Consider the following 71,137-nt stretch of genomic DNA (forward strand, 5'->3'; position numbering starts at 1 on the left):
GAACCCACGTCAGTCTCCACGCTCAGCAGGGAGTCTGCTTGAAGATTCTCTCCCTCTTCCCCTACCACCCCCTCAAATAAATAAATAAATCTTTAAAAAAAATAATAAAACTCCAAAATAAACCCATAATTATATGGTTAATTAATCTTTGACAAAGCAGGAAAGAATATGCAGTGGGCATAAGACAGTCTCTTCAACAATTGGTGTTGGGAAAACTGGACAGCAACATGCAGAAGAATGAAACTGGACCACTTTCTTATACCATACACAAAAGTAAATTCAAAATGGATTAAAGACCTCAATGTGAGACCTGAAACCATAAAAATCCTGGAAGAGAACACACGCAGTAACTTCGGATACTGGCCGTAGTAACTTCTTACTCGACACGTCTCCTGAGACCAGGGAAACAAAAGCAAAAATGAACTATGGGACTACATCAAAATAAAAAATTTCTGCACAGCAAAGGAAACAATCAACAAAACTAAAAGGTAGTCTACAAAATGGGATAAGATATTTGCCAATGACATATCTGGTAAAGGGTTAGTATCCAAAATATACAAAGAACTCATATAACTCAACACCCCCCAAAAAATAATCCAATTAAAAATGGGCAGAAAAGGGGCGTCTGGGTGGCTCAGATGGTTAAGCATCTGCCTTCAGCTCAGGTCATGATCCCAGGGTCCTGGGATCGAGTCCCGCTTCAGGCTCCCTGCTCAGCAGGGAGTCTGCTTCTCCCCCTCCCTCTGCTTCTCCCCTGCTCATGCTCTCTCTCTCTCTCTCTGTCTCTGTGTCTTGAGTGAATAAAAAAAAAAAACTTAAAAAAAAAATGGGTAGAAGACATGAACAGACATGTCTCCAAAGAAGACATCTAGATGGCCAACAGACACATGAAAAGATGCTCAACATCACTCATCATTAGGGAAATATAAATCAAAACCACAATGTGATAACACCTCACACCTGTCAGAATGGCTAAAATCAACAACACAAGAAAACAACAAGTGTTGGCGAGGATTTGGAGAAAAAGGAACCCTTGTGCACTGCTGGTGGGAATGCAAACTGGTACTGCCACTGTGGAAAACAGTATGGATGTTCTTCAAAAAGTTAAAAATAGAACTACCCTATGATCCAGCAATCACTCTACTAGGTATTTACCCAAAGGATACAAAAACACTAATTCAAAGGGATACATGCACCCCTATGTTTACAGCAGCATTATTTACAATAGCCAAGATATGTAAGCAGCCCAAGTGTCCATCAATGGATGATGGATAAAGAAGGTGTGTTATATATAGACAATGGAATATTACTCAGCCATAAAGAAGAATGAAATCTTGTAATTTGCAATGACATGGATGGAACTAGAGAGTATAATTTAAGCAAAATCAGGCAGTCAGAGAAAGAGAAATACCATATGATTTCACTCATATGTGGAATTTAAGAAACAAAACAAAGGAGCAAAGGAAAAAAAGAGAGAAAGACTCTCTATATAAATATAGACTCTATATATAAATAGACTCTAACTATAGAGAACAAAGTGATGGTTATCAGAGGGGAGGTGGGTGAGGGGATGGGTGAGATAGGGGATGGGGATTAAGAAGTGCACTTGTGATGAGCACTGGGTGTTGGCTGTAAGTGTTGAATCACTATATTATACATCTGAAACTAATATAACACTGTGCATTACCTAACTGGAATTAATATTAAAACTTAAAATATTTTTTAATTAAAAAAATAAACGGGAAAAGTGGAAGAGAAGACAGTGAGCTTAAAAAGTAATAAATTATTTGGAGTAAAATTGAACACTTCCATAAATGGTTACTGAGGCATGCTAGAAGATCATAGTTATGAATGGGTAGATAGCAACAACCTCTAGTGATTTGCATTCTTTGAAGAGAGAAGCCAGAGGAGTCCCACAGCTGTAACCAGTTCTAACCAGTCTGTCTGATTATGTTCTAACCAGTCTGTCTGATTATGTAGGCAATTAAATTTAGAGGCATTTCAGCTCAAACCAGTTAAGAAATAATAAGTCATTCAGATAAATAAAAGGTTTGATTATTGTACTCGTACATTATATTTGGATAAACGTTTTATGATATAAAGGATAGACCTTAATGATATTGTTTCTTCATTGTTTCTTCAAACTCATGGTTTGATTAAATTCATCCATTTATTCATACAACAAACTGAGTCCTTATAGATGTGTACACACTGTGCTAGAAACAAACAAAATTAAGAACATTGTCCCTGCCAGCAAGGCACTTAACCTAGTTAGAGAGACAGGCACAGAAATGGAAACTCAGACAACAATGTGGGACATGAAATAATAGAGAAGTATACATGTATAGAAAGATAAGAAAAGACACCCAATCCAGTGTGGAGCAGGAAGGAAGGAAGAGGAAAGAAAGAAATCAAGAAAGGCTTCTAGAACAGTGGTGCCTGAACAGAATATTAACAAGCCTGGCTTCTCCTTCTATACATTTTCTAGATTATGAATAATGTATTTTTTATTCCTCCTTTAGCCAAGTCCCGAAGGCTGTGAATTCAAGAGATAAGAACTAGAAATAACTGGAAAACGTAAGAGGGCATGCATAGTTCTACAAAAATAATGAGGCATCTCCAAACCAGCAGGAGAGGTGACGTGGAGCACTGTGCAGCTTTATAGAGGTGATTCAGTGTTTGAAGCCTCTGCAATGTTTGCACATTATCCCAGGAGTGAGGCTGCTCAGGTGTCTGATCAAAAACATATTGGGGCATCAGTAAATAAGTATCACTGCCATGAGATGATATGGTTGTTCTTGTTCTTCAGACTCCCCAGTGCTAAAGAGCTCCTGCAATCACTCACACCTACAGTAGATATTACATTTAGAATCAGAAAGTGGGCACTAGAAAAAGAATCCTCAAGATCATAGTGTAAACATTTAATTGACAGAGAAGGAATCTGAGAGAAAACCTGCTTGCCTGAGGTCATGCAGCTATTTACTGAGATGAAACCTGGATTCAGGATGCAGGTCTCAGTCATTTATTTATTCATTTAAAAAAATAAATGAGGGCACCTGGGTGGCTCACTTAGTTAAGCGTCTGCCTTCAGTTCAGGTCATGATCCCAGGGTCCCTGCTCAGCAGGGAGTCTGCTTCTCCTTCTGTCCTCCCCGCCGCCCCATCATGTTCTTTCTCTCTCCAATAAATAAGATCTTCTAAAAAAAAATTAAATGATATCTAAGTGCCTGGCTCTGTGCTGGGTACAGAGTATAAAATTTAGACTCATTGACACATCCCTACTCTCTCCCATCCAATCTCCTGCCACAGATTTCATATGGTTTCACTCATACTTATACTTCAGATATATCTTCAAAATATAAATACTTCTAATAAAACATAACCCCCATATTATTTCACTCAAAGTAATTTGCTAAATATCATCAAATATCCAGTTAATATTGAAAGTATCTAGTTATCATTGATGAGTTTTTCTGATTATTCATGCAAATTGGATCCAAATTAGATCAATAACATTGTGCAATAAAAACGTCTTTGTTACCATTATTTGTTGAGGAAACAAGGTCATTAGCTGGTAGAACTCTCCAGTCTGGATTTTGCTAATTGTAACCTCAGTGTTCATTTAACATATACCTCTACTTCTGATTTTTTAACTTCCATGAGCTAGTATTTAGATCTAGTAGCTTGATCACTTTCAGGTTCAAATTTTTTTGACAAAAATACTTCCCAGTGGCTTTGTATACTTGCTGTCACATTACTTCAGGAGACATGTAATGTCTGGTTGTCTTTCTGTGATGTTCAGATGAATCAGCAGGTGTTGTCAAACTGATCCATCCATTCTAAAATGCCAAGGGTGTTATGTTAGGTAGGAAGTGACTTTTAAGCTGTGACCTAAAAGATGAAAAGGAGCCAGTCATGCAGAGTAGAGGAAGAGTGTAGCAGGTGGAGGCCCTGAGATGACAAAGAGGTTGTCATATCCCCAGTCGCCCCTCTGAGGATCAGCGGAGCTTTTCTTTCTGTTCTCCACTACTCCCAGTAGCTCCCCAGTTTTCAAAAGGTGGAGGTGGAGAACCCTCTGCTTAGAGGTGTCAGGAACCAAGTGGTACTTTCAGGGCAGGTGGCCGCAGGTACACAACTTTGCTCTCCTGAAAATGCTTAGGAGCACAACTATTTTGACTTAGACTCAGAGACCTAGCTGAGAAAACAACCTGGTCTCTCTCATGACACAAACCAACCAGCCATTTTATTGAGTATGCTAGCATGGCAGAAATGTGCTTCTTAGGGTAACACTGGGCAATAGTTAAAGTGGTAAGGATAGATTTTGATCAGTAATGTATTATTACAATAGGGAAAGCGTCCAGTGCAAATTTAACTCAACTTCTTTATACAGAGGTGACTAGGCTTTTCAAAGGGATAATAAGGGAAGAGGCAGGAGAGTGAGGGGGTCTCAGTAGAATCAGGGCAGTGATAAATTACAAAAAGCTGGAAGGGGAGGTGGTCCCGGTAAAATGCATCTGGGTTTGCTAACTGACTTATAGAAATTAGAGTCTTCCTCGCCCACAGAGTCTGGGAGACAGGGGCCCCATCTTCAGATGTTGGCTGGAACAGAAAGTAAAATTTTTTCACAACCTTGAGTTTTCTGGGGCAGCACTTTAAGGGGGCCTAAGGTCATCCTAGAGATGTGGTCTTGAGCTGTTAGAAACTATGGTAGCATTTGTTCAGGTCTTTATAGGCCAACGTTGACAGGCCTAGTCAAGAAGAGGGTTCAGAGAAACATATCTGGAGTGTGGTCAAGGAGAGACTTTTTGTCAGTTGTCGTAAGTATCAAATGGGATACTGACCTGAAAATGCTTGAAGGAATGCAATACATCAGTATCAGTTGACACATTCATTTATATAGCCAATCATATCCCTTCTTATCCTTCAAAATGCTTATTAAAATTCTTCCTTACAACTGAGTTCCCACTACTAAACATTCTGCCACTCGGCGAGAATGATGTGGGAAACAAAGGCAGAAGAAAAATGATTAAATTTCCTTACTATTTACAGCCCGTTGACAAGTCCTTGCGCAGTGGCAGTATCTAGCCAATGAGGTTTATCCGAGACGCGATTATTGGTAATTGAAACAGGCAGAGTGAGATTCCTCTAAGGACTCAACTGTCTCAATGTTGACACTTTGCTAAGAGCAAAATTCAATCTTAGCTGGACCCCCAGGACCGTGTAGGTGTTCTTTAACATACAAAAATTCCTTTGGAAGCTCCCTTTATCTCTAACCCCTCCCCCCTCCAAACATATGGCCCACTGATATACATCTGAAGGGTCTCTTGACTGAGTGTTTACTAAACAACAATAAAGACCTTTCCTAACAATAGCTAGCCCCCTCAGGGCCCTAGAAACCTTGTTTCCAAAATACCTTGGAGGTTTGTTCTGTCCCTAAGCCCCTTCCCAATTTGCTAGTATATAATTGGCCACTCTTTATGACCCCATCGCAGCTCTTTCTGCCAATGGATCCTGTCCCTGTGCTTTAATTAAACCACATTTTTGCACCAATGACCTCTCAAGAATTCTTTCTTGGCCCTTGACTACGTGCTAGGTATTTTACATATATCATAACATTTCCTTCAAATACAAAGTTTAGCTACTTGGCCGAGGTCATACAGCCAGTGAGTGGCAGAGGCCAGATTCATACTCAACTCTGGTGATCGTTACCCAGTTCCATTAAACAAGAAACTCCTTTCATGTTTTAAATCGTTCAGCTAAAAGAAAACCAATTTATTCTTAACACACTGGACATGTTCATTGCCAAAAAGATTTTTTGTAAGAATCTTATATATGTGAGTTCTCATTCATTCTAACAAGATTCTAAGTTATTAGAAGGGCAAAGGTCAAGCTGTACACCTTTCAGTTTATGAACTCTTTCTTCAGCACCACCATGTATCATAGCATCATATTTAAGCCATTGCACCTGCCCTGAGGGAACTAGGGAACAGGATACAGAATAGTAAATGCTAACTGTGCAGTGCAGGAAAGAGATCAACGGTGAGTCAGGACAGTTGGGGAAGGTTTCAACGAAGATTAGAATTGAGCTCCATCTTGAGGATCAGCAGGATACTGACACTGAGAAGGAAACGAGCGGCACTCCAGGGATGAAGGTGAGAAGCAAGAACAGTAGAAGCTTATATATCTTTCAAAAGTAGTGTGTTCACTGTCACAGAGCTTGAGTGGCCAACGGTCGTTTATCCGCTGACATTACCGTAAAAGGAAGCTATCTTGGAAGTTTAAGGGTCTGAAGTAGAGGCTGTCGGAGGAGCCGTGCAGTAATTCACCAGCGATCCTGGCGCCTCTGGCGCCCCTTAGCGGGACTCTACAGTCCCACACTCGGAAACCTCCACAATTGAGGTGCATAAGCATTAGCCTCTCTATAATGCGTCGCCAAACTCTATGATCCTTGAGGGGGCGGGACGTTCACCTACCCGCCGCGCACGCGCGAAGCCCCTCTTGCCGCACAAAGACTGCGGGAGGAGGTGTCGGCGCAAGCGCTTTGAGTCTCCCAGAAAATAGGGTCATCATCCCGCCTCCTGGCGCAGGGAGGGCGGAGAGAGGCATGCGCTTAGAAGGCGCGGGACTTATTTCACGCTGGGGGTGGCGATGACGTAATGACAGAGGAGGAGGTGGTCAAGGAACGGAAGCCGGGAGGGAACTAGGGCGGAAGGGAACCAGGGCCGGGCTTGTGTTCGGAGCCTTGGCGGGGCAGGGGTTCCGATGTGGTCCCCGGAGCGGGAGGCCGAGGCCCCGGCCGGGGGAGACCCGGCGGGCCTACTGCCCCCCGAGTGGGAGGAGGATGAGGAACGCATGTCTTTCCTGTTCTCCGCCTTCAAAAGGAGTCGCGAGGTGAACAGCACCGACTGGGACAGCAAGATGGGCTTCTGGGCTCCGTTGGTGCTGAGCCACAGCCGCCGCCAGGGGGTGGTGCGCCTGCGTCTGCGGGACTTGCAGGAGGCCTTTCAGCGCAAGGGCAGTGTCCCCCTGGGGCTGGCCACCGTGCTGCAGGACCTACTACGGTGAGGGCGGGCCCGGGCCAGGGGGCGGGGGTGGCTCCCTGAGGGTACCGCGCCCAGCCCAGGGTCTGGACCGCAGGAGCGGATCTGTGTTTGTTCAGTACGCACAAGAGGACAAGAAGGAGGCTGGGTTAGGGGTGTGGAGGGAGAGGGAGACGGGGCATCGGGAAAATTGGGGGGCCAGGATTGTCCGATTAGATTAGATTCAGACGGTGGGAGGAGAAACCCGCCTGGCAGAGGTGACAATGACTTGTCTGGCTTGGAATCCCGTTGTGTAGTTATTTCGTGGGGGCTTCCAAATTTGAATTACCCTGGCACAGAAGGTCTGCGAGATAGGATTTATCGAACTAAGGAAGGTCAGGACTAAGAAGAGGGCAGTCGTGGGGGAGAGGCCTGTGGGGATCTTGCCAGCAGCCCTCAGCGCAGGTCCTATGTCTGGCCTGTCTTGGCTTGTCCTTGCCACAGGCTGGTTGAAGCAGAGGACATGAAGCAGGTTGAGGGCTTTACTGGGTACCTTGGTGCTCTGAGAAGGTTCTGTAGGTGTTACTTGTGTGACAGGTGCAGGGTTTTGGAGATACCTGAGGCGGTATCATGGATATCTATTTAATAGATGTACCGCACTTAATAGTATGCAGGTACTTTGCATACACCATTCATCTGACCTCAGCAGTCCTGAGGGAGAGTTGATAGAATTATCCTCAGCAGACACAAGAGGGGACTGAGACTGAGATCAAGCAACTTACTCGAGGTAACACAGCTAGTAAGAGGTAATGCCAGGACTGGACCCCCTAGTCTCCTGATTCTAAAGCATTTGCAGATCACATTGTACATATGCTGAGAGGAGCCTAGCTAGCATAGTACGTCCTTCAGTGAATGCAAAAAGTCAACTTTGATGTGTTGCTTTGAGTTTGCTGCTCTTCCTGATTAAGAGGGCTCCCTTCTCCCCAGTACCTTTCCATTGGTTGACACTGATGGGACAAGCCATTTCTGAAAGTTACTGTTTCTGAGAAAGTGTACTGCGCCAAGTTGAAGGCCAAATGGTCTGGGTTCAAATCCTGGCACTGCCACTTGCTAAATTACATGCCCCTCTTTAAGCTTCAGTTTTGACCAACTATAAGATGATGATGATAATTGTCCTTAGGTTTATTGTGAGGATTTGAAACATATTCCTTACATAGCCCTTAGCACAGTGATTGGTCCATGGTAGGCATTCAGTAAGCGTAGCTGCTTCTTACCAGTACCGTAAAAGTGTTTATGTCCTATCTCCTAGCTTAGGAATAGCAGAAAACCTTTTCTCTGACCATCTTTGTATATTTCCTTATTTCCTTATTTCCTTTGTATATTTCCTTGCATTAACAGTGACCCATTATTGTTATTTTCATTTTATCATATTGAGCTTCATTTGTAAAAGGAAGTCTCAAGGTAGGCTTTGCAGCCTTAGTGGAGAGCTTGCATTTTGGAGCCAAGTTATAGTTTAGATTTGGCCTCGCTCACCTCAGTCCTTCAATTTTCTCCTTCACCAACAACAATGTCCATCTCACAGAGTTGTCGTGAGGCTTTCAGCTGGAGCATAAACAGTGCTGCTCCTAGTTGCTGGCACAGAGTAGGTACCTAAGAAATGGTGTTAATGATGATGATGATGAAATTGGTCTCTTGGGGGAAGGTGGGGACTGGAATGGGACACTGCATTAAGCCTACTATATGCCTTTCTCTTTCTTTGCCTGCAGTCGAGGGGAGCTGCAGCGGGAGTCAGACTTCATGGCCAGTGTAGACAGCAGCTGGATCTCCTGGGGGGTTGGAGTCTTCCTGCTGAAGCCCCTCAAGTGGACTCTTTCCAACATGCTAGGGGATAATAAAGTTCCTGCCGAGGAGGTGCTCGTAGCTGTGGAGCTGCTTAAGGTGGGTGCTCGGAAGGGCGAGGTCTGGCTCTCATCTGCGGTGATGACGGGGTCCTCCACGTTCCTGGGTGCATCCTTAGACAAAGAACGTCTTTTCTGCATGGTGACAGAGTTGATAACTGAGTTTATCTGACCTTTTGTAGCATTATTTAGTTGTTAGTTGGATTGTACATTTCAAAGGTGATCCTCTGTCTTGGACTTGTCTATAACATACAGTTGATTACTTTTTGTAGTTTTAGATATTAGTGATAAGCTAAAGTTTAGAAAATTCTTTGCCTTCTGTAGTTTACTGGTAAGAATTTCTCAGGATTTCTGAGGACCTTGTGACTTCAGCTTTGCCTTCTCTTAAATCAGCAGACCAGGTTCAGATTTCCTCCTCTGTGACTGTAACCCTCTCCCCTTCCAGCTCACTGATGGTCTTAGTTCCACTGAAGAGGCCACCAGGCCCTTGGTCCCTTCATGCTGTCCTGGTCGGTCAGCTTCCTCTTGGCCTGCCTTCCCTAGCCAGCCTAGAGCATGCACCCAGCTTCTGCGCAGCTCCCTCGGGCCACCCGAGACACCAGCACATCCACTGCCATAGATCAGTCCCACAGTCTGCCATCCCTGCTAGAGAAAATCACCCTGTCACCAAGACTGGGGTCCCTTTCACGGTGCCCAGCTCTAGGAGGGCCCTCACAGCCATTCCTCAGCCCAGTTTCTTGTCCTTTCCCAGCTCCCTCACACATGCCTTCCATACACCACCTCCATGGCTGCTGACGTTTCATTGAGAAGGTAGAATCATCTAAGTCAAGCCTTTAGTTGTCTGTCCTTCTACATCCAGTTTAACATCTTCTTTCTGAGCCTTTATTTCTCCGCAGGGTCGGAGGATGAGGTGTCTGTCTTCTTTTCCACATGGGCTCTTGAGTCTGTCTCTACCGTGCTGTTCCCTTGTCCCATCAGTCCCTCCTGATCTATATATTCCATCTCCCTCGCTTGGCGCTTTCCTTCCTCAGCCTCTAAACCCTCTCAAGTTTTTCCCATCACAGAATGACTCCTTTGTGGGACCTGGCCACTGTCTCGTTAGTGCTCTGTTTCTCTCCTTCTGGACCAAGCTTTGTTGTTACCACTGGCTGGCCTTCCAGTGCTCTTTAACCCAGTGCACAGCTGTTTCAACCCCACCACTCCACCAAAACTGCTCTGTGTGTACCTGTTTACAAAACTGACTGAACACCAGGTAGCAGGAGTATACCATAGATGGTACTTATTTTTGAAACTCACAGCCTAAGCCCAACCTCAGGACCTTTGCGTAGCCCCAGAGGCTTCCACACAGCTGGAGCCAGCTAAGCGTCTTCATCCCTTATCCCAACAGAAGCTCCAGTTTCTCTTCACCTTGACAGACCCCCAACCCTCTCTACCTCAGATTGAGGTGGAGGTCTCCAAAATCTATCATCTCTCCCTGTCCCTCACGATTTGAGCAGCATGTGTCTGCTTCAAGGGAAGGGCTCTTTCCCCTCCCCAACCCACATGATTATCCTCCCACCCAGTGCCCTGACCTCCAGGACGTAGCCAAGGCCATGCAGAAACTACAGGATGGTTTGTGTGGTTCTGGGCCAAGCTCCATTCGTCTTTGCAGTCTTTTACTTCAAGTGTTTTCCAACCTGAAACAAAGGGAGGTAGACTCATTTATCCCCACAGATGTGGTTTTGGATTCATAGTCTTTTGAGAGCAAAGGCAGAGATGGGGGTGAAAGTGGAATTAATAACATAGATCTTGGGGCACCTGGGTGGCTCAGTCGGTTAAGCGGCTGCCTTCGGCTGAGGTCATGATCCCAGGGTCCTGGGATCAAGCCCCGCATCGGGCTCCCTGCTCGGCGGAGAGCCTGCTTCTCCCTCTCCCTCTGCCTGCCTCTCTGCCTACTTGTGCTCTCTCTCTCTCTCTCTCTGTCAAATAAATAAAATCTTAACAAATAATAATAATAACATAGGTCTTCCAAGAACCAACAATAATTTTTAACTGCAGGGTAGTTTAATCTTATTTAAGTAGAAAAATAAATCTCTCTCTGCAACAGCATGGTACTGTTCACTCTAGACCCAGTTTACATCACAAAACAGAGCGCTTAACACTCAAGCTCATTCTGTTACATCTGCTTTCAAATATATGGTGACTTCACTGTTTTCTCCTGGGATGGAACCTTGTTTCCCTGTGTGAGACTGAAGAGTCTTATCAGGATATTTTTATAAAATAAAGCCTACTTCTGAGGTAAATTGATTTTCCCAAGTCTAGACACACAAAGCCAGTAACTTTATTTTATTTGAAAAAATACAAAAAAAGTAAAAATTGCCCCTAAGTTTTGCTATTTAAAATAACTATACAAAGAAACGAACGTTTCCTTTCTGTTCATCCCATTTCCATCTCTTTGGGTGCGTTCCTTTCTGTTCGTGTGTGCGCACACATGCGTGCTCGGGTCTTCATGGATTTTCTTATGGACCTTGTCCCACATCGTTGTATGTTGCTTTCTGTTTTATTTTGTTGTTAGCATTTACTGCTTCCTGAAAATATTATTTGCTTGTTTACTGATTTATAATCTGTCTCTCCTACCAGAAGGGAGAAGTTCCATTGGCTCTGGGACTCTGGGAACAGCGCCTGCTACATAATAGAGAGTCAATAAACATTTGTTGAATAAATACATGAATGTACACATACATACAAAAACATGCATGCACACACACTCCATTTTTTCCAGAAATAGAATCTTACTTTACTTATTGGTCTGCAACCTGCCTTTTTTTCTTTACACTACAATATGTTATGAGCATTTTTCCAGGCCCCTACATAATATAGATCTACTTCATTCTTTCGGATGGCTGCATAATAGTCTATAGATACACCACAACTTAAGCAATAGTTACCACAGAGTTGGATGTTTAAGTCATTCCAATTTCTCTATTACAAAAAAAAAAAAATACTTCTTTGACAGCCTTGTGTATACATCTATGTACTTCTATTTTTATTTTTATGGAGTTGATTTCTAGAAATGCATATGTACAGAAATTGCCAAATTACTTTTCAGAAGTTTGTACTAATTCACACGTTCATTAAAGTGTTCAGTCTCCCCACATCCTTGCCAGCACTGGATAACATGAGTCTTTGAAATTTTGCCAATATGATGAACAAAAATGATGCTTCCTATTTGGGATTTGAGCAGCCTTTTCCCTGTCTGCTGTCCATTTACAAATCCCCTTCTGTGCATTGCCTGTTTATATCTTTTGCTTGTTTTTATATTGGAGTGTTTGTCCTTTATAATTAGGAGTTTTTTTTAATGTATTAGGGGTAGATATATATATATATATATATATATTTAGTGTTAGGGATGTAAATATTGTTTTCTGGTCTCTTTTTTGCTTTTCATTTTTATTTATGATGTCTTTTACCATAGAGAAGTTTCCATGTTTCTATAGTCAGATCTCTAAAAATTTTCTTTTATGGCTACTGAATTTCTGGTCTTGCTTACAAAGGCATCCCCCACTTCAAGGATAATTAGATTTTTAAAATATTTTCTCATGGGCGCCTGGGTGGTTCAGTTGGTTAAGCATCCGACTCTTGATTTCGACTCAGGTTGTGATCTCAGAGTCATGAGATTAAGCCCTGCGTTGAGCTCTGCGCTCTGCGGGGAGTCTGTTTAAGATTCTGTCTTTCTTTCTGCCCCTCCCCCCACTCCATCTTTCTCTCAAATAAATAAAATCTTTAAAAAAAAATGTTAAAAAATATTTTCTCAGGGCACTTGGGTGGCTCAGTCGGTTAAGCATCTGCCTTTGGCTCAGGTCATGATCTCAGGGTCCTGGGATCGAGCCCCACATGGGACTGCTGCTCAGCAGGGAGTCTGCTTCTCCCTCTGCCTCTGCCCCTCCCCCCATCCCCCTGCTTGTGCTCTCTCTCTCTTTCTCTCTCTCAAAAATTAATAAATAAATAATCTTTTCTAAAAAAATATTGTCTCAATTTAAATTTCAGTAATTTGGCATTTGTTTTTGTATATCTGGTAAGGAAAAACGATTTTTTTCCAAACAGATAGCCAATTGTCTTAGCATCTTTTTTTTTTTTTTTAAAGATTTATTTTTCTCTTTGAGAGAGAGAGCCCACACGAATGGTGGGAGGGACAGAGGGAAAGAAACTCATGCTGAGCGCAGAGCCTGACGCGGTACTCAATCTCAGGACCCTGAGATCATGACCTGAGCAGAAATCAAAAGTCGGACACTCAACCAACTGAGCCACCTGGGCGACCCAACATTGTTTATTAATGTTGTTTACCATTCATCTGTTGGTGTGGACACCACACTGTTCTTACTACAGTAGTTTCATAGTAAGTAATATTATCTGACAAGGCAAATAAATCAAATGAAAACTTTAATCTCTATCGTATTAGACTCTTCTGTTGCCTTTGACACTGTTGACCACTCACCTCTTAAAATTTTCCATTTCTTTGATTTTAGGGTCATTACACCGTGGGTTCTCCTTGGCTCTCCCTAAGTGGTGCTCTGGGTCTCTTTTGTGAGTTCCTTCATCTCTTAAACATTGGTCTTCCTTCAGCTTATTACTTTGTTCTCTGCGTTTCCTTGGGTAACTCGTTTACACTTGGGATTTGAGTTACCTTCTATATGCTTGAGGACTTTCAGCGTTATATATCCTGTCCTGGTGTCTCCTTTGAGCTTCAGATTTTATATCCAGTTATCTGCTGTACGTATCTTTTTGGATGTACCTGAGGCATCCCAAACAACATGCCCAAAATGGAATGTTTTGTCTTTCCTATAGAATATGCTTTTCCTTCTGTGTTCTTGCTGTTAATTAATAGCATCACATCCACCTGGTCACTCAAGCCAGACCCCAAGAGTCATCCTGGACTCCTCTTTCTCCTTCCACCCCATGCCCAGTTACTAGGGACTGCCTGTTTTATCTTCTGGATTTTTCTTGAACCCATCCCTTCTCTGTCCCTATCACCACTGCCCCGTTCAGTCCCTACTAGTCTCTTGCATAAATGGTCTCCCTGCCTCTAAGCCTAGCTCCTACAATCCATCCTTTCCCACTTGTTAGCTAGATCTCTGTTAATCCAGCCTTGCCCTTTCCCTTCCACGACTACCCACCATCTGCAGGGAAAGGATAGCGAAGAAGATACTACAGCTTGTATAAGAGAGAAGTGCTCCTGCTCTCTCTCTCCCCTTCCTGTCCACATCCATAAACACCATATTGACTCATACTCTATGCCATTGCTCATGACCATCCCCCTTCCTGAGATACTCTTCCCACTTACTTTACCTAGGAACTTACTCAACCCTTCGGAATTCTGCTCAACAACCAATTGTCCCCCCCACAAGCAATCTCTGAACTCCTGGCTATTCCTTCCACAGATTTTCACAGCACTCTGTGCATACCTCAGTAAGTATTTCTTATTTGCGGAAGACTGAGAGAGTAATTTCCATGTAGGAAGAACACAGTGGCATTGTTTCTTGAAACTTATATTAGGCTCCTCACAAAAGCCCTATCCCACTTCATTGTCACATACTTCTCTCTTGAGACTCTTTGTAGACTCAGTAATGTTCTTGTTTGCATTATTGCCAGTTGGCATAAAAATGGAGAGACCAGCATTGGAAGGGAATTTGGATGTCATCTCCTCCACCTTCTTCAGTTTGTGAGAGGGATGCTGAGGACCGGTGAGACTGACTGGTCCGGGGCCACATAGGCAGAGCTGAAAACCAGGCCTCAGCTCTCGGTCATGGCTGTGCCACCACCCCACCTTGGGCTCCTCCTCCTTCCCCTGGGCTGGGAGACCCAGAAACATAAAGTCCCACATGGACATGCAAGCACGGAGCTGGCTCCCGATACACATATCATCTACCTCCTTTCATCTGTATACACCAGACTTCCCTCTGAGGTTTAGAGAAGAAACCTAGAAAGTTCTAGAAAAAGTTCAAGTTTCTTTTTCCTTTTCCAAAGCTGCTGCGTTAGGGGCGGCAGGGCCAGTGCTCCCTGCCCTTGTCTTGCATGATCCTGGTTTGGAAACACAGGGTCAGGGCGCACGGGGCTCCGTGGGCAGTGGCCAGGCGTGTAAGCACATTTGCCTCCCCTGCAGGAGAAGGCTGAGGAGGTGTATCGTCTGTATCAGAACTCCCCTCTCTCCTCCCATCCTGTGGTGGCCCTGTCAGAGCTGAGCACCCTCTGTGCGGGCTCCTGTCCAGACGAGAGGACCTTCTACTTGGTGTTGCTGCAGCTGCAGAAAGAGAAGAGAGTCACAGTTCTCGAGCAGAATGGGGAAAAGGTACGGAAGTCCAGCTGTTCATTCACTGGCTCCCCGATGGCTTATTAAGTGCATACTGACGTGCCTGCGGGCATTCCTGCCTGGGGATTTCTCAACATTTGTGGTAGGGGCCCCAGTAATTTGTCCCTGTCCCTCAGATTGTGAAGTTTGCCCGAGGGCCACATGCCAAGGTCTCTCCTGTCAACGACGTAGATGTTGGGGTATACCAGCTGATGCAGAGTGAACAGCTGCTCTCGCGCAAAGTGGAGTCCTTGTCCCAGGAAGCAGAGAGGTAACTACCCCTGAGCTGAGCACCCTCTAACCCCCACCCTGGCTGGCCCTCACAGCAGCAAAGCATTGGTGCCTGTGGGCTCCCTTCAAAAAAAAAAAAAAGGTGGTGGTTGTTTTTTTTTAATCTTCCTAATTACAGAGTACTAACTGCTCAGTGCAGCAATCTTGCAAAAACAAGACTATCACAAAGGAAAAAAAAATGAATTTTAATTCTTCCCCCCAGGATTACATCTGTTAGCATTATGTTTATCCTCCTCCGTGCCAGTATCCTTTTAACCAGTGTTTGTCGAGCCAGGCCTTGTCTTAGGGAGTTAGGAATACCGTAGTGAACGAGGCAAGTTCTGCCTTCCAGGCTCTTTCTGAGGGATTCCTGCTCTTCCCCTTAGATGGTGAGGACACCCCTGCTAAAGGTACATGAACACTTCTCCGTAACATAGGGTATATGGACATTGAATTAAAATGCCCACTCCTTACAGTGAGAGAGACCCAACATTGTTGGGAAAGCCAGGGAATACGTCCAAGGCCACTGTTGGTGTTAAGAATTGATTCCTTCTCTCGTGGCTCCTGAAATGGGACTGTGTTGTTAAGGTGCCTTGTTGGCATGTTCTCCTTCCCTGGAGGCTGAAACAGCTTATCCTTGGCCAGTTTGCCTTTGTCGCGTGCATATGTTCAAGTTTATATCTCAGCTTGCTGCGGGAGTTTGCCAGTGGGCTCTTGGGCATCGTTTTTCTGGCCATTGGGTAGAATTGATTTGATTTTCAGATTTGAAAGTACCTTAATTAAGTGGGACTCTCGGGGATTATTCAGGACACTGCCGTCCTGCGCCATAGTCGTCTTGATCTGTCCCCTGTGTTTGGTAGGTGTAAAGAAGAAGCCCGCCGGGCATGCCGAGCAGGAAAGAAGCAGCTGGTGAGTTTTCCCTCTTCCCCTCCAGTTGTGTACCTGTGCCTTGGGCTGGCAGTGGGTGGTGGTGCCCCAGCGGTTCAGAGGAGAGCTTGGGGCACGAGGGGAAACGTCTGCAGGTGGTCCGGGTACCACAACTTGCTTTACAAATGAGAGAAGAGGAGGAGGCCTGGGGTGGTCTTACCACTGAGAAAGCCTTGCTTCCTCTGGCCCTCTGGCCCACCTGACCAAGTCTCCATGCGCCCCTAGGCACTGAGGTCTCTCAAGGCCAAGCAACGGACAGAGAAGCGCATCGAGGCCCTGCATGCCAAGCTGGACACTGTTCAAGGCATCCTGGACCGGATCTATGCCTCGCAGACAGACCAGATGGTAGCCACCACCCCTCTGCTCCAGTATCTGGGCCGTCTCGCCGGCATACACTCCTCAGTCCCTGCACTGTGGCTATGCTGTTTGGAGGAGGCTTGGGTTTTTTTCAGGGTCGGGTTGGGAGTCTGCTTCTCCTGTTGGGAAGTTTTGGCCTCGGTGAACATGGGATGAATCAAGTGCGGGTGGTTAAAAAAACCCCAGAGTTATCGTTCGGAGATGACATGATATTGGTATGTATTTTGCCCAGTGTTCTTCATTTGCACTGATAACTCTGCTTTCTTTTTAGGTTTTCAATGCTTATCAGGCCGGGGTAGGAGCACTAAAACTCTCCATGAAGGATGTCACAGTGGAGAAGGCAGAGAGCCTTGTGGATCAGATCCAAGAGGTACAGGAAGGGGCCAGGGAGGAGGAAGAGCTACAGAAGGAAGTTACTAAGGGCAGGTGTGACTTTGCAGCGCTTCCTCTTTCCCCAAACTGTACTCTTTCCCTTGGGCACTTGAGGAAGATTGTCTTGATTCTCAGACAGGGCAGCATGACTTGGTAACCCTGAACATTGAGCCCGAAAGGCCAAGACTCCCAGAGGTGCCACTCCGCGTTCAGGGCCTTGTGCTTTTCTCTTACAGCTGTGTGACACCCAGGATGAAGTTTCTCATACTCTGGCTAGCGGGGTGACCAATGGCTTAGGTGAGTTGACAAGACAGTTCTTTTCATCCTTCCTTCCTAAGAGGCCTTCCCTTCCTTGTGCTGTGATGGGTTGGATCATAGATCTCCTCCTGGTGCAGGCAGGGCTCTCCTCTCTGGGGCTCACCCCCCTTGGTAGACTGTACCATTAACCTCTCTGGGCTGTAGCGACCTTGACTCACTAGACTTCCGACTGGAAGATCCTCCTTTAATGGCAAGGGGAAGCAGGGTCAGTTCTGTGGTGTTAGCAGAATATATCCCCATGATGACTTAGCTCTGTGTGTGGGAAAAGAGTATTTGCTTGGAGATGCCCTCTGCCTCCTGACTCATATGACTTTTCTGACCTACAAGGAGGCCTGGACATCTTTTATAAAGCTAAGCTGAGTTATGCCGTCCTCCATCCTTGACTCATGAATGCATTTGCTCCCTGGACTTTATATGTCCTCATGCCATCTTTTCTTTCCAGATTTTGACAGTGAGGAACTGGAGAAGGAACTGGACATCCTTCTTCGGGATACCACCAAAGAACCTTTGGATCTGCCTGAAAACCCCCCTGAGACATTTTATACCAACAGTGTGCCTAACCCTAGGATCTCGGACGCTGAACTTGAAGCTGAACTTGAGAAACTGTCCTTATCAGAGGGAGGTATGGAGCTATACTCCCAGGGTTGCCGGTGGGCATGGGGCCCTCTGGTTGACAGTAGCCCGCGTAGGGTTGGTGAGTTCCAGCCCCAGTACTCAATTTGCCAGGGTACCAACCCTGTGAGGGAGTTGCGGGCTCATTATTTATGTGAAGACTCGACCCCTTAAACACTGGGATGCTTTTCATCCTAAAGGTCTGCCTGCTGTGGAATTCAGTCATTTCTTCTCCTTACAGGTTTGGTCCCAAGCAGTAAATCTCCAAAAAGGCAATTGGAACCGACTCTCTAAAGCCATTCTAGGACCCTCAAGTGAAGGACCCTCGTGTAAAAGAGAGACCAGGCTTGTGTGTGTGTGTACATAGTTATTTAAATGAGAAACTCTCAGAATTTGTTGGGAAGAGGAGGAAGGAGAGCTACTCTGATATCTTGGATGCTACCACTCACCACAGGACAGATGTCATTTCTGGAAGCGTGCTCGCAAGGCGTGCTCCCAGCTGGTGTCATGGACCTGCCTTCTCATCTTTATAGTGCCACAATTTATACGGTTCCGTGTTTGACCTGTCGTCTCTCATAGCCTGCAGTTCTTGCCATTGGCTCAGTTAGGTTTGTCTTCACCCGCCAGCTTTGTTCCAGCCAATGAAGGTGAAAGAGTTGCAGCTTTGCCAAATCAAAACCATTCCCTTCTCCCCACCCCACTGCTTTTTCCCGAGGACTTTATTCTGTCTGTAAGGTCAAGTAAACAACTTGTTCCAGTCCTACTCTGTTTTCGTTGGTAACTCGAGGAAGGAGAATCAAACAGCTGCCATGTTATGGAGGAACGTACAGTGTGAAAGGTTGTTCTGTGGGGTCACTGGCCAGATTCTCCAGGTGTTCAGAAAAAGAGGTCACCCCTGAGTGTCAGAGTCACAACAGCTGGTCAGGGGGCTTGTGTAGTTGGTGGACGCTGCTGCCTCTTCCATCTTACGCAGAAGATCTGCGGACTGGAGAGTTATTCTGAGTCTTCTGAACTTGAGGGGGAGAAGCCCAGGTGACTATAGGGCCCCGGGAGTCCAAACTCCAGATTTTTGTTAACAAGGCACAATATTTGCCTTGCCCCCATCATGGAATAACTTAACATATAACTTAAATATGTGTATCAGAACAAGCCACACAACCACACACCTCCCCTTCTTGAGCCTGGCACACAACAACAGGTTCTTGGTTTGAACTTCAGAAGCATTTCACTTTGTAGCCCATTGCTCAGGGCAGGGGATCTGAGCCAGGATGTGCAATAGAAGCAGAAGATTGTGGCCTTCCGCCATGTCTGCCGTGTGCTTCCCCTGTCCTGCACCACACCTGGCCTGCCTCCTGACGCCCTGTCCGTCGCCTGGGGAGGATGGTACGCGGGGGGGGCGGGCAGAGGGCAGACAGGAGGGTCTGAATGTTCTGGCAACAGGGAGAAGAAAGGAGGACAGGCCACTGCCACTCTGCTGCCACAGTACAAGTCTTCCTGCCTGGAGCCCTTTGCCCTGTCCCTCCTCGAGGTGGTGCAGAGCCGAGGGAAAGAATTTGCTCCAGGCCAGGAGCACGAATTACTGTTCAATTTCTCTCCTGCTTGACCTCGGTAAACTGAAATGTTGGGGGTGAAGAGAAACAATCACTATTTTTTCTTTTTTATCTGGTAAATAATTAAAAGAAAAAATCCGAGTGCCTGTCCTTGTCTCTTCTTAGGTTATACAGAGTTTCTTGCGCCCTCATGCCAACCCACTCGCGCCGGCAGCACAGACACACTCCAGGTTTTTGGCTGATGGCCGCGGGAGGACGAAGGAGTTGCAGAGTGTGAGTGCCGAGCTGGGCGCTGCCGACCGCTCGCTCTCACACCGACGCCCTTCCTGTTCCGGGCGAGGAGGCGTTCTTTGAAGGGCCTGGGTTCGAGGAGGGTGCCGTCATCTTGTTGATTATTTCCCATGGCCTGTTCTCTCTCAATCCCTCTGCCTATGTGACCGTACCATAGTTTAGTCCGGCTCAGTGCTGGCTCGGTGTTCACTCAGCGCCTGCTACGTGCCCGGTGTTTGCAATGGCGGGCGGGGAGGCTGGGTGCAGAGCTCGGAACAGGCTGGAAGGTCTGCCGTAGCACTGGGTTCGCAGCTCTAGGGGAGTCAAGGAGCCCAGAGCAGAAACAGCTTGGACACTGAACCCCGTGAAACAGGCCAAGTGCTCTGAGGAAGGCGTGTCATAGGGGTCAAAACGAATGACCTGAACTTTGTGCATCTCTTCTTACCTGGTCTCATGTTAATTTTTATTTCTCACTGGTCGGAGCTGCTGAGGAGTCCTCGTTGAAATGTTTTAGCCTGGTCCCTTGCTGTGCTGGAAGAAACGAGAGAATGTTGAGTCTGGGTAGGCTCAGAGAGAACAAGGAGCCGTTGGCTGGTGCTGGGTGCATTTCTGCACGTGATCCCCGTGGGGGCCTGAGTCCTGTGTCAGGATTCTCTCCTCTTGAAGGAATGGGATTGGTTTATTAAGGGAACTGGTGAATTTTCTTAATGTGTGGAGCTATATCGGGCCCAGATGAATCAGGCTCGCATACTGCCCTGTTAAAAGTGGAGTACCCTTCAGGGTACAGATAAAGAGCTAAGGAAGTTCCCAGAATAAATACTTGAAGGTGGAGGGCTTCACTGAAGAGATGACATCCCAAGCTTTATTTCCCTTGAGTATTTTCTTGGGTGTTCAAAGTCTTGTAAAGCAATCTAAGTGTTAAAATATCTATCCATCATTCTGCTAGGAACAAGTAGGGAAAGAAAATACGAATCAGGGAGTGACTGGTCCTGAGCGCAGGAAACCTAGCTCCCGTTCTTGCCTCAGCCACTAATGAGTTGTATGGCTCTGGGCCCGCAAGCCTCTCATTTCTCATCTGCAAAGTGAAGCAGACAAGAGGACTCCTGAGATTCTGACTGTCTTAGTCTCCCTGCATGTGGTCTGCCTCTCCTTACTCCTGAACACCCGGCTGCCTTGTGACGAGCCTGGAAACGTGGCTGGAGAGTCCGCAATCACTGCCTGCCAGGGGACAGTGTGGCAGTGTGCAGAGAGCAGGTGTGGGAAGAGGGGACACACTACCCATTTGGGGAGGTGGAAGGAAGGGGGGCAAGCAGCCGGGAGCTGGGTAGGCTCTCCAATCAGACACCTATTGTCAGAGGGATGACTTCTCACTGCCTGAAGGGCTGAGAGTCCAAGGCTGAGCAGCCAGCCCTGTCCCCTGCCCCCCGAAGAGGTGATGATATTCTGGTTCATGTGCTGGAAATGTCATCAAGACAATCTGAAAAGAGAAAGAACAACAAAGCTGTAAGAAAGCTGAGGCAACTGGGAAAGCTACTGACTCACAAGGAATCCAACCAAAGCTTGGCTTTGAGGTTTGTGCGTGAGTCTGACAACTTTCTTCGCTTTTGAGGGATTTTGTTTTCCCCGCCAATCTCTCATTCTTACCGCCACCATCTCATTTTTATTCAAGCTGCAGCGCCTCTTTGGGGAAAGTGTGGTTCCCGTCCTCCTGCACTGAAGCAACACATCATCACAGACACCTCGGACAGGAGGAGAGCCGGAGCCCCGGCAAGTGGAGGCAAAGCCTCCGTTTTACAGATGAGGACACTGAAGCGTAGGTGACCTGCCCAGGGTCACAGAGCTGGCCGGGGAATTTAGGCTTCCAACTCAGTATTCTCTCCGTTAGAACAGACTACTCTTTTTTTTTTTTTTTCTTTTTTTAATTTTATAGAACAGGCTACTCTTAAAACGGACTTTCAAAAACGATGTAACTCCAAAAGCCCTTCCTGCGGCTGGTGGGTGGTGTGTATTAGCGCTTTGGGCTGGCAGACGAGCTTCCTTCAATTCTCAGTGCTATGATGACACAGACGTCTAGGGATCGAAAATCCCCTCTCAAGAGATACCAGCTGGCCAGTGTCCAATTTTTAGGGAACTCAAGGACAGTCTTGGCATTGTTCCTTTGCTGATATTAACCATGAAGGTAACTCTTTTGACTTGTATTCTGTAGCAAAAAACATCATCTGTACCAAAAACAAATCCCAGCCATGGGCTACACAGCACTTTCTAAAGGAGCCAGACTCAGAATCCTTGCAAGATAACCAATGGTGTGATTAGATGACTTGTACCCCCAAAAGCACCCGGTGAACTACAGTGTGGATGGAATCTCAGCTAGTGGATTTCTATCCCTGTGAACGGTATAATGAATGTAGGCTGGCTTCCTGGGTTATCACATTATGAGGTAGCCTAGAAACTTCCTTATACATGTGGGAAGAGTAAAATCTAACTATTCAAAAATATCCCATGCGGGGCACCTGGGTGTCTGCCTTTGGCTCAGGTCATGATCCCAGGGTTCTGGGATCGAGCTCCCCATCAGGCTCCCTGCCCGGTGGGAAGTCTGCTTCTCCCTCACCCTCTCCCTCTCCCACTCCCCCTGCTTGTGTTCCCTCTCTCCCTGTGTCTCTCTCTCTCAAATAAATAAAGTCTTAAAAAAAAAATCATGCTGAAGTCCTTAACCCAGGAAAGTTAAAAATTAATCAACAGATTCACATGGTGTGCCTAGTAGGTGTGAGCTAACAAATCAGTGGAGGAAAGAAGGAAGTTTTAGATGGGTTCACTGCCCTGCAGGTACTTAAAGAAGAGGATACTTAGTTCAGACTGCCATAACAGCATACCACAGACCAGATGGCTTAGAAACGACAAAAATTATCTTGCAGTTCTGGGAGCTGGACGACCAAGATCAGAGTGCCTGAAACGGTCTGGTTCTGGTGAAGGCCCTCTTTTGGCTGCAGATAGCCACCTTCTTTCTTATATCCTCACTTGGTGGAAAGAGGGCAGGGGAGCTGTCTGGTGTCTCATTTTTATAAGGGCACTAATCCCATTCATGAGGGCTCTACCCTTATGACCTGATTACCTGCCAAAGGCCCCACCTCGTAGTACCAGTATATTGGGGCTTAGGATTCCAACATAGGAATTTTGGAAAGGACACAAACATTCAGTCTATAACAAAGAGTAATTCCATGATGTTAGCATGATGAAGGATGATTAGTACAGCACTAAGCATCTGCAAAGCAGGGGTTGGATGCGTCAGGAACAGAATGTCCAATCTTAGACTCTAGCTCCTATTTTAATGCAACAACAATAACAAAAAGCAATAGCTAACATTTATTGGGTACTTACTGTCTACCAGACACTATGTGTTGCAGACTGGATTCTCCAGAAGCAAACCTGGACCCAGAGTTTGGGGTATTAGGGCTCACCACCTGTGAAGGGAAAAGGGAAGAAGAAGATTGGGGAGAGGAAGAAGTCAATCCACGAGGCAAGCCCCCCAAAGCCTTGGCCACTCTGGCAGGAAATTCTAGAATGAGTTTGCCCATTACTGTCCCACGTCTGGCAGAAATGGCCAGGCCTTTATCCATCGCCACCCCTCTCCCTCAGTTATCAGATTCCCCTGGAAAGGGAGTGACCTCAACTGGGGCAGCTCTCTGCAGCTGGGGCAGCCCCTGAAGGAGTCAAAAGCTGGCTGGCTGGTGGCTGACCACGCCCCCTGCAGCTGGGCAGCAAATCCTTGAAGAGAGGCCAGGGCAGTGCTTCTCCATGACTTCCATGCTGTGCTAAACTCTTTGAATGTACTTAATCTCCAATGAGACAGGAACTATCATTTCACAAAGGAGTTAATGGAGGCTTAGAAAAGATCAGTAATTTGTCCAAGGTTACCAGTGGATGATTGGGATATTGTGATATATAAGAAGACATACATAGTCGGTCTTCATCCTGTTTTTGGCACAGAGATCCTAAAACCCTTGAAATTTCCTAAGTGATGAGAGTAGAAAGGGTTGTTGATATTCTTAACCAGCCCCTTTCAACCACACCTGAGTTTATGTGAATGAGATGACTTTTGGAAAACACCTAAGGATGGGGGCTGGATGCCAGAGGAACCAACCTTGTGATTAGAGGGTTAAAACTTTCAGTCCCGGGCGCCTGGGTGGCTCAGTTGGTTAAGCGACTGCCTTCGGCTCAGGTCATGATCCTGGAGTCCCTGGATCGAGTCCCGCATCGGGCTCCCTGCTCGGCAGGGAGTCTGCTTCTCCCTCTGACCCTCCCCCCTCTCATGTGCTCTCTCTCTCAGTCTCTCTCTCTCAAATAAATAAATAAATAAATAAATAAAATCTATAAAAAAAAAAAAACCTTTCAGTCCCTACACCCTCACCCCCCAACCTCTAGAGAAGGGAGTAGACCTGAAGACTGAGTACAATCACCAATGGCCAATGGTTTAATCAATCAATCAATTAATGAAGCCTCCATAAAAGCCCAAAAGGATAGGGTTCGGAGAGCTTGCAGGTTAGGGAGCCAGAATGCTTCCACATGTCACCATGCTGGGCCCTAAATGCCACGAGGCTAGAGCTCCTTTGTTCAGGATCTTACCCTATGTGTCTCCTCATCTAACTGTTGATTTGTGTCCTTTACTATCCTTTGGAATAAACCAATAATGTAATGAGTAAAAGGGTTTCCTGGGTTCTGTGAGCTGCCCTAGCAAATTAATCAAATCCAGGAAGGCTATCATGGAAACCTCGGATTTAGAATGACAGGTGACAACCCGGACTTGTGATTGCAACTGAAGCAGGGTGGCGGATGAGGGAGGTCACTCTTGCTGGACTGAGCTTTTAACCTATGGAATCTGATGCTGCCTCCGGGTAGGTAGAGTCAGAATTGAGTTGAATTGTAGGACACCCAGCTGGTGGCCAAGAATAGCTTGATGGTGTGAGGAACCTTCTCCCAACCCCTGCACAGTGGAAACTGGGTGTAGAACCCCTTTTAATGATGGAAAGAGGTTTCGGCTAGGTAAATCCAATTTTTGCATTTCTCTTTTACTTTTCCTCTCTTCTTCTGTTCTTATCCCAACTAAGGTAAAGGTTGGCTCTCACCCTGATCATCCTACCCATTTATGAAACTCAAACACATACAATCTTTTTTTTTTTTTTTAAAGATTTTATTCATTTATTTGACAGAGAGATAGAGAGAGAGAACAAGTAGGCAGAGAGACAGGCAGAGGGAGAGGGAGAAGCAGGCTTCCCGCCGAGCAGGGAGCCCGATGCGGGGCTCGATCCCAGGACCCTGGGATCATGACCTGAGCTGAAGGCAGCTGCTTAACCAACTGAGCCACCCAGGCGCCCCTACAGTCTTGATTTTTGTAAACCGACTGCAGCTTTTCTTCAGCTTTCATAGGAGTAAGTTCCTTTGGTTATGAGAGCACTGGAAGAGAAAAATCCCAGAAACCAGAACTGAATTTGTTTTTGTTTTCTATTTACCATAAGCACTTGCTAGAGCTTGGGGCGTGTAGTGGAGTGAGGGGGTGGGGGGGAGGTCCTTTTTAAGATGGAGCCAAATCTAAGCTGTCTTTACCAGTTTCCAGGATTAGCAGCGAAGGGAAGGCATCATCCTGGCCACTAGTGAGAGGATGACAGGAGCTGAGGTGAGAGTCCTTCTTGCATAGTTCTAATTCTCTGCCACTGGATTCTCTGGCGGCAGACCCCACAGATGCCTCCGTCACCTCACAAATACCACTGTGGCAACAGTACATTTCTTCTAGTCCTTCCAAGTCCAGCAAGGGGCTGTCGAAGGAAAAGGAGACCCTTCTAGAAGGAAAGGCTCCAGGGATGCGGTTCAGGGATCTTGAAAGTCGGTGCTGCCCGCCCTAGCTGCCTCTGTAGCACGTGAGGCTCGGAGGGGGCGGGGCTCCGGGGCGGGGCTCGGAGGGGGCGGGGCTCCGGGGGCGAGGCTCGGAGGGGGCGGGGCGCGGGCTCGCAGTGAGCTGCCCCGCGCGCAGCTGGTCGTCGGGGAGAACCGGGTCCAGCCCTTGGCTGGCGCTTTTCCTGGGACCGTTTTGACGCAGGCAGGGAGCGGAGCTCGGGGCTCTGGGAGCAAAGAGTCGGCGCCCCGGGGGAAGGAGGTGAGAGGGACCACTGTGTTCCGGGGAAGCCGGCGGGTGGACGCCGGGCCGCAGAGCTTCGGAGCCGGGAGCGCAAGGTGCCGGGCGCGGAGAGCCGTCGGGCGATAAAGTCCGGGGAGACCGCCGAGTCCGCTCGCGTAAGGGATCTCTGCGCCCCCTGGCTCGGTCCCTGCCTCCCTGCATCCCAGATAACGCTTTCCTCTCCAGCCGGTTTCTTGCGTCCAGATCCTTCGCGTCTTCACGTCTGTCCACCGGCACAGACACTGGGCCCTCAGTCACTGTTTGTGGCCTGTCACGCTCTTCCGACGCTGGGAGGAGCCCGGGAGCCTCTGACCGAAACCTCCCCGCTCCCTTCACAAGATAAAGTCTGGGACATCCAATCTTTGCCCTATGTAGGAACCCGTCCCCTCTTCCAGTGGCGGGATCCTGCCCGGGACACCGCTTCAGCCCAGGGAGAAAGACCCCCGCAGGAAACCGGGGGGTATTTGGCTGATTTTCGGTAGAAGGCTGGTGCGTTTGTCCTGGCCTCACTACTTGACCCTTGCCTCTCATTTCAGCCCTCTTCCAGAGTCTCTAGAACTCCCAGCAATTAAGTCTTCATGCGGGTGCCAGAGGTTCCCGGGTCCAGCAGAGGGCAGGGGTGAGGCAGGGAGGTGAGGAGGGCGCCTGTGGGTCTTCATTGCTTGCATTTTGCTGAGAAATACTCCTTATGTGTGCTGCCACCCTGAACTTTTACCACCTGCGTTCCAAAGTCACCAGTGTTCTCATTTTCCTTCTGGTCATCTTGAACCATCCGGTGGCTTTGCTGGTGATACCTTCGAAAGTGGCAGCCCAGGCAGCTGACTACTAGCCCTTTGGGGGCTTCCGTGGCATCTGGGTGGTCTTTGACACCATGTGTTTCACTGCCTCCATCCTGCACCTGTGCCTCATCCGCCTGAAGCACTATCTGGCCATGGCTAGCACCTTCTACCACCAGCAGCCCGAAACCTCCAGGGCTTCTCTAGTGACATTGCGTTAGTCCGGCTGCTGTCAGTTCTTGTCTCCTTCATCCCTATCCAGCTGCACTGTCCCTGTGCTAGTTATACAGGTGACCTGTAGTCACATTTACCGCCTCACCTGTCGCTCTGTGCGGCAGCTGGTGAGTGCACCGGGCTTGTGAGGGCGTGGGGCATGGGGACCCTATCAGCACCTGTCCCGTCTACCCCAGGTGCTAAAGACCTTGTTTATCACCTTGGAGTCCTCGTGTGCTGCCGGCTCCCCTTCCTCCTTCTCAGCTGCCTGATGTCCTGCCCTGCTTGTTGAGACTCCTTCAGCATCTTTGGGTGGTGTGGCTGGGCTAACTCAGCCCTGTCCTGTGGTGTAGGTGTTTAACAGGGAGTCCCACCAGGCGTTTGTCTCATCCCGGGGCTGTTGCTCTGCCCAGGTCCTCTCAGCTGTGCTGGAGATGGTCATCTTCAGTGATGAGCTGCTCTCCGACCGCAGGGACATGCCCTACCTCAAGGAGACAGTGAGCCTGGGCCTCAGTTAAGAGAGCACTGTTCCTGGAGAAGTTCACCTCCTGCACTCCCAAATGCGCTGAGCAAATGGCTGAAGCAGGATGTTATAAGGTGAGCCGTGGAACTGGCATGCAGGGTCTGGAAGGCTAGAGGCTGAGGAATTGAGAGTCTCAAGTTATGGTCACCTCTGCAGTGTCAGGGACGCCCTGTGGGATCTACAGGGCATTTTGGTATCATGTTCCTGGACTCTAAATCACAAGACTCTCTCTGGGTTTCCTCTTTCATCACTGTAACTAGTTCTCATTACATGACATCAAGGCAGTCCTCATCCCAAAGTCTTGCTGGACAAGGCGTATAGCCCTTGATCAAAAATATCTCTTCTAATTCCTCACATCCTTGAAGGGAGTCAAAGTCTTTTACGCCACGGCTAAAGTGTAAGCTTTACATGCACATATCCTTTGGAGAGGCAATGTACTGTGTTCTATTTACACTACAGGATAAATGACTGAAGACAGAGAAAGTGGACAGGAAGATTTGAAGGCGAGGATCTGGGTGTGTAAGCGGACAGGGTGGAGAAGCAGGTAATCGAGGCGCTGGTAGACAACTTAGCTGGCTCTTGCCTAACAGCCTCTTTCCTTCGTTGCTGCTGGGGTGTAGTCTGCAAACTGAGTGTCCCACCACTGGGTGGTGGTGATAGAGTTGGTAGCGGGTGATGGTGGTAGTGATAGTGATGAGTGTTGCCAGTGGTTGGTGGTAGTTGTAGTGGTATTGGTGGTGACTGGTGACGGTAGTAATGATGGTAATGATGGTCATTGTGGTAGGGGTGGTGATGATGGGGGTACTGATGAGAGTTGTAGTCGTGGTGGTGACGATGGTGGCGGTCGTGGTAGCAGTGGTGCATGTAATGTGGGGGTGGCAGTGATGATGATGGCAGTGGTAATGAGGGAAGGACAGTTGGGTGGACATAGGGGTAAAACCACTGGAGGGTAGGCATTCGATTCAGAACTTCAGAGTGGATCAGTGTCATAGTCCAGAGTTCCAAGATGAGGCTCAGAAGGGGAGTCACTTTACTGAGGTCACCCTGTGAGGGAGGGACCAAGAACAAGCCAGGAACCCGGTGCCATGACTCGTATTTGTTTTGGGGGCATCTGGACTAAAGGCAGCCCAATGCCCTAAGGTCTATCCCTGGCCGATGGGCACGGTTCTCATGCACCTGCTGGCATCCTCCGCCCATAGGCACGGAGCTGCAGAAACTAGTCTTGAAGCATGCTTGGCTAAGCCGTAATTCCCGATTTGCTCGTTGGCGTACAGTTTAGTTGGCCAACTAGTTCCTGGGGGGACATGACGGGATGAATCTATAAGCAGTGAAATTCTGAGGTGAGAGAAGAGGACCGCAGTACCTGGGGATGCTGTGGCGGGAGGTCTTAGAGGGAGAGCTGGTAAACTTAGAGGACCTGAGAGGTGGGCGGAAGTCACATTTCTGAGGCCAGCTCTGTATGTGGATTAACTTTTCCCAGTGCCAAGCAGGGAGCAGGCTGAGGGCCCCCAGAGCTAAGTTCTGCGGGGACAGCTTATTCCTATGCTCAGCCAAGACCCATGACCACTAAGTTAACATTGTGACATCCTTCCCCTCCCTTATGGGGTAGAGGCTGGGCAGGCAGGATGGAATGGCCCCTTCTGCTTTGGTCTAGAAATTATTTGGGATGGTGAAGGAAAGATGACCTAGGGATAGCAGCCAGACCTGTGATTTTGTGGCCTTGGACCCTGGGTCCATAGCCAGAGGAGGTCAGGAAAGCCTTTGATCTGGCTCTTCAGGAGCTGGAGCTCCCAGAGTACCTCACCGGCACATCAGAGAGCTGCAGGGTGGGGGGTGGGGGGTCCCATCTTGGCTAGTCTTTATGTGCCGCACACTGTGTAGACACGTTATGTGAGCTTCTCATTGTTCTGTGGTCCATTACTCACCGAGGCCCAAAGTAGTATTATCCCCATTTCACAGATAGAGAAACTATTAAATAGGGAGAGATGGTTAAGCCTTTTGCCCAAGATCACACAACTAACAAGTAGCCATACAATATAGATTGACCCCTTGGGGCGCCTGGGTGGCTCAGTTGGTTAAGCCACTGCCTTCGGCTCAGGTCATGATCCTGGAGTCCCGGGATCGAGTCCCGCATCGGGCTCCCTGCTCGGCAGGGAGTCTGCTTCTCCCTCTGACCCTCCTCCCTCTCATGCTCTCTGTCTCTCATTCTCTCTCTCTCAAATAAATAAATAAAATCTTAAAAAAAAAAAAAAAAACAACAATATAGATTGACCCCAAATCGTGCCATTGTAACCACTCTGCTGGGATAATGGGGTAAAGGGGAGTTTGGGGATGGAATGTCTATATATATTTTGGCTGTTTTAATAAATTACTTAGGACTTGCTTCCTTCTTATGTTGATGTAGGGATTTCCTCTTTCTGTACAAAATACAGACATGTGTGGCCCCAGCTGGGGCCTGGCTCTTCTGTTGTTCCATGGGCAGAGATGCGTGTTGGTTGTCACCGGGGTGGGTGGGTGTTTGCAGCTACTCTCATTCTCAGTCCGGGCAACTGTGGGCTGCCTTCCTATGTGTACAGGGATGGGCCGGCGTGGACACAAGGCATCCGAGCTCGGGCTCCATCATTACCTGGAAGTATGATCTAAGGCAAGGCATGTGCCTTTGCAGAATCTTTCGGGGCCGGGCCATTGTTGGTGAAACCTGTCTTAACCACACATCAGGCCTCCTGGCCCTGAGCAGGCGTCTGCCCTGCTGGCCTGCTCCCTTCCCTACTGGGGTCGGTGAGCCTGGTAGAAAGCTGCCCATAGTGAGAAGGGGACAAGGTTGCTCTTGGGAATACTCCGGCCACTTGAGTTTCTGGGGCTTCTGGCTAGGTTGCAGCAGCCCTCAGTCCAGGCAGCCGGCACTGAAGTGAGGGGGGCTAGTGTTGAGAAAGCCTGGGGTTTTAACTCTTTCCCGGTGGGTGGAGATTGCCAAGGGCTGTGCCCGGACTGCAGGAGGCTTGGTGGCTTTGGGAGGGCCTTCCCTGTATCCCAGACCCCCTACTTCTCCCCGTGGCAGGCACGCTGACCCAGAAGGAGACTGAGTGATGAGGAGGAGCCCAGGTGGAACTGGGCTTGGGGCCCAAGACAGAGTGAAACCAGGACGGCTGCTGGCGGCTTTGAGTTCAAGTGCTCCAAGGGTGCACGTCTGTGAAGCTAGCTGTCACCACCCGGAACTCACCTGCCATACCCCATCCCAATTCTCCTGTTTGCCATCTGCCTGTTTGGGCGCAGGACCTAGTTTGTTAACGGACTCTAGAAACGGTTTAGTGCCTTGTCTCTTGCCCAGACAAAAAGCCCTTGGAAGCAGGCAGCATGCTTTATCCTTCTCTTATCCGAAGCTTGATGTTTCTATTCAGAAAGCACTAGAAAGATTGGTTTGAAAGCATGGCGGGGGCCAGGCTAGGTGCTGGAGATGAGAAAAATGGCTATGGAGCTGTGGGCAGAGGCCTGAGGGAGTTGTAGGAGCCACTGAGCCCTCGGAGGAGCGCAGGTATCCTTCATTCCCACTCTCTTGCCTCCCGTCCTTCCCAGGGGCGTTAAACTGGGGCTTCTGGAGCCAGAGACCATGGGGTTTGGGTGCTGTGTGACCTTGGGCAAATCACTTAACTTCTCTGTATTTTAATGTTTACATCTATAAAATGGGAAGGATGATAGTACTACCACCTAACATTGTTGTGAGGATGAAATGAGTTGAATTATGTGAAGGACACCGAGGGTGCCCGGCATAGAGTCTCCAGTTCGACACGTGTAAGCAAGCTCTCAGACCCTGTGAAAGCCTTATTGTCTCCAGGGCCATCCTGGGACCTCGTGTTTCCTTTGTTCACTTGTGGAATTCTTTCTTGCTGCTGGGTGATGGTGTTGGATGTCCTAACAGATATGTCAAGTAGAGTGTGCACTTTTTTTTAAGATTTTATTTATTTATTTATTTATTTATTTATTTATTTATTTATTTATTTGAGAGAGAGAGAGAGCAGGGGGCAGAGGGAGAGTGAGGGGTGAAGAATCTCCAGCATCTGCGCTGAGTGGAGCGCAACACGGGGCCAGTGTAGGGCCCTTGTGGGGTTGATGTGGGGCCTGATCCCATGACCCTGAGATCATGGCCTGAACCGAAACCAAGAGCCAGACGCTTAACGACTGAGCCGCCCAGGCGCCCCTGGTTTGTTTTAAGGAGTGCTTGTAGGGGTATGAACTGTCGCATGCTTTTCTTGACCTCTTTGTCTCTGTGTCCCTCTTCAGTGTTTTGCTGATAGACTGCAGATTAAAAATAAATACTAAGATCTACATAGTCAAATATTGACTAATAAAGAATGTAAGGACATTTTAAAGAATTAAGCAAATGAGAATCTGGATTTTCATTAAAAATTCATAATTTTTAAGTAGTTCTTAGACAAACATCTCTAGTCTGTTGCAGATTCACTTCCAAGGCTGGGCTGGGCTGGATCACATGATCATCTTTCTTTTTTAATTATACATTTTTCCCCCGTCTTTTTTTTTCCTTTTTGTTTTGCTTCATATCTTCAGTAAAGTAAAAGAGATACAATTTTCCATTTGCCATCCTTTACTGATTTTTTTTATTTGTACTCTATGTTGGATAAAGTTTTTATATCATTATTATTTTTCTATGATGATTTGGAAGCTATAGATTATATTTCTGCCCTTTCAATGGGTACCCTCAAATTTTTAGCATATTGATTTAACTATATACTTTCTTTCTAACAAATTCTAAAATTCTTCCTTATCTCTGTCTTTTCCCACTCAAGAACTTAAAGATGTTCTAGCTACAAAGTGAATGCCATCCTTGCCCATCTTTTTATTGTTTTCAAGAACTTTCATTTGGCTTGAAGAAATCAACTTCTTATTGTGGAAAGTTTTAATTATACATAATATTAGGGGAAATAATGTACGCATCACCCAGTTTCAGTAACAACCAACACTTTGTCAGTCTTGTTTTATCTATAATTTCTCACTTATTTTCTTCCCAACATATTTAAAGATTGTAAGGCAGGGGCGCCTGGGTGGCTCAGTCGTTAAGCGTCTGCCTTCAGCTCAGGTCATGAGCCCAGGGTGGGGAGCCTGCTTCTCCCTCTGTCTCTGCCCCTGCTTCTGCTGGTGTGCCCTCTCTGTCTCTCTCTCTCTCTCTCTCTCTGACAAATAAATAAATAAAATCTTTAAAAAAAAATAAAGATTTGAAGACATCATACCATTTTCTCCACATACACTTTAGTATGAATCTTTACCAGATGAAAAAGCAAAGCTACCGAGTTAAAAAAGAGAATTCAACCAAGTAAATGTGAAGATCTAATTGGCTTTATTAAATGATTCATGAATCAGACAGCATTCCATCTAGCAAGTAGAGGGGAGTTCTGCTGAGCTAAACAAAGGGAAGGTTTTTAAAGATTGAAAGAGGGGTGCCTGGCTGGCTCGGTTGGTAGAGCATGCGACTCTTGATCTTGGGGTCCTAAGTTTGAGCTCCCCGTTGTGCATAGAGTTTACTTATTAAAAAAAATAAAGGCAGAAAGAGGGCATAAAAAAGAAGAAGAAAGGAATTTATTAGCAAGGAATGCATTGTATAGGCAAGGTTGCCCTCCTAAGGGGAGTGGACGGGGTCTAGCAGTAAATTTCCTAGCATTGACCAGGAAATTCCATGTTAACTGGTTAAAGGTGACATTCCTGGGGGGTTGAAACTGCAGTTAGGTTAGGTATTAAGTCTTGGTTTACTGACTTGGGCCCTTAACTTAAGCGATGCCATTTTGGGTGTATGGTTTTCTTTTTAACAGTTCCTCCCTTTTGATCAGACTCTCAGCTTAACCGAGAGATGCGATCAAAATTTAAGGTGTTTAGCACCACTCTCAGCTACTGCCTTGAAGTTCTCATAGCTTTTGTTGTTCCTTTGTGTGGCACCCACAGGTCATGATGTATTTTGTTTTATCTCTGTGATACCTACAGATTATGACTTTAAGTTTACATTCTTTAGGTCAGCCATCCCTTTGTTCCTTTTCTGACACTCCCTTCTCAAGGAAATAATTTTCTTGGCGGTTAGTGGCTATGAACATGCATTTAAAGCTTTTGAGAAAATACAACACACCAGGGAGGTTATTGTGATTACGATAAGCAGGCTAATTCCCACTATTTGGAGTGCACTTTGAAGCCATGATCCCCAAGACCCAAAGCAATCAAAATCAAATAAGTCAAAGAAAGACCCCAAGGAAGGAGTCCTCGTTCTAAGTCAAATGGCTTGTTTCAGTTTCCCCAGAAGTGCTAATTCAGGTCCAGCAGATGGTGTTGGTTACAGCACAGATAACTCCCTGCTCAGCTAAAAGGGAGCCAAGGGTTTAGCCTATCATCCAGAACAACCTAGGCCAGAGGATCTAAGGGTCTTTGCTGGGTAGCTATTGCTTTAGCAGCAGAGTCTGCAATAATTTTAAGAATTAAGAAGTTAGCCTCGTTCACATTTATCCCTAACCAAGGAAGTAGGGAGCTGCCAAAAGGAGCGAATCCTAAATCATGAAAGCTAGGTCTTTTCTAAAGTCTGAGGTGTTGACCAATGAGATGTCTTATTTTGCTTGTGAAAAGTTAGAGACACAGATTTTTCTTTTAACCTGAAATAAAAGATTATTTTTTTAAAGATTGTATTTATTTATTTGAGAGAAAGAGAGAGAGAGAGCATGAGTGGGGTGAAGGGCAGAGGGAGAAGCAGACTCCCCGCTGAGCAGGGAGCCCGATGCGGGGCTCGATCCCAGGACTCCAGGATCACGACCTGAGCCGAAGGCAGATGCTTAACCGACTGAGCCACTGAGGTGCCCCTAAAGGATTATTTTAAATCCCAGAGGTTACCCCCCTTAGTAGTGGCCTGGGAGCTAGAGATAAGGGTGTTATCTTTCCAGGCCAATGCCAGAGAAAAGGAAAGGGAAGATACGGGTTTCATGTTTAAAGTATGAAGTGTGATCTGTCATCTTGGGTGGAAGCCGTATTCCTGGACGTCAGCTACGTCAATTTGATTCAGAGGTCTCCCACCATCTGTACAGGACTAGGTATCCAGTGGAAACTTTTTTAGCTGTGTGATGTGTACCCAAGGCTTAATACCTTTTAACTTTATGGCAGTGATGAGAACATAGGCAAGAGAAACGTAGCTAAAATTAAATCTTACAACTTGCAGATAAATCCCTGAGACACAGAGATTGTAACACTCCTACAGCTCCCTCAAGGACTTCCTTTAATATTTTACTACTATAGCTTTGCTCTTGTTAGTGTTGCTTTCCTCTGGTAATCATTCCCCCAACCAAGATATATGTTAGCAATCATCTTTCAAACATATGGCCCACTGACGTACATCTGAAGGGTCTCATGACTGTTTTACTAGACAGTAGTAAATAACCTTATCTGAATAGCAGCAAGCCCCTCAAGGTCCTGGGAACCTTGCTTCCAAATTCCTTAGAGACTTACGCCATCCCTAACCCCCACTAACTAAAAAGTATATAATCAGTTGCACCTCACAATCCCAGGGCAGTTCTTTCTGCCCACGGGTCTGTCCCCATGCTATAATAAAAGTACCTTTTTGCACTGAAAACATCTCAAGAATTCTTTTTCTTTTTTAAAGATTTCATTTATTTATTTGAGAGAGAGAAAGAGAGAGCACGAGCAGGGCGAAGAGGAAGAGGGAGAAACAGACTCCTTGCTGAGCAGCGAGCCCCAGGAAGGGCTTGATCCCAGGACCCTGAGATCATGACCTGAGCCGAAGGCAGGCGCTTAACCGACTGAGCCACCCAGACATCCCAAGAATTCTTTCTTGACCATTCGCTTGCAGCCCCACATCAGCAGTGTTAGTGATCAGGAGTACTTTAGGTAAAGTCCTTTCCAATGGGGCTCACGGGCAGTTTTCTTCTTTGACATTTTTCAGAATACTCAGTCACCACACTCTAAAGTGTGACCAGAAGGATCCTTGGAACTTGTTGATAATGGACTTGAACATAATATTAGAGACTTTCAGTAGCAGGTCATACTAGCGTGAGACAACAGGGGATTTGCAGAAGGTTGTATACTAATAGAATCCCAAGAAGTTTGCAGAGTTTTTTGTTGAAACTCATACCATTTGTCCAGTGAAGTGGGTGCCTCAGTCACTGGAGATGATGGGGGTATACGCCAAATGGGAAATGCACCTTTTAACAGTTTTTTTGCTATGTGGGAGCATTGGCCTTACAGCCGGGGAAAGCTTTAGCCAATCTAGAAAACACACAGTAACGAGTACATACTGATAATGTAGCTGGGGTACAGGGGTGCAAGAGCACCTGGCTCCAGGGGTCCCAAACAGACCAGGTTTGGCCACTTGACACTGACAGAATCTAAAGGCAAGGAAGTGAGTGGTGGTGAAACAAGAAAGGGATTTATTTCAGTAAGGCCAACATTGGGACGACAGCAGATTAGTGTCTCGAAGACTCTTCCAAGTGCTGAAAATACTTTCAGGTTTATGTAAGGAAAATACCTGAGAAATGTTGTTGGGTACGTGCTGGTGGGCAGTAAAGATCCAAGTGCATCATTGTCTTGGGGTCAGGCACATGGGGTCTTTCTGGCTTAGGGCTGTCATTGCTTGAGGGGTAGTCTTGGTTTCCATCAGGGGATCAGGGCCCTCAGGGTCATTTGCCCGAGTTATGAGATAAGCTGGACAGAAGAACTTAATCAATTAGAAAGTTTCAGGTCAATATGGAGGTAGTCAGAGTCCTCTTTCAATAATGTATACCAAGGGTACCTGGGTGGCTCAGACGGCCGAGTGTCTGACTCTTGATTTCAGCTCAGGTCATGATCTCAGGATTGTGGGATCGAGTTCCACGCCCAAGATTCTCTCTCCCCCTCTCCCCTTACCCCCCATCCCCCGGCCTCACCCCCCCATTTTCCTCACACATGCTCACTCTCTCTCTCAAAAAAAAATAATAATCTACACTAACTGGCAGTTGAGTGAAGTCCAGCCGTAGGTGTTTGTTTATTTATTTATTTATTTATTTATTTTTAATTTATTCATTTGAGAAAATGAGAGCATGAGTGGAGGGGCAGAGGGAGAGGGAGAAGCAGACTCCCCACTGAGCAGGGACCCTGGGATCATGACCTGAGCTGAAGGCAGCCACTTAACCAACTAAGCCACGAGGGTGCCCCCCAGCCGTAGGTGTTTAAAGGGTTCAGAGGGAGGAGGTCTGAGGTCTCTGGTTTTTTGTTTGTTTGTTTGTTTGTTTGTTTGTTTTTTCAGAATTATGGACCTGAGAAGTCAGACATTGCTGGTAGACGGTTTTTGCTCTTTTATAGAAGTCTTCCCAACGAATGTCTGCTCATAGTTTGAATCATCTTAAATGCACTATGGAGAGTGAAGGAATGCGAAATCCAAAAAATGGAGATTGTCAGGGAGCCGGGAAGAACCAAGGGGCCATCTTGGGTTCTCATACCCTGACTGTCCGTCTAATTTATAGCCATTGTTTACCCACCTTAATTTTTCTGACTCAGGAGCAGACCATTCCCATGTTATGGCAAAGGTCTGGCCATGGGGGGCCATTTTAGCAGAAGCAGAACGGACTTTTCCACATATGCCACAATCTTCATAGATATAAAAGCCAGTGACATATTGAAATTTCTTTCCAAAGACTCTTTATCCACAAACCTTCTACAACTTTTTTTTTTTTTAACATTTAGATTTTGTCCTAAGTTCTTCCTCTTTAAATAACCAGCCTCACTTTAGGACCAAATTACTTTCTTTTCCTCAACAAGAATGTGTTTTTATTTCTCATATCTTTTCTTACCAAAAACATACATCTTACTTTCCTTGCATATAGTTGTTTCCCTTATTATTTCCAGTAGTCTTAAATACACTAATTAGAATTCTTAACTCTTAGAAATCTTAATTTTTAGTGAAAATTAAGTAGTAACTAATTATGGACTGTTATACCAGCATTTTAGATTTGTAAATTTATAAATGTATTCTATAATTTCTAGAAGCGTATGCCTTTTTAAATTTTCCAATATAGCATTAACACATTCAGATATCTTTTAGTTTTCTATAATGGGAAGCCAACAGTAGATAAACCTTGATGTGGGAGACAAAGGCAAAAGAAAAATTAAATTTCCTTACTATTTACAGCCCATTCACAAGTTCTTGAAACAGGTAGAGGACATTCCTCTAGGAACTCAGCTGCCTCAATATTAATACTTTCCTAAGGGCAAAAGGCAGTCTTAGCTTAACATTATCCCGACCCCCCAGGATCCTATAAGTCTACTTTAACATATAAAAATTCCTTTGGAAACTTCTTTTATTTCTACCCCCAAGGTATATGTTGGCAGTCATTACCCAAGCATATGACCCACATATACATCTGAAGAGTCTCATGCCAAAGGTTTTATTAGACAGAAAAAAATGACCTTTCCCTAACAATAGTTAGCCCCCTAAAGGTCCTGGAAATCTTGCTTCCAAAATTCCACAGAGACCATAGCCTAACCCCCTCCCACCTTGAAAGTATATAATGGACCACTCCTCAAGACCCCAGTGCAACAGCTCTTTCTGCCGACGGGTCCTGTCCCCGTGCTTTAATAAAACCACCTTTTTGTACCAGAGACATCTCAAGAATTCTTTCTTGGCAATTGGCTTTGAACCTCAGTATCTTTCTTCCATCAAACCTATGTTTGGTATTTAATGCTTTAGTATTTTGTCTTATTTGGAAATGACCTAGACATTTAATGAATTTAACTTAACTCATAATTTAACCTCACTTAGCAAAACTTTAAGGCTTTAGGTTACCAAAAAGATTTGGGAAAACAATTTAAGTAGATCTAAATATTGTCGAAAAGTTTAAATAAACTTTTTATCTTGTTTACATTTATTTAATTTACTTGTTCTTAACAACTATGTTTAGATTACCTATATGGACTTTCATTAAACATTAGCCAAAGTTAGTCATTATCCTAAGCTCTTACTTTTTTTGTTGATAGATCTTTTAAGACATAATATGAATTCATTTGGCTGGGTAAACTCATGTAGAATAAGTCTTTTTTAAAAGATTTCATTTATTTATTTGACAGAGAGAGACACAGCGAGAGAGGGAACACAAGCAGGGGGAGTGGGAGAGGGAGAAGCAGGCTTCCAGCTGAGCAGGGAGCCTGACGCAGGGCTCGATCCCAGCACCCTGGGACCAAGACCCGAGCCAAAGGCAGACGCTTAACAACTGAGCCACCCAGGCGCCCCTAGAATAAAAGTCTTATATTTGATGTTGATAACTCTAAAGATATGTCTGTTTTAATTAAACCATCAACCCTCAACTAGCTTTTATATTGAATATTTTCCCAGATCGTGTGAACTGGAAAACCATTTGGCTTAGTTTCTGTCTTTCTGAGGGTTTTAGAATGCCCAGTCCTTACAAGCGCTTGCCTTCAAACCAGCTAAACAGAGCTGTTTTACGAATTAATTTTAGCAATACCATCTGGAGGTAGAAAAATATCTCACATTTACAACATATATATATGGACGTACACACAAACACACAGATGCATAATTTCTAATATTTGTGGAGAAGATTTTTAAGATTTGTATTTTGTTCTTGGACTTAACTTGAGGTTGTGCTAGACTTTGGACACAAGAGCCCTTTTAAGCACTTTGTATTTTAAAGGCCTCCCCCCGACCCAGTAAGTCTCAAGTGATTGTGGGCTGTGTTTACATTTCAAAGGAATGAGAAGAAGTACAACTTTAAGGGACAGAGAAAAAATGTAACTAAGGTCAATAATTTACAAGTCTTTCTTTGAGATAAAGGAAACTTTTGGGATTGGTAAAGGATAGGTGAATTTTGCATTGCCTTTAAAGCTGACACACACACACACACACACACACACCCCGCGCCCCCGCCTACCTAGCCCTTCCCTCCACACCCCCGCCAAAGGTTTTTAAGATCAGGATGATTGTTCTTAATTCCTCAGAGAATTGGGTTCTAACTTGAATGACACCATAGGTTGGCCCAGCATATCCACCTACATTATCTTCAATTTGCCTCTTTTCCTCTGGGTACATAGTTTTAATTTTAAATATTTTTGGCAGTACTGCTACCATCCCCCTCCTTGGGTATAAGATGGGTCCCCAAAGAGGGTGCAAAGGATATTACCTTCCCTAAATCCAGAGTCACTCCAAAGATCACCAAAAGAAAGAACCAACAACCTGCTTTTCTCTGGTAGGCAGAAAAAGCCAAGCTTTCAGTTATGCAAAATGAGACCCCGAGAAGGCAGAGCTAGCCCTGGGAGAGAAAGGACCAATAAACAATGAGTTTGCATTTGGAAAGGAAGAGACAAAGTGAAACTGTTTTTCTCTCTCACCTGGGCACTAGAGACATTCAGAACTGAATCTGGTGGGCCTTTCACCCTTCACTGGCTTCTACCAACTTTTCCAGGACCCTCTCTGCAGGCTCTGGTATCTATCAGATGTTCCTCTTGGCTCTTAAAGAGTATACTAATGTAGCAGTTTATCAGAAAATGCCTCCGTTTTATCAACTCTGGCAGGGGCCCATAGGAGGGCCCTCCTTTCAAGGTAGATATGGGGGTGTCTGTAAGACCATTAACTTGGCAGACTTTTGCTTATGGCTGTGTAGTCTTTTTAGTGGAAAAACAACCCAGGATTAGTAGAATGAGTTCTCAAAGGAGGAAAGAGGGGAGCAGTAGGAATTACATCATTGTTTAGTCTTGTTTTAGGCACCTTTTACATTAATTTTTCTTTAGCCTTTTGCAGTGAATCTGTCAATGAAACTATTTTGCAATTTTGAAAATTTTTTGGAAGTTTCTGCTTGCCAGTTAAAACAGTTTGATTTGGGAACCCTTGCTTTCAGGTGCACTTCTTAAATGATCTTATCTCATTGGAATATTCCCCATCATGGCCATTGTAATTCTAGGTTGTTTTTAGTAAAATTTTGCCGCTTCCGTAGATATTCACAGCTCCTGGCACCGTGGTTTTTAGACGTGAAATAAGCAAGTGTGCTGGAAGATGGTGCACCTGATTCTTTGGATTTTAAGGATCGCAGTAGCTAAGACTTTGTTTACATAAAACAAGACAAACAAATGTGTACGTTAACACATCAGCAATAACCAAGATGTCATTATGGCCTGGCCAAGAGAAGCCATGCGTACCACCAGCAATGCCTAACCTGGACTAGGCCGGCAGACTGCATTATGGAGACCGGGGACTGGAAAAGGGGAAAGGACTAAGCCAGCAAACTACAGGTGGGAACTGGGGATTCCAACGTGGAATTGCCAGCTGAACCAGGGGCTAAGTGATGTGATTTGATGTGAGGTGGGGCCTGGGAGCAAATGGTGAGGAAAAAATTCTTGAGACATTTTTGGAGCAAAGAAGTTGGAATTATTAAAGCATGGGGACCCGTGGGCAGAAAGAGCTGCCTTCGGATTGTGAGGAGCAATTGATTATATGCTTTTAAGTTGGGAGGGGCAGAGATAAAGGAAGTTTCCAGAAGGATTTTCTTTTCTTTTCTTTTTTCTTTTCTTTCCTTTCCTTTTCTTTTCTCTTTTCTTTTTTTTTCTTTCCTAAGATTTGAGAGAGAGAGAGCGCGCACACACATGTGGAGGGGGTGGGGGGAGGGGCAGAGGCAGAGGGAGAATCAAGCCGACTCCTCGCTGCGCACGGAACCCAATGCAGGGCTCAGGACTCATCCCACAATCCTGAGATCATGACCTGAGCTGAAATCAAAAGTTGAGCCGAAATCACTACAACAAAAACATGATGTACTATATGTTGGCTAACTGAACATAATGAAAAAGAAAAAGAAAAGAGAGAGTCAGACAACTTAACTGAGCTACCCGGGTACCCTTTCAAATGGATTTTCTTTTCTTTCTTTCTTTTTTTTTTTTTTTAAGATTTTATTTATTTGTCAGAGAGGAGAGCACAAGCAGAGGGAGAAGCAGGCTTCCCTGGATTTTCGTATGTTAAAGAAGACTTACAGGATCCTCAAGACCTGGCTATTGTCAAGCTAAAGTTGTTTTTTGCCTCTAGCAAAGCATTAAGACAGTTGGAGGGCTCCTGGGTGGTTCAGTCGGTTAAGTGTCTGCCTTTGGCTCAGGTCATGATCCCGGGGTCCTGGGATCGAGCCCCACATCAGGCTCCCTGTTCCGCGGGGAGTCTGTTTCTCCCTTTCCTCCTGCTCTCTCTCATGCGCTCTCCCTCTCAAATAAATAATAATAATAAAAAAAGTTAGGAGTTCTTGGAGGAATGTCATACTCTGCCTGTCTCAAATATTTGTCAGTGGGCTGCAAGTTGTAAGGAAATTTAATTTTATCTACATTTCCTTTTGCCTTTGTTCTCCACATGCTAAGGATTGGTGCTCAGTTAGAGGTTCTTGTCAGTCTATACTGACCTGCTAACCCTGGACTGGAAAGCCGATGATGTCGGTAGGACTCACCAAGGGCCCTGGAGCCATGTACTCAGAAGAGCTCGCACGGCGCCACATCTGTTACTCATTGGCCTCGAATGCCATCAGAAGTATACTTTGGATCTGACAACTGCCACCAAATCTGTTAAAAAAATGAAATTCATCCGAGAATATTTGAAGATGTAATTTGGCTGTAGTCAACAATTAATGAATCTGGCAGCATCCCATCTGGCAAGTAAAGGCGAGCTGAGCTAAACAAAAGAAAGGTTTTTAAAGGCAGAGGGAGAGCATTAAAAAAGAAAAGAATTTATTAGAAAGGAATACATGGTTTAGGCAAGGTTACCCTCTGAAGGGAAACAGAAGTATTGACCAGGAAATGCCATGTTAACCGGTTGAAGTTTATATTCCTGGGAGGGGCATTGATGGTGGTTTGAAGTTGCAGTTAGGTTAGGTATTAAATCTTGGTTTACTGACCTGGGGCCTTAACCCAAGTGATGCTATTTTGGGCCTGTGGTTTCCTTTTTAACAACAGTAACCATAAACACACCCTGGAACATAAGAACAACCCCTCCTATCATCTAGTATCCAATCTGTATTCATATTTCCCTGGCTTTACCAAAAGCGTCCTTTTTTTTACCATTTGTTTGAATCTGGATCTAAAGGGCTGACCTCTTGCATTTGGTTGACAAGTCTTTTCTTACCTTTTTTTTTTCCAAGTGTTTTAGCGTTTTGGTTTGCGAAATTCTTTTTTTTTTTTTAAAGATTTTATTTATTTATTTGACAGAGAGAGACACAGTGAGAGAGGGAACACAAGCAGGGGGAGTGGGAGAGGGAGAAGCAGGTTTCCTGCCGAGCAGGGAGCCCGATGCGGGGCTCGATCCCAGGACCCTGGGATCCTGACCTGAGCCGAAGGCAGACACTTAATGACTGAGCCACCCAGGCACCCCTGGTTTGCGAAATTCTTTTGTGGGTAGTCTTTCCCTCTCCCTGAGTTCACTCATCCTTGGATGGTGATTTTGTATTTGCCTCCACCCCTGCCACAGGGCATCCAGTTAAGAACCGGTTTTCTTCCGAGCAGCTGAGAGCCCTATGGATGTTGGGGATGCTGCTGGCCCAGTTGGCTGGCAGTTAGCTTGGCCCAGGAACCCCTCACAAGACAATGTCTTCGGTCTTTTGCCTTCCAGAATAAGCCGTAACTCCTAGAAGTGGTCAAATGTAGTTTTATTCTGTATAACTGCATAAATGGGAAGCTCTCCCTCCATCCCTGGTGTTATGTGGTTAGGTGGCTTTGATCTCCTTTTCTAGGGCACTTGGCTTCCCTCTTATCGACAGGGACTGAAATCCCCGAGGGCTCTGCTGGCGTTCAGACTTGTAGCCCAGCTGGCTTGCCGCTTCAGCCACCCTCACTTCCTGGTGTTGCCCAGAGACATCAACCATGTTTTTGAGTACAGCTAAATCTTTTTCATAGAGTACAGCTAACAAGGCCCTTTTGTGCTCCTTTGCCTCTAAGAGGTTTGTCGTAAAAAGCCTGGGCAGAAGTTACCTACTGGTCACTGACCTGATTTTCGTTCTCGTAAAGTGTGACTCCACTTAGGAGACTCTACTAGGAGTCCTGCAGGAGAGAGGGAATCATATTTGTGGGGAAAGAATAGAGGAAATTTAGGGAAATAAAAAGAGGCGGGTCTGTGGTCCTAGCATCGGTGAGGATGCCCACTCCGAGTCATTGGCAAGCCTTCAAAGGAAACGGTTTGCATGTTTCACCTGGGCGACTGGATGCAGGGCCCCACAGTTTCAGTCTCAGGATAGATTCACACAGCCCATCTATGGCACAGAAGCAGAGAGCCACCCAGGCGCCCCACTGTGGTGATTTTTACATGGAACCCACTGGAAGTGGCTGCCTCCAAGATCCTGTCTAAGACCACAGCGGTTCCATGGATTCTGGGTGGCTCAGTTATTAAGCATCTGCCTTCGGCTCAGGTCATGATCCTGGAGTTTTGGGATCAAGCCCCATGTCGGGCTCCCTGCTCCGCGGGAAGCCTGCTTCTCCCTCTCCCACTCCCTCTGCTTGTGTTCCCTCTCTTCCTGTCTCTCTGTCAAATAAATAAATAAAATCTTTAAAAAAAAACACCATAGTGAAAGATCTCATGTGACTGTAGTTCTTAAACACAGACAAGACAGAGCACCCTGAGAAGAGCCAAAGGAGGAGCATCACAGGCAGAAGGAATAGCCATTGCAAAACTCTTGCATCAAGGAAGAACTTGTTGTGGAGAACTAAGAGGTCGGTGTGGCTGGGAGGTAATGGGCAAGGAAGGAGGGTGGTGGTGTGGGAGCTAGAGCCATACTAAGGTGAGGCAATTCAAGCACCTAGGGCGCAATGCTTATGGAGGTGAACGCACTCTCATGTCAGGTGCGTGCTTGGCTTGACTCACTGAGTCCAGGCCCCAGTGTAGAAGGCCAGATAACTTAGAGCCTGGCAATAAGTTATTTGAATGCACTGGGTGCCACTAAAGGATTTTATGTTTGGGAGAGGATGATATGATTTGATTTACCTTTTAAAAGATTACTCTTGGGCACCTGGGTGGCTCAGTTGGTTGGGCTTCTACCTTCAGCTCAAGTCATGATCCCAGGGTCCTGGGATCTAACCCCACACTGGGCTCCCTGCTCAGTGGGGAGCCTGACTCTCCCTCTCCCTCTGCCCCTTCCCCTCCCCCCATGCTCTCTTTCTCTCTCAAATAAATAAATAAATAAATAAAATCTTTTAAAAAAAGATTACTCTCATAACTTGCTATGGGAGATCTTTAAGAGAGGCCTGAGGACCATGGTGCCATTTTTTCCTCCTCATGATGCCTAAGGAATAGAAAATAAAAAAGGACAAAACCTCTCAGTGTTTTGATGGATAGTTGCTAAATAATCCCTACAGAAGCTTGGCTGGAGACGGTAGTCATGACACTCCCCCCCCTCAATTAGTGAGTGAGTGAGTAATGTCAGCTCTGGGGCTCAATATTTTTCAGATACACGAAGGGTCTCAAGGTTGCCAGCAATAGAGCAGACAGAATTACCCTACGTGTCTCTTACTACAAAAATGCTTAGAAATACTCCGTAAATAAGTATAGATTTAAATGTGTATCTGGTTATAGGATCGAGTAAATGAAAAAATATTTAGATATTATTGGAAAACAGGATTCTCACTATAAGAGAAAGTAAATATAAATAAGGGATGGGAGGAAAAGGGGGAGAATTTGTTGGTTTGCTGGTGTTGGATTGGAATTAAGAAATGAGTATAGACTCATTTTGACAAAATCAAGAAACTCTTAGCTCTGTCCATTTAAAGGGCCTGTATTAGTCATTGTTCTCCAGAGAAACAGAATCAATAGGAGATACCTATCTCTCTTTCTCAATTTATTATAAAATACTGGCTCACATAATTATGGAGGCTGAGATGTCTCAAGATTGCCATCTGTAAGCTGGAGACTCAAAGACCTGAGGGGCGGAGAGCCAATGATGTAGATACCAGTCTGGGTCTGAAAGCCTGAGAACAGAAGCACTGAGGTCAAGAAAAGATTGATGTGCCAGGAGTCAGCAAGCAGAGAGCAAATTCCACTTTTTTGTTCTATGGAAGCTCTCAATGGATTGGATGGTGCCAACGACATTGGAAAGGGCAATCCACTTAACTTAGCCACTGATTCAAATATTCACTTAATTTCTTCCAGAAACACTTTCACAGACACAGCCAGAAATAATGTTTAACCAGGTATCTGGGGATCCTGTGACCCAGTCAAGTTGACACATAAAATTAAGCATCAGGGGCCTAGACGCAGTGGCATCCCAGGAGCAGTGAACACATAGAAAGTCTGATCTTAATTTTAAAATATCATTTCCCAGTGAAAGGAATCAGGGATCCTTGGATAAATGTGTCTGAGGGCAGGGTCAGGGAAAGTTTAAGGTGAACCTAGAATATCTTGTTAGTCCAGAAAGGAAGTGTTCAAAAACCAGTGGGAACATGTCAAAAGGACACAGAGGATGGCTTGAAGGAATGCAAGAATAATCAGAGAATCAAAATGAATAATGAGAGGAATGGTTTTTAACACACCATATTTAAAAATTAATGAATTTATTTTGATACTAACTTCAGTGATGATAATGACTGAGTCATTGAGTGGGGAAGCCTGGGGGAGGGAGAAAGAAAAGCTCTCCTTAGAGAACTAATAAACATCAAAGGAATAATAGAATTAGAACAAGTACCATTTTGCAACAATCACACCAAAACTAATTCAGGCAATAATAGCTAATTTAGACACTATTGAGCAAAATATTTTTGGGACCCAGGACATTCACACAGTCTGAAAGTATCACCCCTTAGCTTATTAATGACAGATGAAGGAAAGTATCTTTTTAATGGCTAAACCAGGTAGATATCAATCAAATAATCAAACTTAGCATTACCACAAATGTAGAAAATGGCATCATGTTCCTCCTGATAAGATGAACTGATAAGGACACAGTATTAACTATGTACAGTTCTTTACAAAAAAAAAAATGTTTACTCTGAAACTAAAACTAAAATAATCAGACAAATCCAAATTCAGAGTTATTCTGCAAAACAACTGGTCTAGACTTTTAAAATGTCAATGTCATGAAAGACAAAAGGCAGATACACTATTCTAGTTTAAAAGACACAAAAAAGACAAGACATGTAAATGACATGTATGGCCTTTAACTGGGTTAGAAAAAAGGACTGTCATAAAAGACATTATTGGAACAAATGGGGAAATTGAACCGTATATTAAAGCATTATACCATTGTTAAATTTTCTGAGTATGGTAATTGTATCATGATTATATAGGAGTTGTAATCAGAAGTATTTAGAGTTAAAGTGTCATCGTATCTGTGACTAACTCTCAAATGGTTTAACAAAAATTTAAAAAGTAAATGTGTGTGTCTAGTTTGTTCTTCGTGAGATTTTTCTGTGGGTTTGGAATATTTCAAAATAAATAGAGGGGGAAAATGATGCATAACTGAGGTCACAAGAAAGAAATCCTTAAGGGACAAGAACAAAAAGAGAACTTAAAATTAGATGAACTTGCACCATGGCTGCCTTCAGATGGGGTGTGTGGAAACATAGGGCACAGAATTTCACAGTTATCAGAGATAAAGATGAGTCCAAAAGTCAATGCAAGCGGGGGGCTGGGAACAAGCCTCCCTTACTAAACTGTGACCCTCAGAGTACAACACCCTCCCTCAAAGGGTGAGGTAGGAAAAAAAGCTGTCCTCTGGGACAGGGAAATTACAAGGAAGCATGTCTATCTCAGCTTGGACTTAGGTGGAAAAAAAAGTATCATCTGAGAAATTAGATCCACAGGTCTGCTCACACTGGTTTGGGGTTTAATTTTTTCATTTTTCATTTTTCATGTGATATTACAGCTAACAAGATGAGAAATAAAAAGTGGTCCTGTATGTGTATTTTAGCACAATTAAAAAATATTGATACCATGAATACCTGGAAGAGGTAAAGGCAAGACAACTCTTAAGGCTGTATAAAATCTGCATGGATAAAACTGCTGAAGATGGGCTCATGGCTCCAAATTGTAAAATATACAAGGAAACAATCCACCACGAGTGAGAGCTAGCCCAGAGAATAGCAGGGTGAGACTCCAGAACTTCAGCTAAAGCAGTTCACAGCTTACAAGTATAAAAATGAAAATATACAAAATCATTTAAAAGCATAAAAAGGAATCAAAACAAAAGAAAATAATACATTGTGAAAATGACTAAGCAGATTTTTTAAAAAGGAAATAAAATTTCTAAAAATAAAAGTATATTTGTTCATTTATTCACCAAATCTCAATCAATGGGTTAAACAGCAGATCTGATATACCTTAGAAAAGAATAAGTGAACTATAAATGGAACTGAGGAAATTACCCAAATGCAGAATAGAATGATGAAAAGTTGAGAGAAACACTAGGTTTCTAGTGTTCTCTAGACCTTCTGCTAGGTGGAAGGAGAAGGAAAGAGAGAGAACACAAAGAAAAGGTCTATCATGTATCTAACTCAATGTCTAGAAGGAGAGTTTAAAGATGGAAAACAGACAACATTCAAAGAGAAATCAGCGAGTGTTTTCCGGCACTGATGAGAGATAGGAATTCAGGAAATAGATTCCAGATTAAGTAAAAAATAGTTCATACCTAGATCTAGATCCTATAGACATCACAAAGTTAGTACAAGTATTATGAACAATACAATATATTAAAAGTTGTGGGGTGCCAGCACAGCAGTGCTTAGCCTTAAATGCATATATCAGAAACAAAGGAAAGTTGGAAAATCAGCAGTCTAAGCTTCCATCTCAAGAATCTAGGCAAAGGGGTGCCTGGGTGGCTCAGTCGTTAAGCATCTGCCTTCGGCTCTGGTCATGATCCCAGAGTCCTGGGATCGAGCCCCACATCGGGCTCCCTGCTCAGTGGGGAACCTGCTTCTCCCTCTCCCGCACTCCCCCTGCTTGTGTTCCTGCTCTCACTATCTCTCTCTGTGTCAAATAAATAAATAAAATCTTAAAAAAAGAAAAAAAAAAGAATCTAGGCAAAAATAAATCAAACCTAAAAAACTAGAAGAAGGAAATAAACATAGCAGATATTGATGAAATAGAAAACAAATGTACAGCAAAGAAATTTATCAAACCCAAAATCTGGTTCTTTGACAAGATGAGTAATATTGAGAAATCTCTAGCAAGACTGATTAAGAAAAAAGAAGACAGCATGTTACTGAACCCAAATTCGTCTGCCTATCACTTGAAAGCCATTACTCAAGAGACAGATTTTTTGGTTTTGTTTTTAAGATTTTATTTACTTGACAGAGAGAGCACAGTAGGCAGAGGGAAAGGGAGAAGCAGGCTCCCCACTGAGCAGGGAGCCCAACATGGGGCTCTATCCCAGGACCTGCTCATGACCTGAGCTGAAGGCAGTTGCTTAACTGACTGAGCCACCCAGGCACCCCAATGAGTTTTTGATTGGAAATAAATTTGAGCTTTATTCAGGAGGCCAGCAACCCAGGGAGAAGGCAGACTCTTGACCAAAAGCCAACTCTGAGGTTTCTACCTGGCTCATGGGTTTTTTAAGGGGTTTAGGGTAGTTAATCAGCAAAGGGAGTGCAGTAGCCTGCAACATTTCTTGATTTCGTGCACTTGCTGATGCCAGCTACAAATGTTCTCAATGCTTCAGGGTTGTGCCAGAGGGTCCGGTTCTTATTTCACGATGTGCAGGAATACTCTGTTCTTTCTGCAGAGGAGGGCAAGGTCTACAGATGCACAAAGCCAGGTTAGTAAAATCATTTGTGTGACCTAAAAAAAAGAAAAATATGTTGTTAAATTGCTGGGCTAGTCAGAAAGCCAAGACATTTTCAGACTTGATGGCCCCTGTGGCCTGGGAAAATTTGGTCTTTCACTCCTCAAGGCCAGTGGTCTGTGGACGTCAAAGAAAGTAAATTAGTTCTGTTACCTATCAAAGGCCTTAGGTCAGCAAGTAAGGTGTGTGTTAACTTAAAGCAAGTCAACCTTTAAGACTGGTTGGAGTGCTGTTAAAAGAGCATCACTACAGATCATACAGTTATGCTACAGATGTTAGGAATAACTTTACACTTTTAAAATGCAGCTTACCAAACTTACAGAACAAGAAGTAGAAAAGCTGAATAGTTTGATATCTATGGAAGAGATTGAATCCATTGTTAAAAACCTCACAAAGAAAACCTCAGGCCAAACTAGCTTCACTGGCAAAATTTTCCAACCATTTAAAGAAGAAATAACAGTTTTACACAAACTCTTACTGAGGAATAGAAAAATAGGAAACACTTGCCAACTCATTTATGAGGTCAACACATTCTAATCACAAAAGTCTGACAAGTATATTACAAAAAAGAAAAGTAATGCATCAAAACTAAGGGCAGTTTATTCCAAGTATACAAGGGAAGTTTAATAGTTGAAAATCAATCAGTTCACCACATGAAAGGGAGAAACAAGAAGAAAAAAAAAACCATATAATTATCTTGACAAATTAGGAAATGCACTTGATAAAATTTACCTATTCATGAATAAGCGGGGGGGACTCTTTAGCAAGCTAAGAATAGAGGATAATTCTTTAAAATCTGATAACTGTCAACTATAAACCTACCAAGAATATCATATGTAGTGGGGAAATATTGAAAGCTTTCCTGGGGATATTATGCTTATTCAACATAGCACTGGAAGTTCTAGCCAGTTTAGTAGGGCAAGGAAAAGAAAAAGTGTAAGGACTGGAAAAAACGAAATAAAGCTGTCTGGGAAAATAATCTAATAAAATAAGTTGAATACCACTTATTCAACTCGGCGCTATTGACACTTTGGAATGGATAAGTATTTGTTGTGGAGGTAAATTAGTCAGCTTGGGCTGCTATTAAAAAAAGAGTGCAAAATTATTTCTAGTTAAGAACCACTGTTTTACACTGAAAACTATAAAATAGAGAAAAAAATGTAAAGCCCTTAAGTAAATGAAAAAATATTCACGTTCTTTGATTAGAAGATTTAATAGTGTAAAAATGTCTGTCCATTCTTTTAAATTTGGTGAAAATCCAATCAAAATCTCAACAGGGGGTGTGTGTGTGTGTATGTGTGCACACACATGTGCATGCATGTGAAAATTAAAAAGCAAAATCCAAACTTGATACAGAAATGCAAAGGTTCAAGAGTAGCCAAGGCAATCTTGAAGATGAATAAACTTGGAGAATACACGTTTCTATGTGCATGTTAGAACTCAGTTTTTTATTTTTATTTTTTTAAAGATTTTATTTATTTATTTGACAGAGAGAGACAGGGAATGGGAGAGGGAGAAGCAGGCTTCCCGACGGGCAGGGAGCCCGATGAGGGGCTCGATCCCAGGACCCTGGGATCATGACCTGAGCTGAAGGTAGACAACGACTGAGCCACCCAAGCACCCCCATAACTCAATTTTTTAAAAAGTACATAACACCAAAAGAATAGATATTGAATGAATAACTTTTTTTTTTTTTTACGATTTTATTTTTAAGTAATCTCTACACCCAGTGTGGGGCTTGAACTCACAACACTGAGATCAAGAGTGGCAAGCCACTGACTGAGCCAGCCTGGTGCCCTGAATGAATAACTTTTAAACCATTAGAAAATAGAAAGGGTAATAGGGAAAACCCAGTAGAAGATAGGGAAAACCCAGTAGAAGATAGGAAAAAATAAAAACAATCACAGAAAGTCTTGGTTAATAGAAAGTACAGGGATGCCTGGGTGGCTCAGTCGGTTAAGCATCTGCCTTCGGTTACGCATCTGCCTTCGGCTCAGGTCAGGATCCCAGGGTCTTGGGATCGAGTCCCACACTGGGCTCCCTGCTCCGCAGGAAGCCTGCTTCTCCCTCTGCATGCCGCTCCCCTGCTTGTGTACTCACTCACTCTCTCTCTGACAAATAAATAAATAAAATCTTTAAAAAAAAAAAAAGTACAAAATTAGATGGTAAAAAAAAGATGTCAGTAATCATAATAAGTGTAAATGAATTGAACCTGCCAGATAAAAGATACTGTCCAATTTTTTAAAATAATAAAAGCTACTTCGAAACTGTTTGCAAGAGATAGACTTAAAAAAATGATACACAAAAATTTTATATTAAAAAATAGAGAAGTTGGTGTATCTATTTTAATACCAAACAAAACAGACTTTAGGGCAAAAACATATTAGGGTTAAAGATAGTCATAGTTAAATACTAAGAACAATTTACCAGGAAGATATATCTTTTCTACATTTATATGCACCCAATAATATAGTTTCAGAGCATGTAAAGATGAAATTAAAAAGAGAAATTGCCAAATCACAGTTACAGTGGTAGATTTTAACACATGTATTCTAATACAGTGAGATCAACTCACATAACAAGTAGACCAAAAATTAAGAGGCTATGGAAGATTTGAAGCACACAACATGCTTGATCTAATGGAAATATCTTCAACTCTGTTTACAATGATTAGAAACTATTCATTTTTGGGGCGCCTGGGTGGCTCAGTCAGTTAAGTGGCTGCCTTCAGCTCAGGTCACAATCCCAGGGTCCTCTGATGGAGCCCCACATCAGACTCCCTGCTCAGTGGGGAGTCTGCTTCCTCTCCCTCTCCTCCTTGCTCATACTCTCTCTCTCAAATAAATAAGTAAAATTTTAAAAAAGAAACTATTCATTTTTTAAAAGTTTTATTTATTTAAGTAATCTCTACACCCAGTGTGGGGCTTGAACTCATGACCCTGAGATCAAGAGTCATGCACTCCTCTAACAGAGCCAGCCAGGCACTCCGAGACTATTCATTTTTTAAGTATATATAGAATATTTACAAAAGCTGGCCATCTACTAGGACACAAAACAAATCACAAAAAAGACCAAAAGATCAGAATCATATTTATATTCTCTGATCATGATACAATTAAGCTAGATACCTACAGAAATGGGTTAATTTTTTTTAAAGATTTTATTTATTTATTAGAGAGAACACAAGCAGGGGGACTAGGAGAGGGAGAAGGAGGTTTCCCATTGAGCAGGGAGCCCGATGTGGGGCGCGATCCCAGGACTCTGGGATCATGAACTGAGCCAAAGGCAGATGCTTAACCAACTGAGCCACCCAGGCGCCCCTAATTTTTTTTTAATGGGAATATTTTTATTTTATGTACAATGGGTTGGCATTAAGGTAGGTGTCTTGGATATCTGCAGTTAAGGTATGTATCTTGGATGACCCACTCAAGGAAGTTCACTTAATCCAACGTAATGAAGCCTCTCTTTTTCGTACTGATGGAAACACTGGCGGCTCATATTGAGGCCATATTTCTGGATCAGACCGTGCTGGTTTGAGCAGACACGGCAAAAACAAGAACCCTGGCCAAATTTCCTCGGATGGCTCTGGTAGAGCTGCTGGTGACCCATCTTGCTCTGTCGATTGCAATGAGGCAAAAGAAATGGGTTAATTTAAACAAGACATACATTTGGACATTATGAAATATTCCTAAATAACTCATGTCTCAGAGAATAAATTATATTAGAAAGGAGAAAATGGGTAGCCACATTGGCCTCCCTCACTCACCCTGAACCTGCCAGAAATGCTCCCCCATCTGTCCCCGCTATTTTCTCTATATATTAAGATTCATGTAATGGGGCTAAAGAGATACTTAGGAGACAATTTATATTTGTACATGCTAGTATTGAAAAACGAAGAGAAAAATACTGAAAATAATGAGCCATTAAAAATCTTAGCAAACCTACTAGCAAAATATCTTTAAAAAAATTTCCTGCATTACCAGCTTTGCTTTATCCTCATTTTTCAAGGGTGATTTAATATCAGAAAATCTAACATCATTGACCACCAAGCCACCAAATATAGTCATGTACGTTGTCACAGAGCTGCCAGAGGTCAAAGTGTCCATTAAGACTAGGAGCCAAACCAGAAGTTAACAGGCAGACCTTTATTTACTTAGTATAAGCAAGAGGCTAAACAGGAAAGAATGCTGGCTTCCCAAAGTTCTGTTTTCCCTCCATGAAACAGCATTGAGCAAAGGTTAGCTGAGTTGGTGGAGTGGGGAAGGCAATTGTCTTGCTCCCTGTCTTGTCCAGGGAGCCCCGAACAAAAAGCTCTTGTGTTTAATGGAGCTGGACACCAGGGGGAGGGTAGTGGGGAGGGCTAGAGGCAGAGGCATCTGGGCAGTGTCTCAGGTGCTCCCCTTGCCCCCTTAATCCCCCGGTGGAGACTCCTAGGCTGGGAATGTAGGTATTGCAGGTGTATGTGAGAGCGTGCCTGGGCTGGGGCTAGGGAGCTGAGTGCTTGACTGTAACTGCCTCCAGATGGCAATGCATAGGCTGGGCAGCCAGTCTCTTAGGAAGGCAGCTTCCCCACTCCCACCCCCACCCCCTGAGGGCTGCCAGGCAAAGGAAGCCTTCACAGTTGCCTGCAGTCAGGCCTGAACCATCACACATAGGGTTTGGCCTAGAGCCAGACTCTTTATAGGGTGTGACCTATATGTGGGCATCTTGCTGATGGCTTGAAGGGGGCTGAAATTCAGTTCAAGCTTTGCTGCCAGGCTGTGGGCCCTGGGATGGAGCTGTGCTACCCGGAGGAAGGAGCATCTTTTGACAGCCCTACCCACATTAACAAAGTATATCTCACAAAGACCTCAATAGATACATGTGATAAATTCCACACTCATTTATAATTTAATAAAATGAATAAACTAGGGACTAGAAGGAAATTTCCTTAACCTAGTCAAGTGTGTGTCTGTGTCCAAATGTCCTCTTCTAAGGGCACCAGCATATTGGATTAGGGCCCACCCTACTGATTTTAACTGAATCACAGTCACATACTGAGGTTTTGAGGGTTAGGACTTCAACTTGGAATTTGGAGGGACACAACAGAGATAGGAGGTGGGTGTCAGAAGAGGCCAGTTTCCAGATGTATGTGGGAATCAAACACCCCCGCCCCCGGCAGATTCCCAAGGGCTTGGGGTCAGGTGGGAAGGAAAGGGAGGCATAAAGGTTGACAGGCCTTGAACAAGAAGGTGCTCCACTTACTGAGATGGTGAAACCAGGGGAGGAATAAACTTGAAGCTTGATCCTAGGCAGAGCCCTGAGGCATTCTAACTTCTGGAGAAGAGGAGAAGTGGAGCCCAGTAGAATACCGGAAGAGTGGTGGCTAGTGGAAGGAGGAAGCCGGAAACCTGTGGTATCTTGGAAACCGAAAGAGAAGAACCAGTAAGTTCTATTGATTTACCCTTTCATGTCTCTCTTATTTGAGACAGAGAGAGAGAGAGAGGAGAGAAGCCGACTGCCCGCTGAGCAGGGCTCCCCATGCGGGGCTCCATGCGGGGCTCCATTCCAGGACCCTGGGATCATGACCTGAGCCAAAGGCAGACGCTTAACGACTGAGCCCCTGAGGTGCCCCTACCCTTTTCACATCTCTTTTTTTTTTTTTTTTTTTTAAAGATTTTATTTATTTATTTGAGAGAGAGAGAATGAGAGACAGAGAGCAGGAGAGGGAGGAGGGTCAGAGGGAGAAGCAGACCCCCCGCTGAGCAGGGAGCCCAATGCGGGACTCGATCCGGGGACTCCAGGATCATGACCTGAGCTGAAGGCAGTCGCTTAACCAACTGAGCCACCCAGGTGCCCCTACTCTTTTCACATCTCTTAAAGCTCCTTGTTTCTATTCTCAACTTGACCTCCACCCTGATTCCACCAGCAGAGGGAGCCCTCTGTTCCAGGTGTGGGCCCAAGAGGATGCATTTTTCTACAGATATTATCAAAACAATAAAACCCAGTCTGCTTTTTCTTATCACCATGTGCTGGCAATTCTAGTGGGTAATAAATACTTTCCTGAAAAAATAATTTATTGGTCTAAGTTCGAAATAAAGACTGTGCTTATGTAAGCTTCAGATGGAACATATTTAGTACTATCTTCAGTAAACCCTATACTTGGAAGATAATTCAGGGAATTCACAGTGATACAGTGGGCTGCCACACATTTGTTTTGAAAGTAAGTTCTTGGGGTGTCTGGGTGGCTCAGTCAGCTGAGCGCCTGACTCTTCATTTCCACTCAGGTCATGATCTCAGGGTCATGAGATGGACCTTTACGCCGAGTGGGGAGTCTCCTTGGGATTCTCTCTCTCCCTCTCCCTCAGCCCCTGCTTCCTGCACACCCCCCCCACCCCGACCCCATGGGCACATGCGCACAAGCACTCTCTCTAGAATAAATAATTAAATCTTTTTAAAAAAAAAAAAAGAAAGTTCGTTCTTAATAGTTTGGAATCTTTAAAGCTTATTTTAGGTGCAGTTCATGTCTTCAATCATTACGATAATATATATTCCTGTGTTTAAACAGTAGATTCAAAGTGGACCAGGATAGCATAGCAATTGTAAATACAAAAGAAATAGCATGAGTTACAGTAGTTACGTCATTTTAATTATGACCACTTGGAGTTTTACTTGTGTTTAAAATTTAAAACACTGAAAGAATACAAAATGTTTGGTATATTTTTGTTCGGTAAGTGCAAATTTTAGTTCATGCATGATGTATTTTACCGAATTTGAATATCCTTAAATTGGAATTTATCCTTTTTTAATATGAATTGTTGCTAAGCTAACGAACAAATCAAGACAATAATTATTATTGATAACTATGTGATTGTTACAAAAATAGTTTTGTTGCCTAGATGAGGAAAATATTTAAAAATGATCCACTCCCCGGGTATCCAATATGCTGGGTATGAAACCAAAATGCTTAATATTTCATCTTTGAATATATATATATACGGACAAAGTTTACTACCTCCCGGGGTGCTTTCTATCCTTGCAGTTTGAGAGCTGGGTAAGGAAAAAAATAATCCGTTTTTTCTGGCCAGTGCAGAGGGACAGTGAGGAACATGTCAGATGAAATATGGCAGTCTTCATAGTAAATCAGCTGATGGCTCCATCTGTCTTTTCACAGAAATGGCTCACATGTGGAGTTTTATTTTACTGAGTTTCTTTGAATATTTTCTTTTCTCAAAGTTGTAAAAAGGAGTGACTTCCTAATTAGTCTTCCTTGAGCCCATAAAGGGGTATTAGGGATTGAATGCAGAGTTGGGCTCCGGGCCTCCCAGCCCAGGTTGAGCCCAAACAGGTCACATCTACATATGAGAGTCCAGATGTTAAAATTCATGTGTTGAAGGCCTAACCATCAGGACCTCAGAATGTGACTGTATTTGGATACAGGGCCCTTAAAGTGGTGATTAAATGAAAATGAGGCTCTTGAGGGGAGGCCTTAATCCAAAGTGGCTGCTCTCCTTCTAAAATGAGTTGTGGACATACAGAGAGACACCAGGGGCCCACGTGCACAGAGGACAACCACGTGAAGAAGCCAGAGGCCAGCCACCTGCAAGCCAAAGAGAGAGGTCTCAGAGGAAACCAGCCCTGCTAGCACCTTGATCTTGGACTTCCAGCTCCTGAAATTTTGTGGGGGAAAAAAACAAAAGTGTGTTAAAGCCACACAGTCTGAAGTATTTTGTACTAGCAGCCCTAGCAAACTAACACAACAGGTAGCATTTGTTTGAACTGAGGGTTCCACAGCTAGAAAGTGTTGGGAAATTACTAGAATAGGGGACAGAGCACAGACTCTGAGACCATTACTCTGGGCTTGAATCCCAGTCTGGCTTTCTAGTAGCAGAGCAATGGGGTGGGCCATTTACTGAATGCTGGAGGCCCAATTTTATGTCTGTAAAGTGGGGGTGATAACCACTACTCGGGATTTCAATGGGGATGGCATGCGGTAATGTATGGGAAGTGCCAGGCCGACCGTGGGAACCCAGTAAATGAGGATGCTGAGCCAAAGCCTTCCCCACTGCCTTAGCTCATGTAAGTTTGATCCTGCCCAAGCTGGCCACATTGGAGAGGGCTGGAAGTCTGTGGATTTTGCAATTAAGGGAGGGTCGTTTTAAAAATGTGTGCCCAGGGGGCGCCTGGGTGGCTCAGTCGGTTAAGCGTCTGCCTTCAGCTCAGGTCATGAGCCCAGGGTCCTGGGATCCAGCCCCGCAGTGGGCTCCCTGCTCAGCGGGGAGCCTGCTTCTCCCTCTCACTCTGCCTGTCGCTCCCCCTGCTTGTGCGCGCTCTCTCTCAAATAAATAAATAAAATCTTAAAAAAAAAAGTTTGCTCAGTTACGTTTTAAAAATTTCGCTAAATTTGCATGTAGTATTACTTTGAATGGTTGGGAAGATAGAAAAATAAGTGTCTTTTCTCTGCTTATAAAAATAGCATATGTTTATACATATACTATGGAAATGCACATATTCTATAGATATATTTTAGAAAATTTGCGTGAAAGGTGCAGGAGTCTAGAGAAGAAAACAACCCATAATAAAACCACCCAGGGACAACCACTGCCCACATTGTAGTATGTTTTCTTTCCATATTTTTTTTTCTGTTGTCTTTTTTTAAATCGAGGACATCAATTTTGTGCCATGTTCTTTCACTGAACTTTTTTTTTTTTTAAAGATTTTATTTATTTATTTGAGACAGAGAGAATGAGAGACAGAGAGCATGAGAGGGAGGAGGGTCAGAGGGAGAAGCAGACCCCCCGCCAAGCAGGGAGCCCGATGCGGGACTCGATCCCGGGACTCCAGGATCATGACCTGAGCCGAAGGCAGTCGCTTAACCAACTGAGCCACCCAGGCGCCCCTCTTTCACTGAACTTTTAAGCATGGGCACGTCCTATGCCATTACAAAGCCCAAAGCCTTAACATTCATTCTTTCCTCCTGTGCTGTAAGTCTCACCGGCAGCAATAGGGTCTGCTGTGAGTGGCACTTGAACTGGGGAAAACTGGTCTGGGTTTGGGTGGCTGTGCAAACCTCAGCAGTCGGTCCTGGTAAGGAGTCCCCGGCAGGAGCTTGGAGGCTGAGATGAGGACGGGCCTGCTCCCCGAAGCCCACCAGTGAGACTACCCCCAACCCTTATTCCCCATCTGGGTTCCTGTTACTCTGGCCCTTCAAGAAGGGAGCTAGAACTCTAGCAGGCCTGACAAGTGGTCTCCTAGGAACCGAAGGACAACAAACAGCTTCAGAGATTGGGGCTGGGGTGGGGACCCTGCACAACAGGGGATGGTACACATGGAGGCCAATCAGGTAGAGCAGGGTCTAGGGTTGGTTTTCTGGGTCCTTTATTCCTCTGGCCCCTTCACCTCCACACTTTCCTTTCTAGGTCCACCCTTTCTCTCCAGCTTCCCCACCCGTGCCTTTCTCTGCCCTTCTGTTACCATTCCCACTTCCTCTGCTCCAGATGGTCTTCATTTCTGGAGACAGTTCCTGCTTATTAAGAGTTTCTTAGTTGATCTTGAAATTTTCTGTGAGAAAAAAATATTCTACAAACAGTGATACTTTGATCTCATCAAATTTCCAACCCTTCCAGTTTTCTTTCTTTCTTTCTTTTGCCAAATTGCTTTTGCTAGGACCTCTAAAAAAATGATAAAAAAGGCATTGGTGAAGGGCACCTGGCTGGCTCAGTCTCTAGAGCATGGGACTCTTGATCTCAGGGTTGTGAGTTCGAGCCCCATGTTGGGTGTAGAGATTACTTAAATAATAGATAAAATCTTATTTATTTATTTATTTATTTATTTATTTTTAAAGATTTTATTTATTTATTTGACAGAGAGAGACACAGCGAGAGAGGGAACACAAGCAGGGGGAGTGGGAGAGGGAGAAGCAGGCTCCCCGCAGAGCAGGGAGCCCGATGCGGGACTCGGTCCCAGGACCCTGGGATCATGACCTGAGCTGAAGGCAGTCGCTTAACCAACTGACCCACCCAGGCGCCCCAATAATAGATAAAATCTTAACAATAACAACAAAAGACATTGGTGAATATCCCTGGCTTGCTCTGAAATTAATGTGGTATCCCTAGTGTTTCCCCGTTAAGTTCCATGTGGTGTTTTGACTATTTCATTGAGATCCTTAAATGAATTTGCATGGAGTTGTCCTAGGTGTGAGTTTGGTAAAGAATATAGAATGATATTTTGCTCTTTGAATCAATTTAAATGTTCATAATATAATGGAATCTAGCCCATTTATGGTTTTGCCACAAAGGCTTTATTTAATATTACTTCCATCACCTCTTTTTTGTCCATTTTTTTTAAGCTCCCCCCCGTATTATATTTTTGACCATATTTTGCTATAAGGTCAGTTTTCTTTATTAACTAACATCCTCAGTCTCTGCCAGTTACTTGGAAAAAATATTACTTATTGACTGCCACAGTTATACGCCCTTCCCCCTTCCTCCACACTGTAGAATGCATTTTGGGGCTCCTGTCTTAATCTCTTGTGATAAAAAATATTTTTTAAGACTTTGTAGCTCTTCTTTCAAGAATTATAATATTTATATGCCATTTTCTTGCTGTGATTATTTCACTTAACTAAATGTTCAGGCAAATTAAATGTTCATCATGAAGCGTTTTCTCTCATGACATTCCAGTTTGTAAGTCATTTATTTTTATTCATCCTTTGGTTGTCTGCATTATGTCTTTTAGTGGCTTCCTAGGAAGGATAATGAATGTCAAAGCAAAGCTTAGAAACATTCATCGAGTTGTATAACTAACTCACAAGTACACCAAGGACAGGCATTAGATTCTTATCAGTGAACAAAGACAAAAAAAAAGAAAAGAAATGAAAAGAAAACAAAAAAAGGACTTTCCCCAGGAAAAGGGAAGAAGAAAGGGGGGAAAAGGTGCTAGTCTACAAAGAGTGAATTTTGTTTTTCTAATTAAGGTGATTTATCTGGCAGCTATCAAAGAGATTGGTTGGGCAATCTATTCTGGAATAGATTGACTAGGTCATTAGAGAAAACAGTTTCAGTTATTTGTGGATTTTCCAAAAGTCTTGAGACTTAAGCTATGTAGGACACGGACATGGTGTCTATAAACAGTGTCTGCCAATGTCCTGGCATCCCCACCATAGAGAGGCCAGGATCACGTGTCCCCCAGCAGAATTTCTATGAGAGAGTGACTTACAAAGTCATTGCAACTTTGGAAACATCTTCCAGTTGCCATCACAGTTTATAGTTTTTTCTGGTCTTAACATTTTCCTTTTTTTTTTTTTTTTAAAGATTTTATTTATTTATTTGACAGATAGAGACCCAGCAAGAGGGGGAACACAAGCAGGGGGAGTGGGAGAGAGAGAAGCAGGCTCCCCACTGAGCAGGGAGCCCAATGCAGGGCTCAATCCCAGGACCCTGGGATCATGACCTGAGCTGAAGGCAGATGCTTAACGACTGAGTCACCCAGGTGCCCCTTAACATTTTCCCTTTAAACATCCACAGATATTGTTCCATTTTCTTCTGGCATATGAGTTACTAGGGAAATCTGCAGCCACTTGATTTGTTCCCTTTGTATTCTGCCTAAATCTTATATTTGTCTTTTTTTTAATGCCCAGAGAAAAGAATTTTGCCATGGTCTGTATCAGCCATTTGTCTGTCTATCTATCATCTATCTATCTACCTATCTATCTATCTATCTATCATCTATCATCATCTATCATCTGTCTATTTCTGGAACATGGCAACGCACTTTATAGCTTCATGTTTTCCTTTGTTTTAACAAAATATGGTTGCATTTTAATTTTTTTTCTGTTCCAATAGTTTTGTTTTCTTCCTCAGGTATACTAATTATCCATATGTTGGATCTACAAGGCAGGCCTCTGTATTCATATTTTCCCTAACTGCTTTAATCTCTTTTGCTTTTTCTTTGAATTTCATGTAGTTTTAGGTAGTTTTTCATGAGAGTAGCTTTTTATTCACAAAATATTTCTTATAGTTAGTTAGCTTTTAAGTTATATTAGTTTATGAAAGTAACACATTTAAATATCTAGGTTTCATTGTTTTAAATTTCAATTTATAAATATTGTAATTTTATTTGTATATTTGATATATTTTACAGAAAATGAGAACAACTTTGGTAAACTTGAAATGACTGAACAAATTTATTTCTCTTAAACATTTGGTCCTGGTTTTACTCATATTTATGAAGTTCTTAAACATTTAATTTACATTTATAAATTTAATATACTTGATCTTCCATTTTCTGTGGAAAAAAAAATATCCTGCAAACAATCATACTTTGATCTCATCAAATTTCCAAACTTTCCAGTTTTCTTTCTTTCTTTTGTTGAATTGCTTTTGCTAGGACCTCTACAAAAAATTAATTCCAAATTTTTACTGAGCAAGTGGTAGAGTTACATGCAGTTGTAGAGATCCCGTGTACCCTTTACCCAGTTTCCCCAATATCACAACCAGGAAGTTGACCTTCGTACAATCCACCAATCTTATTCACATTTTCTCAGTTTTGCTTATACTCATTTGTGTTTGTGAGCATGTGTATTTCATTCTACATAACTTTATTACATGTGAAGTTTCCTGTATCCACCACCACAGTCAAGATATAGAACACAAGGACTCTTCCTGTAGCTTTTTTAGTTATACCCACTTCCTCTCCCCTCCATCAATCTCCCCCCATGCCTCCTGTTTCTAACCCCTTCAACCACTAATCTATTCTTCATTTAAAAACGTTGTCTTTTCCAAAAAGGTTATATAAATGGAATACACTAAGTGACCTTTTAGGATTGGGTTTTTTCACTGAATTGTTAAATGTATGTGTGTAAAGTTGTTTATTATATTTCCTTATTATACTTTTGGTGTCTGTAGGGTCTATAGTGGTATTTCCTGTTTCGTTCCTGATATTGGTAATTTATGTCTTCTCTCTTTTTTTCATGTCATTTTATTGATCTTTTCAAAGAACCCAGCTCTTTGGGTTATTGATTTTCCCTATTGTTTTCCTGTTCTCAATTTCATTGATTTCTATTCATTTTATATTTTTTTCCTTTCTACTTTCTTTTTTTTTTTAAGAGTTTTTTTTTTTTTTTTAAGTAATCTCTACACCCAGAGTGGAGCTCAACCTTACAACAGGATAAAGAGTCCCATGTTCCACTGACTGAGCCAGCCAGGTGCCCCACCTCTCTACTTTCTTTGGATTTATTTTGCTCTTCTTTATCTTTTGACTTGAGAGTGTTCCTTTTTTCTTAATATATGCATGTAGTGCTATAAATTTCCTTCTCAGCACTGCTTACCTGTGTTGCACAAATTTTGATATGTTCTATTCATTTTCATTCCATTCAATGTATTTTTTCATTTCCCCCAGGATTTCCTTTTTGATCCATGGATTATTTAGAAGCGTGTTTTTTAGTTTCCAAATGGTTGGAGATTTTCCTGCTATCTCTCTGTTACTTATTTCTAGTTTGATTTCATTGTGGTCAGAAAACAGGTAAAATGATTTAAATTCTTTTAAACTTGTTGAGGTTTGTTTTATGGTCTAGGAAATTGTCTTGGACTATGTTCATCGGGTACTTAAAATGAAGATGTATTCTGCTGTTGGGTATTCTATACATGTTGATTATATCCTGTTTTATTTATTTTATTTTATTTCATTCATTTTTTAAGTAGGCTCTATACCCAGTTGGGGCTTGAACTCACAACCCTGAGATCAAGAGTCACATGCTCTATCAACTGAGCCAGCCAGGTGCCACACATGTCGATTAGATCTTGTTGATTAATGGTATTGTTGAATTATTCTATATTTTTGCTGATTTTCTGTCTAGTTATTCGAAAATTGTTGAAAGAGAGATGTCAGAATCTCTAACTATAATTGTGGGCTTTGTCATTTCTCCTTTCAGTTTTATGAGTTTTTGCTTTACATATTTTGCAGTTCTTTTGTTTTGCACTTACACATTTAGGATTCCTATGTCTTCTTGGTAAATCGACCCTTTTGTCATTTTATGATGTCCCTCTCTGTCTCAAGTAATTTCTTTGCTCTGAGGTCTACCTTATCCAAAATTAATATAGCCACACTGGCTTTCCCTTGATTACTGTTTGCATGATAGATCTTTTTCCACCCTTTTACTTTCAACCTGCCTATATTTTTTCTATTTGAAGTAAGCTTCTTGCAGATAGCATATAGTTGATTCATGGTTTTAAATTGACTTTGACAATCTGTCTTTTAATTGATGTATCTAGAACACTTATATTTAGTGTAATTAGTGATATTTTAGGGTCTAAGTCTGCTATTTTACTATGCTTTCTGTGTGTGTATGTGTGTGTGTGTGTGTGTGTGTTTAGAGAGGGAGGGGGGCAGAGGGAAATGTAGAAGAAGAATCTTAAGCAGGCCCCATGCCCAGTGTGGAGCCCAATGTGGGACTCAATCTCACAACCCTGAGATTATGACCTGAGCCAAAATCAAGGATTGGATGCTTAACCGACTGAGCCACCCAGGCATACTGCTTTGTTTTTCATTTCTGTTTTCTTTTTCCTGCCTTTCTATGGGTTCCTTGAACATTTTTTAGAATTCCATTTTGATTTACCTGTAGTATTTTTTAAATGTCCCTTTATATAGCTTTTTTATGCTTGCTTTAGGTATCACATAACTTATCACAGTCTTCTGGTGTTCTCAGTTTACCAATTAGAGTAAAGTACAGAAACCTTACCACCGTTTGTGTCCTTTTAAACTCCTCCACTTATAATAGTCTTAAATATTTCCTCTACATATATTTAGAACCACTAGATAGTTATAATTTTTGTTTTAGCCATGAAGCACAATTTAGAAGATTCAAGAAGAGAAAGCGAGTCTGCTGTATTACTTATATTTTTGCTTACTGTGTTCTTTTCTCCATTCTAATGTTCTAAGATTCTTTTATTGTTTCTTTTCTTACAGAACTCCTTTAGTTATTCTTTTAGGCTAGGTCTCCTGGCAACAAATTCTCTTACTCTTCCTTTATCTGAGATAGTCTTGATTTCTTCTTCAATTTTGATTGCTATGTTTTCTTGGTAAATTGACCCTTTGCAAGTTTCCAAGTGGATTTTTTTCCCCAAATTTCAGAAGTTTCAGCAACTGTTTTGACCGCTTTTTCCACCTTACCCTCTTTCTCCTCCCTGGGACTCTGAGAAAATGAATGTAAAATCGTTTTTTTAAAGTCTCACAGATCCCTTAGTCTCTGTTCATTTATGTTTTCAGTCTTTTTACTCTCTGTTGTTCAGACTGGGTAATTTTTATTGTTTTATCTTCTAGTTCACAGGTTCTTTCCTTTTCCTCTTCCATTCTGCTACTGAGTTTTTATTTTTATTATTGTATTTTTCAATTCTAAAATTTCCTTTTGGTGCTTCTTTACATGTTCTATGCCTTAGCTGAGACTTTTTTTTTTTTTCATTTAGTTCAAGTACGTTCACAATTGCTTGGTGAAGCATTTTTTTCTCTCTTTTTTTAAAGATTTTATTTATTTATTTGAGAGAGAGAGAAAGAGAGCACAAGTGGGGAGTGAGGAGGGGCAGAGAGAGAAAGAGAGAGAATCAGACTCCCTGCTGAGCAGGGAGCCTGATGCGAGACTCGATCCCAGGACCCTGGAATCATGACTTAAGCCGAAGGCAGATGCTTAACTGCCTGAGCCACCCAGGTGCCTCTGTTGAAGCATTTCTATCTTGGCTACTTTATTTTATTTTATTTTTATTTTTATTTTTTTTAAAGATTTTATTTATTTATTTGACAGACAGAGACACAGCAAGAGAGGGAACACAAGCAGGGGGAGTGGGAGAGGGAGAAGCAGGCTTCCCACGGAGCGGGGAGCCCACGTGGGGCTCGATCCCGGGATCCTGGGATCACGACCTGAGCCAAAGGCAGATGCTTAACGACAGAGCCACCCAGGCGCCCCTATCTTGGCTACTTTAAAATCTTTGTCAGATAATGTAACATTTCTGGCATCTCAGTATTTGTATTGATTGCCTTTTTTTCATGGAGTCTGAGGTCTTCCTAGTATTTGGTATCACAAGTTATTTCTGATTGAATTCTGGACATCTTGGGTGTTATGTTATGAGATTCTGGATCTTAATTATATCTCTGTTTCAGCTGTCTCTTTCTGACACCATTCTGGCAGGGCATGGGGGGCATTGCCTTTTTACTGCCAGGCGGGGTCTAACATCCAGGTTCCCCACTCATCTGTCATTGACACCTGAGGTGGGGGCTTCTCATTACTGCTGAGTGGGGGTGGGCTTTCTGGCTTCCCAGCAGGCCTCCAGGGATAATTTCCTGGCTGGGAGAGGTAGAAGCGCCTTGCTGCTTTCCACATGGGTTCCACTGACACCATGGGGATGAAGTAGTCTCTTGATTTCTGGGTGGTATGAAAGTCTTACTGTCCCCTAGGCCTCCTAGGACAGCATTCCAGTGGGGAGGGTGAGGAGGAGGGTGCTCTTTTACTGCTGGGTGGGGGCGGAAGTTCGGTTCTCTAGTGGTCTTTACTGACACTGTAGGCAGGGGCCAGGGCTCATTACTGCCTGGAGAGCTTGAAAGTCCCAATTCCCTACTGGGCCTTCTCTGACACTGTCTTGGTGGGAAGGTTGTGGGACTTTGTTACAAGCTGATGAAGGTGACAGTCTAGGCTCCTGTTATGTTTTGCTGGTTTGAGTGAGGACAACGTTTGGCTGGGGTAGAGCAGTTATTGTCTGAAAGTTTTCTTTCTTGCTATAGCCTGCCCCTTCGGCTGAGAGAAAAAAGGCTTTTGTTAGGTTTTGTTTTGTTTTAATTTGTCTGTGTCTTTTGATGTTTCTGGATTGCTGGCTTCAACATCCAAGTCTGGGAATTTGAAGCATAAAGAAAACCTAGGAAATTTACCATTTTGTTTTTCCTTGAATCCTGAGGTCCCTAGTTGCTCTGCCTTCTTCTCTCCACCTTTCAGTCTCCTTATGTTTGTTTTATATATAATGTCCAGGGTTTTTAGTTATATTTAGTGGGAGGAATAGGGAAAAATATTATTTTCTCTATATTCCAGAAGTCCTCACTTTTTTATGCATATCAAATGGATGACCTTGTGGACTATAAAGCAAAACATTTCTCTATGTTGTACGTAAATGACTCCTGTTGATCTTAAAATATTGTAAATTTAGCTCTCTTTAATATTGTAATGCTGTTTACCAACTTAGTCGAATACTCTTAACTGATGTGATGTGGGCCACGAGCAAATGGTCAAGAGAGAATTCTTGAGACATTTTTGGTGCAAAAAGGTGTTTTTATTAAAGCACCAGGACAGTACCCATGGGCAGGAAGAGCTATACCGGGATTGTGAAGAGCTATTGATTATATACTTTTTAAAAATTTATTTATTTATTTATTTGACACAGAGAGAGATAGAGAGAGAGCACAAGCAGGGGGAGCAGCAGAGGGAGAGGGAGAAGCAGGCCCTCCACTGAGCAGGGAGCCCAATGGGGGGCTTGATCCCAGGGCACTGGGATCATGACCTGAGCCACCCAGGTGCCCTGATTATATACTTTTAAGTTAAGGGTGAGGGGTAAAGACAAAAGAAGTTTCCAAAAGGATTTTCACATATTAAGGAAGACTTACAGGATCCTGGAGGCCTAGGCTACTGTTAAGCCTCTAGCAAAGCATTAACATTAAGACAGTTGTGAGTTCCTGGAGGAATGTCTCACTCTGCCTGTCTCAAGTATTTGTCAACGGGCTGCAAGTTGTAAGGAAATTAATTTTATCCACTTTCTTTTGCCTTTTTTCTCCACATCATTACATCTACCCATTTAAAATTGTAAGTCTGAGATCCATTTCACTTTTCTGAAATTGGAACCACCACCTAATGTGTTAGGTTCTCCAATATGCCAAACTATGCAAACATTACAAGGACTTTTGATAACAGTCATAAACTGGATATTTTTTTTTTTTAAAGATTTTATTTATTTGACAGAGAGACACAGCGAGAGAGGGAACACAAGCAGAGGGAGTGGGAGAGGGAGAAGCAGGCTTCCCGCCGAGCAGGGAGCCCGATGCGGGGCTCGATCCCAGGACCCCGGGATCATGACCTGAGCCGAAGGCAGACGCTTAACGACTGAGCCACCCAGGCGCCCCATAAACTGGATATTCTTAAACCTCACCTTAAACACAAAGAGAACACTATGGCAGCAGGGAACTCTAGGTCCATCCCTTCAGATGGGACTGTTTGGGACCCCGTGTCCCCTGCATTCAATTCTTTCATAATCTTTCATTCGTACCTCCTGTTTTGGGTAAAATTCTATAGCACATACTAGCATGCTGCTCCAACGGATTGGATTCATCGAATTTGTTTCATTCCTGATTTCTGCATCTGGCTCCTGGCCACCAAGACAATTCTAATGACATTCCAAAGATGGAGAATCTTAATCCTGTGGTGTTTGGGAGCATGGGTGTGGCAGGTTAGAGCTAGATTTGAGTGAGTTCCAACTCTGCACTTAGTAGTTGGGTGTCCTTGGCTAAACCTGAGTTTCCTCTTGTACAATAGGCTAACAATCTCCATCTGAAAGGGCTGCTGTGAGGATTTAATGAGTGCAGTTTATATGGCAAGCTTTCTGTAAATAGTCATCTTCTTTTCCACCAGCATTTACTCAGCGACACTGCTTTGTTGCCTCTAGTTTTTGCTGCTTCTGTGATGAACATGATTGCCTCTTTTACATCTTTCCATGGCTCTGACAGTTCTCTTTCATCTCAATCTGTTGGTTTATCCGCTGTGACACGGAAATCAGGCTTTCTTTGATTTCCTTGGGAATGTGAAGCAGTTATTAACTGAAATTTTATTCTCTTTTCTCAAGAGAATCTTCCAATATCTTCTTACCATCTATGCTCTGCTCTGCTCTTTTTCCTGCTTTGTGCTTTTCCTTTTTTTTTTTCCTGTAGAAATTCTGTCTATCCGTTGTGCTGCTTTTTGTTCTGTTTACTCACCTCTGAGTAATAGGGCCCAATTTATCCTCACCTGATATTGTCCCAAAATAGTGTGGGTAGAAGCACTTTGACTCCCTTCCACATTTATGCAAGCGTCCCTTCATAAGGTCCACCCATGATGGAGTCCTGCATGCTGACGCCTTTTTTTTCTGTTTAGCCTCTGAGCCACCTGAAGAGGGTGTGGTAGAAGCGGTTCAGGGGCAGCCTTCCTCTAGGAGCTTTGTTTTTACCTTCTCTGAATGTGTTGAACATCTGTAACACGGATCAGCTCTAAAGAGGTGGGGGCATGGCTTGTTTCCTGGGTTTTTTGATCTGTCCTTCTGTTTTGGGGAGAGATAGTCACTTTGCTGAGAAAATTGGGCCTTTGTTTTCTGAGTCCCCAGGCATATTTCTCCCAGGTCAGATCTGGTCCCTAGCTGTGGCCAAGTGGGCTTGCCTCCCAGCCTCACACCTCCCAGTCGAGGAAGCCTGGTCAGAGAAACAGCGCCATCGTGTGGCCACTCCGCATTCTCTCCAGGCGGGCTCCCACTTCAAGCCTGTGTGGAGTGTGGGTGGGGCTGGTGGGGTCAGAAACCAAAAGGGTGTCTCTCTTGTTCTTCCTGCCACCCTCCCATCCTCTGCCCCCCTCAGGGACTACAAGCCCCTCCAGGCTGGGGGCAGAGGACCTGTCAGGCCTTCAGAAGCTCCTCACAACCATGCCCAGAAAAGAGACTCATGACTTGGCTCCCTGGAGTTCTTCCTGCACCGGGTTTTGCCTTTATTCTAGGCCCTTTTTATTGTTGGAACTATCTGGAAAGATAGTTTTTGTAAATGTGATATAATGCCACATCTTCTTAAGAAATACTCAGGGAAAAACTGTGAGAAAGCAAAATGCATCTTAATTTCTCTCCATTTTTCTGTTCCCAGGCCTCTCCTCCCAGCCCACCTTTTGAGCTACACTGTCCCCATAACCTTGTCCGTATCCTACTGCAGGGCACATTCAGACTGTCCCATCTCTATATTAAAACCTGGGTCCTGGGCGCCTGGGTGGCTCAGATGGTTAAGCGTCTGCCTTCGGCTCAGGTCATGATCTCAGGGTCCTGGGATCGAGTCCCGCATCGGGCTCCCTGCTCCTTGGGAGCCTGCTTCTCCCTCTGCCTTTCTCTCTCGCTCTGTCTCTCATGAATAAAAAAAAAAAAAAAAAAAAAAAAACCTGGGTCCTAAGTGTTCTTAGCTCAGGGCCTTGCTTTGCTCTGAGTTTCTGGACTCAGGATGATCAGGGGCTTACATTTCCGCCCCTTTCAGGACACAGGAGGATTTCAGCTCTGGTCTTCTAGATTATAATAGCCAGGAGGAGCTGTCTGATGGCGAGAATTTCAAGCCCCAATTAAGGTGGGTGCTGGAGTTACTTGTGGATATAGTAGGGTAGTATAATTTGATGGCCTGCAAGTCACCATGCTAGTGGCTACCTCGTCCAGTTACCCACAAGGCTAGTACACCTTGTCAGTGACCCCTTGGTGTCAAGCTGGACTTCTTTGAAGATTCCATCAATGAGGGCAAAAGAAGGGCAGTGATGGGCAAGAGGTGGTGAAATATTTGGTGCCCCAAAACTTCCTTCCTCCTTATTCCTCTGTTAGGTCCTTCGGGAGGGGAGCATTGAACCGGAAAATCTGGTACCCCACGACCTAGCACGTAGGAGCCACTCAAAAGTGTTTGCTGAACTTAATCCTAGGAGACAGCGTGCTCTCATGAGCAAAAAAAAAAAAAAAACCCAGAACACGCCCCTGTGCCATTTCGGCGATGCCTCCCCCGGGCCGCGCGGTGGCGCTGTGGCTCCGCAGAGGCCGGGTGGTGCTGGGGCGCTCCGGGGCGCGCGGGCTTCCGGGGACCCTCAGAGCGGCGGCGGCGACGCGTGGGGCTGCGGCGGTGAGTGCGGCGTGCGGGCCTGGCGGCGGGTCGCCACCCCGGGCACACCCCGCGCCCCCTGGGCCTCTCGCTCGGGGCCTGGGAAGGGCAGGCCGCGCCCGCCGAGCAGGCCCCCGAGGCGCCGCGCGGGTTCCCCGGGCGTGAGCGGCGGGCCCGCCCCGGGGAGGGCGAGGCAGCGTAGGGCTGGCCGTGCAGGGGTGCGCGCTCCCGCCGGGCCAGGAGGCGCCTCCCTGGCCCCGCTCCCGACTTGCCCGGGGACTCTGGGCACGTCCCTTCCCCTCCTCGGGGCCTGGCTCCTCATTTGTCAGAGGAGGGACCTTGGTCGCGATGCCTCTAAGGCCTTTTCGGCACCGCCACTCGGGGTTGTGGGTGGGCCGGGGTCTGTGCTCTGATCGCGCCGGGTCCGACTGCCCCGCAGGCTCTCTCACCTGTCACCCTGGCCCTTCTCTGCTTGGACGGCGTCTTCCTCTCCTCCGCCGAGAATGACTTTGTGCACCGCATCCAGGAGGAGCTGGACCGCTTTCTGTTGCAGAAAGAGCTGTCAAAGTAGGCTGGAGTGCGGGGGGGTGGGGGGCAGCTGCCTGTGCGGGAAGGGCGGGCTCACGCGGAGCCCCCTGTGCCCCTTTCCCAAGTAGCTGGTTCCTACCTGCCTCTGATCTTGGCCTTTGGGTTTAATAACCGCCTGGCCACAGCCTCTCAGCCACATCTTCCCTGTGTAATTCTGAGCATCACCCAGAGATCGAAGGGTGTCAGCACAGGAGTGGAAGGGTACCAGTAACTCCCTGTGATAACCTCTGTGCTCACGTCCTTTGCAGTCGGCGAGGGAACCTAGTGTCAAGCCTCCTGTAAACTGGGCATGGACCTGGTGGGGGTCAGGCCCTAGGTCCCTGCTCAGCAC

General features: G+C 44.5%; 2 protein-coding genes across 3 annotated transcripts in view; both read left to right on the top strand.

The window, feature by feature from the left end:
- Positions 1-6,705: 6,705 nt before the first annotated feature.
- Positions 6,706-19,772, top strand: CHMP7 (charged multivesicular body protein 7). 2 transcript variants are annotated; one of them, XM_021698792.1, is made up of 10 exons: positions 6,706-7,060; positions 8,785-8,956; positions 15,056-15,241; positions 15,379-15,512; positions 16,372-16,420; positions 16,664-16,783; positions 17,067-17,165; positions 17,404-17,464; positions 17,928-18,107; positions 18,339-19,772. In XM_021698792.1, the coding sequence occupies exons 1-10, from the start codon at positions 6,762-6,764 to the stop codon at positions 18,389-18,391; spliced, it is 1,353 nt and encodes a 450-aa protein (XP_021554467.1). In that variant the 5' UTR covers positions 6,706-6,761; the 3' UTR covers positions 18,392-19,772. The 2 variants fall into 2 exon arrangements, with proteins under 2 accessions (XP_021554467.1, XP_044768491.1); XM_044912556.1 differs by lacking the exon at positions 17,404-17,464.
- Positions 19,773-64,536: 44,764 nt separating this feature from the next.
- R3HCC1 (R3H domain and coiled-coil containing 1) overlaps positions 64,537-71,137 on the top strand; it is a 13,729-nt gene continuing 7,128 nt past the window's right edge. Inside the window, exons 1-3 of the mRNA XM_044912557.1 lie at positions 64,537-64,550; positions 70,155-70,236; positions 70,658-70,785. Of these exons, the coding sequence (XP_044768492.1) occupies positions 64,537-64,550; positions 70,155-70,236; positions 70,658-70,785 (224 nt within the window). The remainder of the gene's footprint in view (positions 64,551-70,154; positions 70,237-70,657; positions 70,786-71,137) is intronic.

The sequence above is a fragment of the Neomonachus schauinslandi genome, chromosome 2, assembly GCF_002201575.2.
Source record: "Neomonachus schauinslandi chromosome 2, ASM220157v2, whole genome shotgun sequence".
Classification (NCBI taxonomy): Eukaryota; Metazoa; Chordata; class Mammalia; order Carnivora; family Phocidae; genus Neomonachus; species Neomonachus schauinslandi.

Bases quoted from the DNA above. Each gene is read 5' to 3' on its own strand.
- CHMP7 (XM_044912556.1), top strand. From the start codon at position 6,762: ATGTGGTCCCCGGAGCGGGAGGCCGAGGCCCCGGCCGGGGGAGACCCG. The intron at 15,242-15,378 runs GTACGGAAGTCC...CCTGTCCCTCAG, and splicing joins TCGAGCAGAATGGGGAAAAG to ATTGTGAAGTTTGCCCGAGG. The intron at 15,513-16,371 runs GTAACTACCCCT...TGTGTTTGGTAG, and splicing joins TTGTCCCAGGAAGCAGAGAG to GTGTAAAGAAGAAGCCCGCC.